The following is a 72,089-nucleotide window of genomic DNA, read 5'->3' on the forward strand; positions in this document are numbered from 1 at the left end:
GCGGAAAAGACATTCCTATATAGTGCATTTTTAATGTTTGGCACTGCGCTATCAAAGAACTGCGGCACAGAGATATTATGAAGCTATTACACAATCGGCTATATTTATGCAGCCTTCGCTCCGACCAAGAACATAACCAGAAAGTAGTTCCTGCCTTTTTCACATATAACCGAAGCCACATTCAAAATGCATGTTTATCGCGCATTTTGAACACAGTAAAGCCAATTTGCAGACAACAATTATGCATTACAGCAAATAGTTGGGCTTATTAGTCGGTTTTATTGTTGTCTGCGAGTGGGTGTGTAAAAAAGGCCTGGGTGTGTAATGAGGGCGTGAACAGAGGGGAATCATGAGGGCAAAACAACGTACGGCTTAAAACACCACAACCACGCAAGAAACACCTCTCAATGGATGCCGGTACACTTATTAGATGGCTCAGTGCTCGTACTATGACCGGAGACCACGTTTACGCGCGTTTGTAATGAAGGAACTCTTACTATAGGCCCCGTGACAGTTGAACAGTGCGCCCTTTCAATCTCAGTATGCTTCACTGCACGGCAAATATGCTTCACCGCATAACATGTCTGCATTGCGGGGAAGATAATTAATGAAAATTTGTCGACCATTCTGAAATGCATACAAGACACTTGCCCACGTGTGGATGTATATGAGCTATGACTACGGTGGATTGTCGATGGCTTTGACATATTTCACATTTAGCTCCACTCCCTCTCTCTCGAAAGAGGAAGTTTAATTGCATCTGGAGAAGTCCCAGCCACAGGCTTCGCAAATTTGCTGCTCAATGTGAGATGGCAAGGAAGTGGGAAAAAAAGAAACAGAATACCAACATACACATACATGCGAGTGAGATGCACTACGACAAAATTTATTTTGTCATTCCTTTGTGGCAGGCATATGGTCAGAGAACATGTCTTTTTTAATTGCAACACTAGTCATGTGTTGTGTGGCTACTGAATTTCCAAGTACAGGCCTCCCTATTACAAAGCATCTGCAAATACAAATAAATGGTCTTTGTTCTGGTCAATACAACAGGGGGATATATATATGGCATGCTGAACCAATAATTCTAAATAAAACCCTCTTGAGCGCATGACCATTAACGGGACATTTAGCATTTTGAAAAGTGTGTTTTACTGCAATATCAATGTGGTTTTGCTTTCAGTGAAATCACAAGAATTGAAACACCACTGATTTAACAGTCACAGTCAATGTTGTGGCCCAATCAAAGCTAAATTCCAAATGTTGCATATGAGCACATCTACAAGGTCAGAACTTGCCGCCCCTCATGACACTATTGAATATATTCAACGGAAACCCCCCATGCAAATGGACAGAGTTCAGCCATTCCAAAACAGCTGTTGAAAGCCTGCAAGGTGACACTGTACCATGGGAATTATTAACAGTTTATTTCAACCATACCAGAAATCTAGGATCACAATTATTGGAAAAGGATGTGATGTTATTATCCAGTGGATGCCTGGTCATTGCAGCATTTTTGGCAAGCATCTTACTGATGAAGCTGCCATATCATCCCACACGATCCCGCTATATAGAATGGACACAGTCAGAGAACTTCAATGAATTGCTAATGACATCAGCTGGCTTTTTGGAAGACTCCAGAGTATTTAACCATGATTTGTGCAGGCTTGATCTATCACTGCAGCTGCAATTACGATGTCAAACCTCTCTTGGTGTGACAATACATTGCTGTGCCGCCTACGACACGGTGTAGCCTTCACAAATTCACAGTCCTTTATTAAATGTGACCACTGTAACTATGAAAAGACCATCCAGCAGCTCTTCTGGTAGTGCACCCGGCCCACTCTGACATCCAGTGTCAGCCCTTCTGGAGTGTACCCAGCCAACTGTACAGTTGACCTTTTACAGAGGCTAAGATCCTCGGTGCTTGGCCATATCAACCAAGAAAGTTATACATGCTCTAATGACTCTAAAATAAACAAATTTGAAAAGACACTTATAGGCACCCTCTGTCTTCTATCCGAGTGAACTCTCGTCTGCCTCCTTTTTTTCTTTGAACCCCTAATACTCTCTCCCCCGTGCAATGCAGCCAACTGGAGGTCTGCCTGGTTAACCTCTCTAGCATTTCTTGTTTCTTTCTCTCTCTCTCAAACATAAACCCCCATGCAGGAAAACTATATACCACACAAAATATAGTCGGCCATACCTAACTAAGATGTGACATGCTTAAACCATTCCAGGCATGTAAATGCGCCTAAGATACAAGGACGAAAGAAAGGACAAGACACACATAGTGCACGCGCTATGTGTGTCTTGTCCTTTCTTTTGTCCTTGTATCTTAGGCGCATTTACATGCCTGCAAATGAACCAAGTCGCCCAAGTAGCTACATTGCTTACTTAAACCCATTCAATTAATCTTTTGGTTAATGTATACTCAGGAGTTCGTGCGATGATTAGGCAGATTATTCTCTTGCAGAACGTCATCCGCCCAAACGCCAGAGAAAGGAGTGATGCTGATTTGGACACACAACTTTTGTTGGCACTGGAATATGTTATCTAGGCAAACTGCTGCAAGCGTTGTAAAATGGCATGCATTGAAGCTGGTGAGCAAGTGGAAGTGCATGAGCTGCAAATTCTCTGCCAATTATTTGCTTTGTCAAACATCTGTAACGAAGATGAAGAAAGGACTGCAGGCATCTGGACCATGTTCTTGCTAAGTTCGTAGCACCCGCAACTGCTGTTACTTTGGAGAACAAAATAAAGCAACCATTCTGCCACCTGAAGCAGTATTCTCACTTGTTGCCTAATCAAGGAAGGACAGAAAAAGAGGGCAGAATGCTGCCTTCCAAGCTTATTCCCAAGCAATGTAAAAACAACCTTGGAAATCAAATCAACTGCATCATTCTGGGCAGAAATAGGAGAACTAAAAGCATAAATGACGTGCAAGAGTTCAGAAATGTCTACGCCTTGGCCCTGAACATATTAACATCATATTATTGCTACAACTGAAGGAAGCTATGCCAAAAAAAGAGCAGCAAAGGAGCTGAAAAACTGCATGCCATAATTAATCGGAACAAATAGTTGCCCTTACTGATATATCGTCCTTTAAGACAGAATTGCTGATGTATCTTGATCGAATTGACACGCAGCAACCCTAACCTCGTCAATGTGCACGAAGTCGATATTTTATATTGTCTACCCCTTGATTGTAAGATTACATCTCTTGTACTTTCCTGTTTTTATTTGTAAACGCTTCATTAATATAGTTTTTTTTCTGTATTTTGTTGTTTTCATTTGTATTTGCTACTTCGTTGTACATTATGATTGTATAAAAATCCCCCCTATGTAATGACCTCTGGGCCTTTAGGGTATTGAAAAAATAAATAAATAAATAAATAAATAAATAAATAATGACATCAGCTTTTGCCGTGACTGGCAGGAATTATGTCAATATATGTACAAGCGTCAATGACCAGCAAATTAAACTCCACCAAGAAGGAAATGGACTAAACGAGACATCTGCTTCAGCTTTAACAAAGTGTTATCAGGCATTTCTGCTTTCATGGCTTCCAATATAAAATATGATCGCATAAGTAATACAATTTTGCTTATGCTGCGATGTGCTTTTTATTGTGTATATTTGCATGCTTATGTTAGTATGTGATTTTTATGTAGTTTTATAGGTGCAACAAAGCACTAAATTTTTTGTTATAGTTAGTATTGAAAGATTTAAACAATGCAGGTCGTTACTCTTATAATGTTTTATGCCAAACCAGTGGCCCAAGTTGTATATTACCTAGCTAATGCCACTAGACATGTGGTTGTGATGCCATCGTGGTCATTGCATTGTCATCCAAATCTCACACTATCTGCGCTCAAACCAGGTGGTTCACATGAAAAGATCTGGGTGTCCCAGCAGCAGCACACCCACCGGTTGTTGGTTGTCTCTGTATGACCAGCGATTCAAAAGCAAGTTTCACACGAGTGTTAATTTCAAAACACCCAACAGCAATGTTCCACCTTTGCATAGCCTGCAAAGTACCTTGCATAACATCAATTTCCATGCTGCATAGGATTTACACACTTTTATCTCATAGTTTTCATGTAGAGCCTTTTGAACCTTTATGTGGGAAATAACGAAATGGCTTTTTATGTCCAGCTCCTCTGAAATACATGTTATTTGACAGCTTGCATGCTGAGATGTAACTTCTTAAGTCTCAAACTAGCGTCAAGAAAGCCATACACGCTATCACGATGCTCAATTTTTTTTTGCCTGGCCGGCATTCCTGCGACCCGGTCGCAGCAAACAAAAGGTGCCCAAAACGTTTGGTGCGACCCATGACGTCACGTCCGCTATAACCCATGATGTCACGTCCGTTTATTTTCATGGCGGCTGTTTTTCGGGGCCGGTCGCGTTGTGAAGCGGTCCGTATTCCGTGCCTTCTTACAGAGTAAGTAATCCATTTTTCCACTCTATATGCATATAATAAAAGGTTGGGGCTGTCAGCTGCTTGATGTGTTGCCGTTAGTTATCTTGCGCGCATATTTTGCTTCGTGACCGCGTCAAATTGCAGCCGGCCCGTGGAATAGGTCGTGGCATCCCATACAAAGCTGATCCTGTGAGTATACACCTCTGTCAGGATCGTTAGTACGTGTACAGAACTATCCCGTATTCTGCTGCAGTGAATGATGCGTGAAAAAACGAGGACGCAAGAAAATCCTGGCATGGTGAGCTGTTCCGCCAGATCGTGTTGAATCGCGTTTTTGCGCGAGATGGTCGAACAGCTTTGCTACTGCTTTTCTACAGCTTTGCTGCATTTCATTTAATCATCACCTGCATTCTTTTTAATAAGACAAATGACATTACTGCGCGAAAGAGCGTCTCGGAAGTTTCCCAACAACAGCCAATGCCGCCGTGCCTGTTGCATGCACGCTTACCAGCTACACGCTGTCCTGATGCAGTTGGAACGATTATGACGCAGTATCAGCCTGCTACTGCGGGCTGCAGGATCACGATGACAATACAATTAAAATAACTAAAGAAATTGATGCAGTAAGTGTGGTGTTCAAACGTTGCCAAGCGAGATAAGCGGACCTGCCTCGTAAGATGCGTTGAATGAATCGGCTTTCTAAAGTCAGCTTCGCCGCAGTAGACGTGTTAGGCGGTGAAGCTTACCCAAAAATTATTGCAGTGAAGCATACCAAAAGTGAAAAGGGGCCGCTATCACGGGACATGTTTATGTTCCTTAACTATGTACGCGCGCACTCGCCTTCGCCCATCACATTACGCGCGCCCAGGAGCGTAATAAGTGTATTGGCAGGTGTACTCACATATATGAAAACTGCCAAGAAAAGCTGGTTAAGGCAAGCTCTCTTGTCGAAACGTTTGCACCAGCCTGTTCGACCACTGTTATCACCGCAGTTTGTGTGTTGCGGTGAAGCATACCGATAGTGGGTAGGGGTCACGCGAATCGGGAGTGTAGGGTTTCAGCCAGCGACGAACCCTACCAGTCTCAACGTTCTAGTCTCAACAAAGCACATTTTTGCGCCAGGATGACGTTTCGACAACTTTTGTTGGCTGTTGGTGATGACACAACTCTTTTACAGATAACATTCGCTAAGCCTTTTGAAATGACAGGGAGCACTGACACCGGCCGATAATTTGACATGTCATTTCTGTCCTCTGATTTAAACAGTGCAGTCAGCTTCGCCGGTTGCATTTTTGTAGGGTAAACGCCAGTAGACAAGCAAACATTGAATACGTGGGTGAAAACAGGCACTTTGCTTTGTTGTGTACCTGTCATACTATTAAATTTTCCTTTTAAAGTGCTTACGTACATCACATCGCAAGGAGTCACTGTGTAATTAGTGGCCTTGTCATGTTAAAAAACCAGGATCTACTCAAGAGAGGTTGGGGTTAAGTACCTGTGAAATTTTTTTAGAGGGGTAGTTTTCTGAGAAGAAATCAGATGCCAGAAACAGACCTGTGGTATCCTGGGTTTGAGTATTTAACAGTGGAAAGGATACAAAATACATTATATTTCTTGTCTGAAACCAACAAGTAAGTGAAATATGTAAATTTATTAAATAGCATCCATGGAGCAACTGCAAGCTGTGCACACCTAGACCCAAAACGCGCTTCTCTTGCTCCAGTCCATGCAGGCTGTCAGCTGCTTTGTTGAAGCCTCTAGTACATTCTCAGTGGTGCAGTAATTTTTGTCTGCATTTTGCTCAAGTGTGCCCTAGACATAATTGAGTGATTCGCAGTTGCAACTGGACTGCAGCCTCAGCTTGGGAGACCAGTGGTAGGGCACATTTTGTAAAACTAAGCTACACATAGCATTACCAGTTTGAGCAGAGACCTGTTTATATATGTGTCGTCTTTAGCATCTAGATTTTTTACCATGAATTCAGAAAAATCTCCAGCACATCGTGTCCCTAGATTTGAAATGCTGTATAAGTTGTCTTCTTGTTCATTGCGGTTGCGCTTAACTTCTGTCCAAATAGGAGAGCACTTCTGCATAGCACATCAAGGACCATTCTTATTAACATGCCTTCCTTTTATTTATCTTACCTACAATCAAGAGCACACGTATATAGCACATGAATGTGCTGTGCTTGAACTTGACTTACATTGCCATGTTTAGTAGCACAGTGCTCATAGTTGGTGTTGGTTCACTCAAGCTAAGCATTACTACAACCTTTAACTGTAGGTATTATGGTGTGAGAGCAGAGAAATGGATATGCAAAGACAGTTGGGCACGTTAATACATCTTTTTGTGTGTGAAAAGGTGAAAGATACACAAAATGGGATAGAACACGTGCACTTTCATCTTTTCTCACAACAACAACAAAAAAATGTCGGAGGAATAAGGTTCCTTCACTGTGCCATAGAAACTATATGTTTGCTCTCAAATGTAATTCTGATTCGTTGGATTTGTTCTTGTGCTGTTTTTCTTGAGTGTGCTTTACTTTTTACACGTCAACGTTTCAAACTCGTTTTTATTTTTTACAGACTGAACATCCCACGTCTTGGTTTGACTACCTGGTACAGGATACTTGCAGTTGGCATGGAGTGGTGAAGCAGCATGGTGTACTTTTATTAAAAGCACAGATTTCACCAGTATAGAAGCAGTTCATCAAAAAAAAAACATGTGTGCTGAAAATAAAGTGTTCCTACCCACATTCCTCAGTGTCTAATTATGCTTGTGTCCCTGTGTTCTCTTCAGCAAAACCACTTATATGGGGAATTGATTGTGATAAGTGCTTGTGAGAGTTTTCAGGAAGAGCTTTGGACCCTTTTTACTGGTGCACAGGTAAAATGTGCACATCCTGTAAAATTGAAACACCAGGTGGAGTAGCAAACACCAATGCTTGATGTGGCATTTGTCGGGCTTGTGTGTCGGCACATTTTCCATACAACAATATACTCTAGGACAGCATGCTAGCACTACAAAGCACCCATCTTTTATGTTAGGTATAAATTACTGCAAGCTCTTTAAAGATGGTCACAAGAGAAATGCTGGCTTTAATTCAAAACTAAAGGTGAAGGAAGCTGTGCAAATGTATTGAGAAATTATGCAATCTGTGCCGTTTACTCAGTTCAGGTAACGTCCAAACGTGCCATAAGGCCTTGATAGCTGAAACCTGAGTAACAACTGGTAATGCAATTAAAGAATCTTGCTACACCTCTAAAAATGAGGCAGTGAAATGAAATTAGTGTCACAGTTCCTTTTTGTTAGGACTTCGTTTGGGTTGAATATACTGATTGTAACAACACAAAGTGGAGGGGGTGATGCACATTAGAGAAATGCTAGTCTATTTTTATATTCCGCCTTCTCTACATTCAAAGTGCAGTAAAGTTACCATGGAAAGCTACAGTGAAGCCATTGGTTGAGTCTGTATGGTGGCAATCACCAACCTAACTGCTTGGGTTTATAGTGCCTTACTTGTACATACCTGTTTAAGCGTTGAGCTATTTGAACATTGATTAAGGTAACCAACATATGAACAAGTAGTTTACTGAGTAAATTACATGGGGAAGGGCAGAAAGATAGGACAGAGCACAGGGGGTGTATTCTGCAAGTGTCAACCAAATGGACATAACCATTTCAACTGCTGCTTAAGTTCTGATTGGCTGGGCTGGGGCACACGTGAGAGGGAGACAGGTGCCCCAGTCAATCAACGTTTCAGCAACAGATGAAATGGATGTGTCCACTAGATGAATACTTTCAGAACCCCCCCCCCCCTGCAGTTCTGTCTGTGACCAACATGCCTGGTATGGCACCCTTGCTTTCAATATTCATCTTTATCAGCAAAAGTGGGAAAGAGCCACGTTTGTGCATGAAACGTTTTCCTGAGGTTGTCTGCCTTGAAGCCCGTGGTGGTAATCACAGGAAACAGGGCGGATCAAGAGTAGCACCAAAGGAGAAGCCTTTATCAAGACAAATATGGAGGGGGGTTAGTGCATGCTCAAATTTGTGAGCTCGCAAGTTTGCCAAGGCCGCGTTGTGTCGGTAGTTGATGAAGACTACATGAGAGAGAGAGAGATAAATGAGATGCGAAAGGCAGGGAGGTTAACCGGAAGGTAACTATCCATTAACATGGTCAATGAATAACCACATAGGCTAAAATTATTCAGGTACTGTTTATGAGGACTACATATTTGCTGGAAATCTCCGAAAATAATTGTGCAAGCGCAGAATAACACCCTCCACTAGTGGTGACGTCCTTGAAGGAATGAATATGTATCAGTTGTACCTGTGTGGTGAATAAAGTTACATAAAAAAACACTTGGCAATAGAAACTAATTTCAGAGTAGTACTCCAAATACATTGCCTCTTCTTTAGGACTAGATGAATGCAATTAATTATAATAATCAATTGAAAATCGAATGCCGACCACAAAAAAAAATGTTATAAATGTTTTAGCTCCTACCTGAGAGCCATGATTGTGAACAAAGCTCCAGTTGAACCATCTCTAATTTTTCATTTTCATGATTTGTGTTTAAACTACTTACCATGCCTCTTTCGACCAGACCAGACGAGCTTTCGTCAAACTCTTCACTACTTCAATGCAAATAATTAGAGGTTGGAAAATGTAAATTTTTTCTAATGGGAATAGTAAGTGTCGAATAGTCGAATACAGATGAATACATTTACAGCAGGCTTATTTATCTTGATATAATTAAGCACCGTGCTTGTACTGACTACAAAAAAAGAAAAATACTGCTAACTATCAGGGAAGATTAGGATTACTTTTAAACACAAGTTCACTAATTGTGATTTAAAAAACTGCACAAACACCTCTCAAAATCTTTAGAGCCTGGTGGCAAACAAGAGTTCTAAGAATAAATAGCTGCTGTATGACTAGCTGTAAAAAAGTACTAAATAAATGGTTGTGGCAGAAAAAAAAAACGGAAGACAAAAGCTGCAGAAGGACTATTTTGCTGTAAAGACATGTAAAAGGACAGGTTGCAAGAAAAAAATCACTGGTTATAAAAAATTTACATGCTCAGACTGTCAATAAAAATAAATGATAGACTATAATCAAAAATCAGGAGTTGTGATGTAGCCTTCAATCATGAAACCAAAAACACAGTTTGCATTACCAATTTTGTTTCTGCATTGCTTCGAAAACTTTTGTTGTTTCACTTGTGATAATTTGGGATACTTTGTTAGCAGATGGTGAACAGTAACAACTTTAACAGTCGGTTACTGCGAAGTATTTGGCTAGTTTTATTTAATAAAAAATGCTGAATAGTTGATTATTTTAGAATACGAATAGTTAGCATGTAACGTTCAATTCATATCCAAAACTTCAAATATTCTTCCACCCCTACAAATAATACTTCCTTTACCAGTGTTCATGCCAAAACCCCCCCCCCTCCCCCCTCCTTAATATGTATTCGGCATCCACCTCTACAATCCTGAGGCATACTGACAGTGGCGTAGCCAAGGGGGGGGGGGGTTTGGGGGGGTTCAAACCCCCCCCCGAAATTTTTTCCTCACCCCCCCCCCTACTTACCCGCCCTTTGTTTTCGTCGCTTCGCGCTGACATAATTCATAAAACCGGTGCTACTATCACAATTTCATTCCTGGGCGCTTCCGTTTGGTTGGTAATTTATAGCGAATCATGTCTGCATATGGAAAAAACTGTCACGCTGTTTGTCAAGGCTTTGACACTCTGTGAAGTTTTGGGCGAGAATGTTGCGGCCGCATTCTGAAGCAACAAATGTGCAACAAATGAAGCAACAAATGCGGCAGCCGCATTTTAGATGATGGCGAAAACGCTCGAGGCCCGTTTACTTAGATTTAGGTGCACGTTAAAGACCCCAGATGGTCGAAATCTCCGGTATACATTTCCGCCGCTTCCCTTCAGGTGCTGGTTAGGCCGCGCTCGCGCAGGGTCTGCGCGAGAAACGTCTCTTGTTTGCGATTGCGCCCCTACGGAAGGCTGGTAATTACTGTTGTGTTGTTGAATCACAAACCAGCAATTACGGAAGGCTGGCAGTTGCGGTTTCAGTTGTGGAATCCCAAACCAGCAATGTACACACGTAGGGGTTGATGACAGCAGTGAAATTCCACCGACTCGCAATAGAATGCACGAAACAGACAGCCGACAAGCATGAATTACTGCTGTGCGCAGTACAGCGTAAGTAAACTCTTGTTGCAGGCGCTGACAGTTCTCGTCGGAGTTCACGCGTCCTGAGAAATTGATTATGTGCACTATGTACTGAACAATACCGGAGTTCATTCCTGCATCACTAGTGCACCAATCAGTCGAGATTCTGTGAGGTACAAAGCCGCTTCCTGTTTGCACCGGCGTAAGTGAAGCAGAAATGAGTTGCACGCACTACTTAAAATGCGTACACATGCCATATCTATGCTGTGCGGTGAAATATTCTGCACAATTCTGAATCTGCCCAGGTGAAAATTTCCAACTGGGATCCAACTGGGATCAGCTGGGATGAACTGGTTCCAGCTGGAAACCAACTGGTCCCAGTTACACACCAACTGGTCCCAGTTGGAAAGCAACTGGGTAGCAACTGGTTCCAGTTGGGATCCAACTGGAACAATTTCCAGTTATACTGGGAGTGACTGGACCCAGTTGGGATCCAACTGGAACTTTGACCAGTTGTACTGGAATCAACTGGTTCCAGTAGAGAGGCAACTGGAACTTTCACCATTTGTACTGGAATCAACTGGTTCCAGTTGGATTCCAACTGGAACTTTGACCAGTTGTATCAGTAGCAACTGGAACCAACTTAAACATTGGCCAGTTGTTCTGGTAGCAACTGGTTCCAGTTTGAATCCAAATGAAACGGTGACCAGAAGTTTAAATGAAAGCAAGTAACATCCAGTAACATGCAGCAGCTAGTCCTACTTATACTGAGCAATTAAGTTTGGCAGTTTTAGCAATCCTAGCCAACATTCTAATAGAAGTCTGTAATAATTAGTCTAATACGTCAGTTTTGTATTAGTTGTATAAGTTTTGTATTAGACCAATAGAAATTTCTATTAGTCGTACTGATTTACCTATAAGACCAAGAGGCCGTGTGTATTAGACTTATTAGTCTTTTACAAGCAGTGTAGTAGACACGCGCGTGTCTACTAGTTTCTCTATTAGACTAACAGGTCCTATTGGCCTTATGCAGATTGTTGCTGGTCTGATACAACATGTACTGCTAGATTCCACAGCTCTTGTTTGCTGGTGAAAGTTAATTGACAAAAAATTAGAATAGCGGACCGTTTGCTTGCATGGAGGGGTGTTTCTAATTAATCACTGGATAATTAAAAATTCTCCTGTACAATTGTGCAGCAGATTGCGTTCGCACGTTTGCATTAGTTTCAGCACACCACCTCTCAGCGACGTACGCCTACATGGTCTAGCCAATTTTGCTTCACTGAGCCTCGTCGCGATGAGTCGAGGAAACAGCTAGTGTTTACAGCACAGCGAATACTCCCCCGCGAAAAAAAAGAAAAACGCGAACAACCAGCCGTCAGATCGCGGTGCCCGGTCAGCTTACGAACAACCATATTTGTTTGGCACTGAAGTTTCGTCAGTGTCGTATTTTCTGTTGAAGTGCGCATAAAGTAAATGTTAAACTTTTAATCTAAATTGCTAACTCGATATCGCATATAAAAGGCCGTAATATTTATTGACATCAAAGAGCAGTATCGCAGAGAAGGGAACGCGGCGGGTGGGAAGGATATAAAACTGCGACCATAGTCAGCGGTAGTTGCGCACAGCACGTGTGCAATGGCGGCCGCCATATCAAGGCGAGGCGTCACGCGAGGCGTGCGTGCGTGTTAGTGAATTAACGATGTGTTTTTAAGGAACCCGTGGTGTTAGCGCCTGCGCAATCTCATTCGTGGAGTAGTATATTTGGATAGTTTTATCTATGGCTGCTGTTGTGACTTCAAAACAACCCAAGGCAACTGTTTTACCCCTGTCCTTCGCGGCTTTGTGGATCTATCAGCGTGCATCGATGTGCAGTGTTCTCCCCGGCGCCGATTTACCATTTCGAGGTAATTATACTTCTTGTTTATGCTTCTATAGTACAGAATGAGGTGTTTTCTTCTTTTTTTATCCTGACGGTGGACGTAAGTACTTCTGAACAGTGCCGTCGGGCCGATTGCTGTGTGCGTTGCAGCAATGATCGACATGCCTGTTTCCGACAACGCTGTGCAAGATTTGTGTCTAGAGTTCTTTATATCTGCCTACTGTTTCGATGGAACACACATCTTATGTTGATTTTGTGTTCTTTATAATGGTCCTATCGTGTCACGTGGCGTCATTTTTTATTATGATAAACATTTTGAGCTAGCATATGTCACACTGTCCTAAAATTAGTTTGGTAATTGCGGAGCCACATTACTCTAATGTGGAAGCAAATATTGCCAGCTTAAACGTTTAGTGGTAGAACTAGCACCCCTTTTTCTAACTGCTTCTATATGTGTGTATTTTTGTGCCCAGGTTTTTTTAACCACTTCCTCAAAAGGACGCCCTTTGGTCGAAGTCAACGAAAAGCTCTCAATCAAGATTGCTGACCTGACGAATATCTCGAAGGAGGAATCTGTAAAAATACATGCTGTGCTAATAAATGCTTTTAGCAATTTTACCTGTTTTTCGTTATGTATCTGGAACATTACAACATTTTCTTTCACTCCAATAGACCTATTACACTAATACACTAAGAGACCTACTAGACTGTATTAGTGTCGATAACCGAATAGGCTATTAGGGTTTGTATTAGAAATTTTGCTAGGGACTTAAGCAATAATAGCTGAACTGCCTTAGTTGTATGAAATCCATCAGCAGAATACACTTTTGATAGGCTTCTGCACGGGCCAGTTGCAATTGGGACCAACTGGGATCAGTTGTAATGGGCTCCAACTGGGACCAATTACAATGGGGACCAACTGGGACCAATTGCAATGGGGACCAACTGGGACCAGTTGCAATGGGGACCAACTGGGACCAGTTGCAACAGGGACCAACTGGGAATTGTTCCATAAACCAGTTTAACTGGAACCAGTTGCATTCCCAGTTGGAAATTTTCACCTGGGTGTTGACGTAAAGGCAAATGACGGCTGCACGCTCGCACACAGCGGAAGACACAGCGGCCCATGCACTTGCCGCAGGAAATGCAACCCTCTCGTATGAGGGAGCAGGGCGACGAAAGCTTCGAAAAAAAAAAGCCTTACGCGTTTTTGCGCGTATTTAAGTTTTCTAGCGCAAAGACGCAGCGAACAAGCTATTGCTATGAGAGTAGGTATAGCCTGGTCACACGTGCATTTTCACGCGTATAGCCGTCCTTGACTTGTGAAACGCACTTCGCCCCGACGAGGACGACGCCATCTACGCTTAACGGAAATTAACAATTAATGATGTCTTCTCCGATCGCACGGGTCGTCTCAATGATGCGTTTTCGAAGACTGGTCCATTCAGTGGCGCGATGAGAGACCGTTGCTCCAAACGCCCACTGTACCTGTCGTACTTACTGTATTTACTGAGCTTACTTTACTTTTTACTTAATTTCTTCACAAGCACACGCGAGGAGGGGGGGGGGGTCCCATGTCTTTGATATACATGTAGAGTGTGTGCTTAAACTACCGACATTTATCACGTGACCTAGAGGAAAGCAGAAGCTTGCCCCCCCCCCCCCCCGGTCGGGCCGGTGCACCCCCCCGAAAAAAATTTCTGGCTACGCCCCTGCATACTGACATTATGCCGTGTGGCAACCCAAGCAAATAAAAAAAAAATCCTGAGGCATGATTAGATTTGCATTGTGTGGTAAGTACCAGTCTGCAATAGTTTGGATCTGTCGGCTGTGCTGAGTAATTGTACATCACATACTTGTAACAGTCAAGTAGTACTTCTCAAGAATCGTGTTCGAACTGCACACACTAAAACATAAGCTGGGATATTCAAAAGACAAGTACGTGTTTTGCTTGCCAATCAACGTTTAGTGTGCTCATTTATGTTAGGTGTGCTGTTAAACGAATATTGTAATTTGCTAATGCAAAGAAAAAACAAGCCAGTATCTCTTGCTTTATAAATATATGCACTGAACCAAGAAAGTAATTAACGAAGAAGAACATCAAAAATAAACACAAACATGTGTGCACTTACCGGCATAAAATAATTCTCAATGCAATATTTCATTGAGGCATGCAACTTGAATTAAAGCCAGGTCACAGGCTTTCCAAAGCATTCCCTAACTTGTATGTGTTGCTCAGCAACATTCAAGAAGCTTTCACCAGGTTGATTTTTCTTTTGAATAACTTAATAGTAAATGAAAGGGAAGCCATGAGGGTAAGTCATAGAGAAGACGGATACCTAGGTTCAATGATAAACTAAAACGCCAAAATGGAACTATTAGGCAGTCCAGAGGATCAGCAAAACTGACATAGATTGGAAAAACTGGAAAGATGCATCATGGTGTATATTTATGTTATACAGGTCCCAGTCAAGTTGAAAGATTTTTACTTTCTAATAAACTTATAAGACAATACATGACCAGCAATACTGTATAGGGAACTGAAACAATTTTAATAAAGTCATCTAGAAGTCAGGACAGAGAAGGGACTGAAGTGAGGATGCTAAAGTGGATGAAGTGGAAGCAGAATGTGAAGATACGTCTTAAAGAATGACATCCAACACGCGCATAAAGGTGGCAAAGATTGGACTCAATGTTCAAGAAGAAGTTGAAATATGACAATTTATTAGAATACATACATGAGAGGGCAGCAGCAATACAGCCGAGATAACTGTCATGCAAGAGGAAAGGATGCTAGTCTAAACATTAACAGTTGATCACAAAATGATTAAGCATGGGTGCAGGCTTATGTAGAATTCCGTATGGTATGCACGATGTGAGAGTTGAATCTCATAAAGAACCGTGGCCTTACACGCCTCAAATATAAAATGATGTGGGCTAAGATGAGTGTATAATCAAGGATAGCATCAAGAGGGGGCCTCCTCCAAAAAAGAGAACAAGAGGGAGAGAGATTTTCGACGTAACACATACAAGTCATACATATCACAATTAACTCCAACATGTCTCGGGGAAGACACAAACTGAATCTGCCAATGGTGTAGGCAAAACGGTGTGTGTGTATATATGTATATATATATATATATATATATATATATATATATACACACATATATATACACACACGTACGTACATACATACATATATTCCGGTGTGATAGGCGTAAAGTACTATATTTTTTTCATACTGTGTTACCCTTTGAACTTGGGCCATTGCTGTTTTAATATAGCAGTTGCCAACTGGCAGATAAAACGTAAATCTGCGCAACTAAGTCTACGACTGGAATATAATAATATAGCCATTTGCTGCTTGTAATTAATAACCACCTCTTTCTTTTTGCACGCAAATAGTACGCTGATATTCCCGAAAGAGCATCATACAGTAGCTTATTTGTGTTTGTTAAATAGGGCACAAAAATGCTTTACTCAAATCTGCACACTATATTTGTTTGTATGATTGATTAGTTGGTGAACTTGTCGATGAGGACTTTATATTTACTGTTGCAGCAAGATACTGGCAATGTTACATGACTGAAATGTTGCGATCTCACTCAGTATGTACATGGCCCCTTCATACATGACTGACGGCGCACTGTCAATAAATGTGTCGAAGTCAGATAATTTTATTCCATGGAGCTGGATAATCTCTTTAAAGGATGCAGAGAAGACAGGAATACCCTTTGTTGCATTGTTTAGGGAGTCCTTGTTTAATACGGAGTGATAAAATTTTGGCCTGATGTACAGTCAGTATAATGCCACATTTTTTCATAAAAGATTTAAATTACTGGCCCAAACCACATGAACAAGTTAATTACTAGCTGCAGGCATAACAAGAATTAAGGAAAAACTGCTACTTAACCATAGCTGACACAACACAGCATTGAACATGTGCGAAAAGTGCCTTTGTGCGGTCCCTTTAGTAAAGCTATGATGCGTAGCAGTACAGTACTATTATATGTATCATGTGTAGCAGTAGTGGGAGGTCTTAAATAATGAAAATGAAGCACCTAAACACTCAGCCTAATGGCATGCCAGAAGTTACAAAAGACAGATTTGTGAATTGGAGTTGTAAACATATACAAATTGTACTTGGTCACGAAGTAAGCATTCAGTGCATTTTAGTAATTGCAATCAATCAATATTAATTTCACTTAACTTCAGGAGAAGGAGTCAGTGGCACAATGTATCAGACGTTCGAAAGCGAAAAGGATACATTCAACGCAAGAACCAAGTTCAAGAGTGGAGATCAAGTTAGTGAACATGACAATAGTTGTGTCTTGCATGAGAGAGAAGGTCCTTATGGCAATTATGTTGGCATTTGCTGCAGAAACCATTATGTTACTCCATTAAGGATTACTGTGGAGCTTGAAATAAGTGATGTAGTGGTGGGTCGTAGCAGCAGGGAGGCTTGGCCTGGTGATCAAGGCCAGCAATTGCTCTGCCCGAGTGTCTCCTACGATACTATTGCGGTACGCCACCACATGCATTCTGGTCTAGAACCTTAGAGGCAATGCTGATCAGGGTGATTGACCTGTCGAATGCCGACTACAGTATGATTATGCCAGTGTGACAACGATCGTATGATTGACGATGGGATCACAATTCTTGAGTCACGACGACTGAGGCATAATGACCATGGGATGACGGCTGCATGCGTGACGACGACTGCGTGATCTACGACACAGCGTGAAGGCCGTGTCAAAGGGGTGATATTACGATGAATTCGAAATGACAACACAATGCCAACCACAGTGTGAAGACAGTAATCGGTGACGGTGAACGATGACGCGTCCGAGGACATGTCCAATTGAATGTCGGTGAGCAGTCCTTCGAATTTTGCACTGTGAGTAATGTACCATAGTGGTATGTGCTGCCCGAGCCAGCAAGCAGCAGCAAGAGCTTGCGATGCCAACGCCATATGCCACCAACGTCCTGCATGTCGACAGACCGAGGAAGTAGCAGCGGTCACCAAGGCCGGCAGGCGCGCGCAGCAGCTAAGCCAAGTGGGCTTGAGAAAGAGAGAGATACGGACCGCGCGCTGACTTGTGAGAGGGAGGATGACGTGGCGTTGAGGCGATGCCCTCTCTTCTCCCGCAATACCTGAGGCCCTAGCGAGCAGCAGGTGTTCCCTTTCGTTGGGCCCGCTCTACCCCGTCGAGGCGCGTTTGTGACGTGGCATCCCCAGCCAATGACAATTTAGATGCCGTTTCGCCGAGACGACAGATGCCGGCTTTTTCGCTCAATGGGCTATTTGATGCTTTCGCATCAATCATCGCAACAGAATAACGATGATGGCGTGTTTATGTAGAGCTCACGTACGTTCGCGCTTCGTCTGCGTGCGCTGTTTAATGCAAATTGCTTATAAGCAATGTTTGTAAGCAATTGCTTATAAGCAATTGCTTATTGCAACCGCGGCGGCTGTAGCTGCTTTGATTGGATACTTTGGTTATAAAGTACAGTAAGTCTAGTTAATGAATTTTATTGGTATATATCTGAGGTTTTATAATTTTGTTAAATCAAGAACTTCGTTAAATCGAAACAACTTGATTAGATCATGCAACATACTATAAAATGTATGCCAGAGCCAAAAGTATGTCTTTTTTGCCTACATTCGCACTAATTGTAGCAGTTGAGCATGCACTCTGCCTTCATGGGAGAAATAATTAAACATTCTTAAAAGCTATATACGTCAATGATGCTAAAATCACCAGAATTCAATTAGACCTACTATACACATATTTTGCTTTTTAATTATCGTAAATCAGGCAAGACGTTAGTTGATACTAGGTTTCCAGTGCTCATGAATGTGACAGCTAGAGTATCGAGTGGCATGTAGTGCAGCGCAGTGAAAACAAGGATACGAGAAGAAACGGAACGCAGACATAATTAGGTGCTTATGTCTGTGTTTCGTCCTTGCTTCTGCTTTCGTCCTTGTCCTTGCTTTTGCTGCAGTACACTACATGCCATTCCATGATGATCAACCAACAAGCCTACATTGCCACCCTTGTAGAGAACAGAAAATTTAATTTAATCAATATTTGAATGTGTATATATACCTTGTTGTACAGCTCCTTGAGTCATGGTGCCCACATCATTTGTGGGTGCAAATTCTTTTTGTCAATTCTGTCCAATATAGCGGCAAGAAAAAAACAAATACAGAAACTGAGCTCGGGTCAATTGATGCTGTTTACCCAGTGTTACTCCAGTTCATTCAATCAGGCTGCAGAGTACTGCTATACACATGACAGCTTTACTAAAGGGACCACACAAAGACACTTTTCCGCACATGTTCAATGCTGTGTTGTGTCAGCTATGGTGAAGTAGCAGTTTTTCCTTAATTATTGTTATGTCTGCAGCTAGTAATTAACTTGTTCATGTAGTTTGGGCAAGTAATGTAAATCTTTTATGAAAAAATGTGGCATTATACTGACTGTAGATCAGGCCAAAATTTTATCACTCCGTATTAAACAAGGACTCCCTAAACAATGCAACAAAGGGTATTCCTGTCTTCTCTGCATCCTTTAAAGAGATTATCCAGCTCCATGGAATAAAATTATCTGACTTCGACACATTTATTGACAGTGCGCCGTCAGTCATGTATGAAGGGGCCATGTACATACTGAGTGAGATCGCAACATTTCAGTCATGTAACATTGCCAGTATCTTGCTGCAACAGTAAATATAAAGTCCTCATCGACAAGTTCACCAACTAATCAATCATACAAACAAATATAGTGTGCAGATTTGAGTAAAGCATTTTTGTGCCCTATTTAACAAACACAAATAAGCTACTGTATGATGTTCTTTCGGGAATATCAGCGTACTATTTGCGTGCAAAAAGAAAGAGGTGGTTATTAATTACAAGCAGCAAATGGCTATAATATTATATTCCAGTCGTAGACTTAGTTGCGCAGATTTACGTTTTATCTGCCAGTTGGCAACTGCTATATTAAAACAGCAATGGCCCAAGTTCAAAGGGTAACACAATATGAAAAAATATAGTACTTTACGCCTATCACACCGGAATATATGTATGTATGTATGTATGTATGTATGTACGTATGTGTGTGTATATATATGTGTGTATATATATATACACACACACACACCATTTTGCCTACACCATTGGCAGATTCAGTTTGTGTCTTCCCCGAGACATGTTGGAGTTAATTGTGATACGTATGACTTGTATCTGTTACGCCGAAAATCTCTCTCCCTCTTGTTCTCTTTTTTGGAGGAGGCCCCCTCTTGATACCATCCTTGATTATACACTCATCTTAGCCCACATCATTTTATATTTGAGGCGTGTAAGGCCACGGTTCTTTACGAGATTCAACTCTCACATCGTGCATACCATACGGAATTCTACATAAGCCTGCACCCATGCTTAATCATTTTGTGATCAACTGTTAATGTTTAGACTAGCATCCTTTCCTCTTGCATGACAGTTATCTCGGCTGTATTGCTGCTGCCCTCTCATGTATGTATTCTAATAAATTGTCATATTCAACTTCTTCTTGAACATTGAGTCCAATCTTTGCCACCTTTATGCGTGTGTTGGATGTCATTCTTTAAGACGTATCTTCACATTCTGCTTCCACTTCATCCACTTTAGCATCCTCATTCAGTCCCTTCTCTGTCCTGACTTCTAGATGACTTTATTAAAATTGTTTCAGTTCCATATACAGTATTGCTGGTCATGTATTGTCTTATAAGTTTATTAGAAAGTAAAAATCTTTCAACTTGACTGGGACCTGTATAACATAAATATACACCATGATGCATCTTTCCAGTTTTTCCAATCTATGTCAGTTTTGCTGATCCTCTGGACTGCCTAATAGTTCCATTTTGGCGTTTTAGTTTATCATTGAACCTAGGTATCCGTCTTCTCTATGACTTACCCTCATGGCTTCCCTTTCATTTACTATGATAAACTGACATGTGGCTACCAGACGTGGACAGCTTGCCTCACAACACAAGCTGCTTTTGCCCTAACCTTTGTGCAAGGTGCCAGTCAGCATGGGCAAAGCAGCGAGAGCAGGGAATTATAGAAGTAAGGCAGAGGTGTGAGCAATTAAGGGAAGCCACCTCTATGAGTGTAGTGTGAGGAAAAGTATTTAGAAATGTTGGGAATTTGCAGTTTCTGTTTATTGGTCTATTAAATCTAGCTATTTCAGTTATTTCAGCGCATGCTTTGCAACTTTCAGTTGCAATGTGTTTTTCGTAAATGTTGCCACACTCAATACTAGAAGTTTGAGAACCTTTATTTCTGACTCATTTGGTTCATTCATACCTACAAGCAGTAATTTTCGCATTTTACATCAGCTATTGAATGCAATGCCCACAGTGGCGCACCGACGGGGGGGTGTCCGGTAGTTGTAACGCCCCCCTGTGGCCAAGTTACCCCCCCCCCCCCCCGACGTGTCCAGCCCCACCAGTCCAACGTGTACCTTTAGTGCTCTGTTCACATTGTCATTACAATTCAGACGGTGGCTTGTCGTCGAATTTTCCTGATTAACAAAAACACTATCATTGTCTTGTCTTTCTTCACACTTAATTACATTCACACTTAATTTACATTGAGTAAAATGCTGATGGAATACAGATCGTCATCATCCTTGGTGTAATTATAATTATAATTATTAGGCATTTTATTGGCTGTTGGATTCCTTTAGCTAAAGCAAGGCAAGTGTTTGCTCTCCCCCCCCCCCTAAAAATTCAACACCCCCCCCCCCTGGCAGAGATTCTGGGTGCGCCTCTGAGCCCAGATGTGTTCTCAGTCTGCTTCGGTAGGAGTATAGTTACTAACACAGTGAATGATCATGAATCGGTGTGTTTTTAGAAAGTGCCTTAAATATGCAGCTGTGCATAATGCTATACTCTCTTCTAGCACTGGTTTCTTGACATGTGACTTCAAAAAATGAAGTCATCTACATGACCTATTATGAGACAGAATTGTCTAAGTTATTCAAAGGAAAAATCAACCTGGTGAAAGCTTCTTGAATGTTGCTGAGCAACACATACAAGTTAGGGAATGCTTTGGAAAGCCTGTGACCTGGCTTTAATTCAAGTTGCATGCCTCAATGAAATATTGCATTGAGAATTATTTCATGCCGGTAAGTGCACACATATCTGTGTTTATTTCTGATGTTCTTCTTCGTTAATTACTTTCTTGGTTCAGTGCATATATTTATAAAGCAAGAGATACTGGCTTGTTTTTTCTTTGCATTAGCAAATTACAATATTCGTTTAACAGCGCACCTAACATAAATGAGCACACTAAACGTTGATTGGCAAGCAAAACACGTACTTGTCTTTTGAATATCCCAGCTTATGTTTTAGTGTGTGCAGTTCGAACACGATTCTTGAGAAGCACTACTTGACTGTTACAAGTATGTGATGTACAATTACTCAGCACAGCCGACAGATCCAAACTATTGCAGACTGGTACTTACCACACAATGCAAATCTAATCATGCCGCAGGATTTTTTTTTATTTGCTTGGGTTGCCACACGGCATAATGTCAGTATGCCTCAGGATTGTAGAGGTGGATGCCGAATACATATTAAGGAGGGGGAAGGGGTGGGGGGGGGGCTTTTATTATTTGTAGGGGTGGAAGAATATTTGAAGTTTTGGATATGAATCGAACGTTACATGCTAACTATTCGTATTCTAAAATAATCAACTATTCAGCATTTTTGATTAAATAAACCTAGCCAAATACTTCGCAGTAACCGACTGTTAAAGTTGTTACTGTTCACCATCTGCTAACAAAGTATCCCAAATTATCACAAGTGAAACAACAAAAGTTTTCGAAGCAATGCAGAAACAAAATTGGTAATGCAAACTGTGTTTTTGGTTTCATGATTGAAGGCTACATCACAACTCCTGATTTTTGATTATAGTCTATCATTTATTTTTATTGACAGTCTGAGCATGTAAATTTTTTATAACCAGTGATTTTTTTTCTTGCAACCTGTCCTTTTACATGTCTTTACAGCAAAATAGTCCTTCTGCAGCTTTTGTCTTCTGTTTTTTTTTTTCTGCCACAACCATTTATTTAGTACTTTTTTACAGCTAGTCATACAGCAGCTATTTATTCTTAGAACTCTTGTTTGCCACCAGGCTCGAAAGATTTTGAGAGGTGTTTGTGCAGTTTTTTAAGTCACAATTAGTGAACTTGTGTTTAAAAGTAATCCTAATCTTCCCTGATAGTTAGCAGTATTTTTCTTTTTTTTTGTAGTCAGTACAAGCACGGTGCTTAATTATATCAAGATAAATAAGCCTGCTGTAAATGTATTCATCTGTATTCGACTATTCGACACTTACTATTCCCATTAGAAAAAATTTACATTTGCCAACCTCTAATTATTTGCATTGAAGTAGTGAAGAGTTTGACGAAAGCTCGTCTGGTCTGGTCGAAAGAGGCATGTAAGTAGTTTAAACACAAATCATGAAAATGAAAAATTAGAGATGGTTCAACTGGAGCTTTGTTCACAATCATGGCTCTCAGGTAGGAGCTAAAACATTTATACCATTTTTTTGTGGTCGGCATTCGATTTTCAATTGATTATTATAATTAATTGCATTCATCTAGTCCTAAAGAAGAGGCAATGTATTTGGAGTACTACTCTGAATTTAGTTTCTATTGCCAAGTTTTTTTTTATGTAACTTTATTCACCACACAGGTACAACTGATACATATTCATTCCTTCAAGGACGTCACCACTAGTGGAGGGTGTTATTCTGCGCTTGCACAATTATTTTCAGAGATTTCCAGCAAATATGTAGTCCTCATAAACAGTACCTAAATAATTTTAGCCTATGTGGTTATTCATTGACCATGTTAATGGATAGTTACCTTCCGGTTAACCTCCCTGCCTTTCGCATCTCATTTATCTCTCTCTCTCTCTCATGTAGTCTTCATCAACTACCGACACGACGCGGCCTTGGCAAACTTGCGAGCTCACAAATTTGAGCATGCAGTAACCCCCCTCCATATTTGTCTTGATAAAGGCTTCTCCTTTGGTGCTACTCTCGATCCGCCCTGTTTCCTGTGATTACCACCATGGGCTTCAAGGCAGACAACCTCAGGAAAACGTTTCATGCACAAACGTGGCTCTTTCCCACTTTTGCTGATAAAGACGAATATTGAAAGCAAGGGTGCCATACCAGGCATGTTGGTCACAGACAGAACTGCAGGGGGGGGGGGGGGGGGTTCTGAAAGTATTCATCTAGTGGACACATCCATTTCATCTGTTGCTGAAACGTTGATTGACTGGGGCACCTGTCTCCCTCTCACGTGTGCCCCAGCCCAGCCAATCAGAACTTAAGCAGCAGTTGAAATGGTTATGTCCATTTCGTTGACACTTGCAGAATACACCCCCTGTGCTCTGTCCTATCTTTCTGCCCGTCCCCATGTAATTTACTCAGTAAACTACTTGTTCATATGTTGGTTACCTTAATCAATGTTCAAATAGCTCAACGCTTAAATAGGTATGTACAAGTAAGGCACTATAAACCCAAGCAGTTAGGTTGGTGATTGCCACCATACAGACTCAACCAATGGCTTCACTGTAGCTTTCCATGGTAACTTTACTGCACTTTGAATGTAGAGAAGGCGGAATATAAAAATAGACTAGCATTTCTCTAATGTGCATCACCCCCTCCACTTTGTGTTGTTACAATCAGTATATTCAACCCAAACGAAGTCCTAACAAAAAGGAACTGTGACACTAATTTCATTTCACTGCCTCATTTTTAGAGGTGTAGCAAGATTCTTTAATTGCATTACCAGTTGTTACTCAGGTTTCAGCTATCAACTCCTTATGGCACGTTTGAACGTTACCTGAACTGAGTAAACGGCACAGATTGCATAATTTCTCAATACATTTGCACAGCTTCCTTCACCTTTAGTTTTGAATTAAAGCCAGCATTTCTCTTGTGACCATCTTTAAAGAGCTTGCAGTAATTTATACCTAACATAAAAGATGGGTGCTTTGTAGTGCTAGCATGCTGTCCTAGAGTATATTGTTGTATGGAAAATGTGCCGACACACAAGCCCGACAAATGCCACATCAAGCATTGGTGTTTGCTACTCCACCTGGTGTTTCAATTTTACAGCATGTGCACATTTTACCTGTGCACCAGTAAAAAGGGTCCAAAGCTCTTCCTGAAAACTCTCACAAGCACTTATCACAATCAATTCCCCATATAAGTGGTTTTGCTGAAGAGAACACAGGGATACAAGCATAATTAGACACTGAGGAATGTGGGTAGGAACACTTTATTTTCAGCACACATGTTTTTTTTTGATGAACTGCTTCTATACTGGTGAAATCTGTGCTTTTAATAAAAGTACACCATGCTGCTTCACCACTCCATGCCAACTGCAAGTATCCTGTACCAGGAAGTCAAACCAAGACGTGGGATGTTCAGTCTGTAAAAAATAAAAACGAGTTTGAAACGTTGACGTGTAAAAAGTAAAGCACACTCAAGAAAAACAGCACAAGAACAAATCCAACGAATCAGAATTACATTTGAGAGCAAACATATAGTTTCTATGGCACAGTGAAGGAACCTTATTCCTCCGACATTTTTTTTTTTTTGTGAGGAAAGATGAAAGTGCACGTGTTCTATCTCATTTTGTGTATCTTTCATCTTTTCACACACAAAAAGATGTATTAACGTGCCCAACTGTCTTTGCATATCCATTTCTCTGCTCTCACACCATAATACCTACAGTTAAAGGTTGTAGTAATGCTTAGCTTGAATGAACCAACACCAACTATGAGCACTGTGCTACTAAACATGGCAATGTAAGTCAAGTTCAAGCACAGCACATTCATGTGCTATATACGTGTGCTCTTGATTGTAGGTAAGATAAATAAAAGGAAGGCATGTTAATAAGAATGGTCCTTGATGTGCTATGCAGAAGTGCTCTCCTATTTGGACAGAAGTTAAGCGCAACCGCAATGAACAAGACAACTTATACAGCATTTCAAATCTAGGGACTCGATGTGCTGGAAATTTTTCTGAATTCACGGTAAAAAATCTAGATGCTAAAGACGACACATATATAAACAGGTCTCTGCTCAAACTGGTAATGCTATGTGTAGCTTAGTTTTACAAAATGTGCCCTACCACTGGTCTCCCAAGCTGAGGCTGCAGTCCAGTTGCAACTGCAAATCACTCAATTATGTCTACGGCACACTTGAGCAAAATGCAGACAAAAATTACTGCACCACTGAGAATGTACTAGAGGCTTCAACAAAGCAGCTGACAGCCTGCATGGACTGGAGCAAAAGAAGCGCGTTTTGGGTCTAGGTGTGCACAGCTTGCAGTTGCTCCATGGATGCTATTTAATATATTTACATATTTCACTTACTTGTTGGTTTCAGACAAGAAATATAATGTATTTTGTATCCTTTCCACTGTTAAATACTCAAACCCAGGATACCACAGGTCTGTTTCTGGCATCTGATTTCTTCTCAGAAAACTACCCCTCTAAAAAAATTTCACAGGTACTTAACCCCAACCTCTCTTGAGTAGAGCCTGGTTTTTTAACATGACAAGGCCACTAATTACACAGTGACTCTTTGCGATGAGATGTACGTAAGCACTTTAAAAGGAAAGGAAAATTTAATAGCAGTATGACAGGTACACAACAAAGCAAAGTGCCAGTTTTCACCCACGTATTCAATGTTTGCTTGTCTACTGGCGTTTACCCTACAAAAATGCAACAGGCGAAGCTGACTGCACTGTTTAAATCAGAGGACAGAAATGACATGTCAAATTATCGGCCGGTGTCAGTGCTCCCTGTCATTTCAAAAGGCTTAGCGAATGTTATCTGTAAAAGAGTTGTCTCATCACCAACAGCCAACAAAAGTTGTCGAAACGTCATCCTGGCGCAAAAATGTGCTTTGTTGAGACTAGAACGTTGAGACTGGTAGGGTTCGTCGCTGGCTGAAACCCTACACTCCCGATTCGCGTGACCCCTACCCACTATCGGTATGCTTCACCGCAATACACAAACTGCGGTGATATAACAGTGGTCGAACAGGCTGGTGCAAACGTTTCGACAAGAGAGCTTGCCTTAACCAGCTAGTTTTCATATATGTGAGTACACCTGCCAATACACTTATTACGCTCCTGGGCGCGCGTAATGTGATGGGCGAAGGCGAGTGCGCGCGTACATAGTTAAGGAACATATACATGTCCCGTGATAGCGGCCCCTTTTCACTTTTGGTATGCTTCACTGCAATAATTTTTGGGTAAGCTTCACCGCCTAACACGTCTACTGCGGCGAAGCTGACTTTAGAAAGCCGATTCATTCAACGCATCTTACGAGGCAGGTCCGCTTATCACGCTTGGCAACGTTTGAACACCACACTTACTGCATCAATTTCTTTAGTTATTTTAATTGTATTGTCATCGTCATCCTGCAGCCCGCAGTAGCAGGCTGATACTGCGTCATAATCGTTCCAACTGCATCAGGACAGCGTGTAGCTGGTAAGCGTGCATGCAACAGGCACGGCGGCATTGGCTGTTGTTGGGAAACTTCCGAGACGCTCTTTCGCGCAGTAATGCCATTTGTCTTATTAAAAAGAATGCAGGTGATGATTAAATGAAATGCAGCAAAGCTGTAGAAAAGCAGTAGCAAAGCTGTTCGACCATCTCGCGCAAAAACGCGATTCAACACGATCTGGCGGAACAGCTCACCATGCCAGGATTTTCTTGCATCCTCGTTTTTTCACGCATCATTCACCGCAGCAGAATACGGGATAGTTCTGTACACGTACTAACGATCCTGACAGAGGTGTATACTCACAGGATCAGCTTTGTATGGGATGCCACGACCTATTCCACGGGCCGGCTGCAATTTGACGCGGTCACGAAGCAAAATATGCGCGCAAGATAACTAACGGCAACACATCAAGCAGCTGACAGCCCCAACCTTTTATTGCATGCATATAGAGTGGGAAAATGGATTACTTACTCTGTAAGAAGGCACGGAATACGGACTGCTTCACAACGCGACCGGCCCCGAAAAACAGCCGCCATGAAAATAAACGGACGTGACATCATGGGTTATAGCGGACGTGACGTCATGGGTTGCACCAAACGTTTTGGGCACCTTTTGTTTGCTGCGACCCGGTCGCAGCAGTCACGGCCTTTTTGCCTACATATGTGCAAAAAGGGTGCACAAATGTGTCCGAGATAGCGTCCGTTTCAAGTGAAAAGCTAAATATATACGGGTAATGAATATTCGTTTTACGTTACCTAAAGGACCGCAAATTTCGGTTTCGGCTTTGAAAGCGAAACCTGATCTGCGGTGCAAGTAGCCAATCGGCGTCGTCGCTTAGCCACAGCGTGCACGTGCTTCATTGGCAGCCTGAGTCGACGCGTCTCATGCTATAATCGCCGTAGCTTTGGAACGCCGTCATTTGAGAGCTGTGCGAACACCCGAGAAAAGCAGTCCTCCCCATTGGTAAGCTGCTCATTTATTTCACGCGACTCGCGTACTTACAGTGGTGCAGCTGTCAGCGTAGTGCGTTTTTTTTTACCCCTCCATCAACTTCATCGACCAGGAAGTTCTGCTATTCGCGAAAAACTGATTTTATGGAAGCAGTTAGTAATCGAGTGCCGACGCCATACTGAAGTATGGTCCAAGTGTCCGCCTTTGCCTTAAATTTATATATCTAGATGGTGAAATAAAGGATAAGTGTAATTGCGATCGCATATAAATATAGTCTACTAGCGAATATGTGCGACTTCATGGCGTCTCGGACACTGAGGTAGCGTGCGTTCGCTGTTCATTGTTAATGTGCGCGCAATTTGTTAAGGCGCAAAATGTCCGCGAACTTTATAGTCGTTTTTGGACGTTGCATCAATGCTCGGAAAGGTTTTGGAAGGCAGTCCAAGACATCTGGCGCTAATTAGTCACCGCTTGGGGAAAGAAATATCTGTAATACGTGGCCAGCATCACACTGGAACGCCCAACGTTACTCGTTGGGAACGCCTTCATATTAAAGATGGCGTACGCGCTTTTGAACACTTTCTCGTACTTGCCGGACCGTTGCGCAAATGCGAGAAATATCTGGAGACCCAAATAGTTTATTTTCTTTCTTGTTTTATCAAGCGCGATAGGTATTCAATATATCGGTCTCGATTGGGGCTTTAGCGGAACTCGAGCCATTATTTGCTATCGAGAAATATTCGATCGTGCTTTGCACAGACGCAAAACAGTTATCACATATATAGGCATCTATAATTACCATTTAGATGCACATTTTCCCTGGGAAAATAAACGCGTAGACGCGCGTGCATTACTCAGTAGGGCAACTGTAAATAATACATTATGGGATATTTACGTGCAAAAACCACGATGTGATTGAGGCACGCCGTCGTGGAATAATGGGGCCACCTGGTGTTGATCTTAAACGTGCACCTGAACCTAAGTACGCGGTTGTTTTCGCATTTAGTGCCCATAGAAGTGCGGCCGCCGTGGCCGGGATTTGATACCGCGATCAAAGTAGGGAAACTGTAATTGACATTTGAATTGGTTCTCGCAAATAACCTTACCTTATCCCCATGAGATTCGTTTAGGATCATATCAACTGCCTGCTTCGGAAGTATTTGTTCGTGAAGTTATGGATTCCAATTGCTTCCTCATCTAATTTGCTATGAGGTCCTACACAATCATTTCGTATTTATCCACCCAGGGGCTCCCATATGTGTGTAATATGGCTGTGTGTTAAACGGATGTATTTGTTGTGTTGCATTAAGCACACGTCTTTTGTTTGCCACGTGTAGAGTTGATAGCGAAATTACCATATTTACTCGATTGTAACGAGCCTTTGATTATAATATGCGCCTTAGTTTTCAGACTGGAAATGAAGATTTAGTGTGCTCTTAGCAAATTGTAACGTGCTCACTTTCATGTACTAAAAAAGCACGAAATGTAATATCCTTACAGTGTTCCCGCACAATAGAATTTTATGGTAACAGAAAAGTAGCGATTTGTTTGCACTCAAAAAAAATTTTTATTCATGTTCGCTCCAGACACATTTCGTGAGACACCCCCACACAAGTCCTGCAGAGTTTGGCCTGCTGCTGAAGGCCAGGGCAACGCAAAAACACGTCCCTGCAGCAGCTAGCAAGCCTAGCGCACTGTGGTAAGTTGTGAAAAGGTATACCACTTTGTTCAAACTGCGTTTCTGCGGTGGCCTAAATTGTGCAAAGTTAATCTAGTCTACTTTCATGAACCATGACTAAGCTAAGCTGACTGTTAAGCATAAAACAAACAAACTTTTTTAAAATGCGAGAAAAGCTTTTGCAGGGCCGGTATTTTGTAGCGATGCCTTTAATGTCATAATGCCTTTTCGCGCTTAGCGCGCTTTGTCAGTGACAATTATCAATGCTCGGAAAGGTTTTGGAAGGCAGTCCAAGACATCTGGCGCTAATTAGTCACCGCTTGGGGAAAGAAATATCTGTAATACGTGGCCAGCATCACACTGGAACGCTTTCCTATTAAAGATGGCGTACGCGCTTTTGAACACTTTCTCGTACCTTGCCGGACCCTTGCGCAAATGCGAGAAAAATCTGGAGACCCAAATAGTTTATTTTCTTTCTTGTTTTATCAAGCGCGATAGGTATTCAATATATCGGTCTCGATTGGGGCTTTAGCGGAACTCGAGCCATTATTTGCTATCGAGAAATATTCGATCGTGCTTTGCACAGACGCAAAACAGTTATCACATATATAGGCATCTATAATTACCATTTAGATGCACATTTTCCCTGGGAAAATAAACGCGTAGACGCGCGTGCATTATTCAGTAGGGCAACTGTAAATAATACATTATGGGATATTTACGTGCAAAAACCACGATGTGATTGAGGCACGCCGTCGTGGAATAATGGGGCCACCTGGTGTTGATCTTAAACGTGCACCTGAACCTAAGTACGCGGTTGTTTTCGCATTTAGTGCCCATAGAAGTGCGGCCGCCGTGGCCGGGATTTGATACCGCGATCAAAGTAGGGCAACTGTAATTGAAATTTGAATTGGTTCTCGCAAATAACCTTACCTTATCCCCATGAGATTCGTTTAGGATCATATCAACTGCCTGCTTCGGAAGTATTTGTTTGTGAAGTTATGGACCCCAATTGCTTCCTCATCTAATTTGCTATGAGGTCCTACACAATCATTTCGTATTTATCCACCCAGGGGCTCCCATATGTGTGTAATATGGCTGTGTGTTAAACGGATGTATTTGTTGTGTTGCATTAAGCACACGTCTTTTGTTTGCCACGTGTAGAGTTGATAGCGAAATTACCATATTTACTCGATTGTAACGAGCCTTTGATTATAATATGCGCCTTAGTTTTCAGACTGGAAATGAAGATTTAGTGTGCTCTTAGCAAATTGTAACGTGCTCACTTTCATGTACTAAAAAAGCACGAAATGTAATATCCTTACAGTGTTCCCGCACAATAGAATTTTATGGTAACAGAAAAGTAGCGATTTGTTTGCACTCAAAAAAAAATTTATTCATGTTCGCTCCAGACACATTTCGTGAGACACCCCCACACAAGTCCTGCAGAGTTTGGCCTGCTGCTGAAGGCCAGGGCAACGCAAAAACACGTCCCTGCAGCAGCTAGCAAGCCTAGCGCACTGTGGTAAGTTGTGAAAAGGTATACCACTTTGTTCAAACTGCGTTTCTGCGGTGGCCTAAATTGTGCAAAGTTAATCTAGTCTACTTTCATGAACCATGACTAAGCTAAGCTGACTGTTAAGCATAAAACAAACAAACTTTTTTAAAATGCGAGAAAAGCTTTTGCAGGGCCGGTATTTTGTAGCGATGCCTTTAATGTCATAATGCCTTTTCGCGCTTAGCGCGCTTTGTCAGTGACAATTATCAATGCTCGGAAAGGTTTTGGAAGGCAGTCCAAGACATCTGGCGCTAATTAGTCACCGCTTGGGGAAAGAAATATCTGTAATACGTGGCCAGCATCACACTGGAACGCTTTCCTATTAAAGATGGCGTACGCGCTTTTGAACACTTTCTCGTACCTTGCCGGACCCTTGCGCAAATGCGAGAAAAATCTGGAGACCCAAATAGTTTATTTTCTTTCTTGTTTTATCAAGCGCGATAGGTATTCAATATATCGGTCTCGATTGGGGCTTTAGCGGAACTCGAGCCATTATTTGCTATCGAGAAATATTCGATCGTGCTTTGCACAGACGCAAAACAGTTATCACATATATAGGCATCTATAATTACCATTTAGATGCACATTTTCCCTGGGAAAATAAACGCGTAGACGCGCGTGCATTACTCAGTAGGGCAACTGTAAATAATACATTATGGGATATTTACGTGCAAAAACCACGATGTGATTGAGGCACGCCGTCGTGGAATAATGGGGCCACCTGGTGTTGATCTTAAACGTGCACCTGAACCTAAGTACGCGGTTGTTTTCGCATTTAGTGCCCATAGAAGTGCGGCCGCCGTGGCCGGGATTTGATACCGCGATCAAAGTAGGGAAACTGTAATTGACATTTGAATTGGTTCTCGCAAATAACCTTACCTTATCCCCATGAGATTCGTTTAGGATCATATCAACTGCCTGCTTCGGAAGTATTTGTTTGTGAAGTTATGGACCCCAATTGCTTCCTCATCTAATTTGCTATGAGGTCCTACACAATCATTTCGTATTTATCCACCCAGGGGCTCCCATATGTGTGTAATATGGCTGTGTGTTAAACGGATGTATTTGTTGTGTTGCATTAAGCACACGTCTTTTGTTTGCCACGTGTAGAGTTGATAGCGAAATTACCATATTTACTCGATTGTAACGAGCCTTTGATTATAATATGCGCCTTAGTTTTCAGACTGGAAATGAAGATTTAGTGTGCTCTTAGCAAATTGTAACGTGCTCACTTTCATGTACTAAAAAAGCACGAAATGTAATATCCTTACAGTGTTCCCGCACAATAGAATTTTATGGTAACAGAAAAGTAGCGATTTGTTTGCACTCAAAAAAAATTTTTATTCATGTTCGCTCCAGACACATTTCGTGAGACACCCCCACACAAGTCCTGCAGAGTTTGGCCTGCTGCTGAAGGCCAGGGCAACGCAAAAACACGTCCCTGCAGCAGCTAGCAAGCCTAGCGCACTGTGGTAAGTTGTGAAAAGGTATACCACTTTGTTCAAACTGCGTTTCTGCGGTGGCCTAAATTGTGCAAAGTTAATCTAGTCTACTTTCATGAACCATGACTAAGCTAAGCTGACTGTTAAGCATAAAACAAACAAACTTTTTTAAAATGCGAGAAAAGCTTTTGCAGGGCCGGTATTTTGTAGCGATGCCTTTAATGTCATAATGCCTTTTCGTGCTTAGCGCGCTTTGTCAGTGACAATTATCAATGCTCGGAAAGGTTTTGGAAGGCAGTCCAAGACATCTGGCGCTAATTAGTCACCGCTTGGGAAAGAAATATCTGTAATACGTGGCCAGCATCACACTGGAACGCTTTCCTATTAAAGATGGCGTACGCGCTTTTGAACACTTTCTCGTACTTGCCGGACCCTTGCGCAAATGCGAGAAAAATCTGGAGACCCAAATAGTTTATTTTCTTTCTTGTTTTATCAAGCGCGATAGGTATTCAATATATCGGTCTCGATTGGGGCTTTAGCGGAACTCGAGCCATTATTTGCTATCGAGAAATATTCGATCGTGCTTTGCACAGACGCAAAACAGTTATCACATATATAGGCATCTATAATTACCATTTAGATGCACATTTTCCCTGGGAAAATAAACGCGTAGACGCGCGTGCATTACTCAGTAGGGCAACTGTAAATAATACATTATGGGATATTTACGTGCAAAAACCACGATGTGATTGAGGCACGCCGTCGTGGAATAATGGGGCCACCTGGTGTTGATCTTAAACGTGCACATGAACCTAAGTACGCGGTTGTTTTCGCATTTAGTGCCCATAGAAGTGCGGCCGCCGTGGCCGGGATTTGATACCGCGATCAAAGTAGGGAAACTGTAATTGACATTTGAATTGGTTCTCGCAAATAACCTTACCTTATCCCTATGAGATTCGTTTAGGATCATATCAACTGCCTGCTTCGGAAGTATTTGTTTGTGAAGTTATGGACCCCAATTGCTTCCTCATCTAATTTGCTATGAGGTCCTACACAATCATTTCGTATTTATCCACCCAGGGGCTCCCATATGTGTGTAATATGGCTGTGTGTTAAACGGATGTATTTGTTGTGTTGCATTAAGCACACGTCTTTTGTTTGCCACGTGTAGAGTTGATAGCGAAATTACCATATTTACTCGATTGTAACGAGCCTTTGATTATAATATGCGCCTTAGTTTTCAGACTGGAAATGAAGATTTAGTGTGCTCTTAGCAAATTGTAACGTGCTCACTTTCATGTACTAAAAAAGCACGAAATGTAATATCCTTACAGTGTTCCCGCACAATAGAATTTTATGGTAACAGAAAAGTAGCGATTTGTTTGCACTCAAAAAAAATTTTTATTCATGTTCGCTCCAGACACATTTCGTGAGACACCCCCACACAAGTCCTGCAGAGTTTGGCCTGCTGCTGAAGGCCAGGGCAACGCAAAAACACGTCCCTGCAGCAGCTAGCAAGCCTAGCGCACTGTGGTAAGTTGTGAAAAGGTATACCACTTTGTTCAAACTGCGTTTCTGCGGTGGCCTAAATTGTGCAAAGTTAATCTAGTCTACTTTCATGAACCATGACTAAGCTAAGCTGACTGTTAAGCATAAAACAAACAAACTTTTTTAAAATGCGAGAAAAGCTTTTGCAGGGCCGGTATTTTGTAGCGATGCCTTTAATGTCATAATGCCTTTTCGTGCTTAGCGCGCTTTGTCAGTGACAATTATCAATGCTCGGAAAGGTTTTGGAAGGCAGTCCAAGACATCTGGCGCTAATTAGTCACCGCTTGGGAAAGAAATATCTGTAATACGTGGCCAGCATCACACTGGAACGCTTTCCTATTAAAGATGGCGTACGCGCTTTTGAACACTTTCTCGTACTTGCCGGACCCTTGCGCAAATGCGAGAAAAATCTGGAGACCCAAATAGTTTATTTTCTTTCTTGTTTTATCAAGCGCGATAGGTATTCAATATATCGGTCTCGATTGGGGCTTTAGCGGAACTCGAGCCATTATTTGCTATCGAGAAATATTCGATCGTGCTTTGCACAGACGCAAAACAGTTATCACATATATAGGCATCTATAATTACCATTTAGATGCACATTTTCCCTGGGAAAATAAACGCGTAGACGCGCGTGCATTACTCAGTAGGGCAACTGTAAATAATACATTATGGGATATTTACGTGCAAAAACCACGATGTGATTGAGGCACGCCGTCGTGGAATAATGGGGCCACCTGGTGTTGATCTTAAACGTGCACCTGAACCTAAGTACGCGGTTGTTTTCGCATTTAGTGCCCATAGAAGTGCGGCCGCCGTGGCCGGGATTTGATACCGCGATCAAAGTAGGGAAACTGTAATTGACATTTGAATTGGTTCTCGCAAATAACCTTACCTTATCCCCATGAGATTCGTTTAGGATCATATCAACTGCCTGCTTCGGAAGTATTTGTTTGTGAAGTTATGGACCCCAATTGCTTCCTCATCTAATTTGCTATGAGGTCCTACACAATCATTTCGTATTTATCCACCCAGGGGCTCCCATATGTGTGTAATATGGCTGTGTGTTAAACGGATGTATTTGTTGTGTTGCATTAAGCACACGTCTTTTGTTTGCCACGTGTAGAGTTGATAGCGAAATTACCATATTTACTCGATTGTAACGAGCCTTTGATTATAATATGCGCCTTAGTTTTCAGACTGGAAATGAAGATTTAGTGTGCTCTTAGCAAATTGTAACGTGCTCACTTTCATGTACTAAAAAAGCACGAAATGTAATATCCTTACAGTGTTCCCGCACAATAGAATTTTATGGTAACAGAAAAGTAGCGATTTGTTTGCACTCAAAAAAAATTTTTATTCATGTTCGCTCCAGACACATTTCGTGAGACACCCCCACACAAGTCCTGCAGAGTTTGGCCTGCTGCTGAAGGCCAGGGCAACGCAAAAACACGTCCCTGCAGCAGCTAGCAAGCCTAGCGCACTGTGGTAAGTTGTGAAAAGGTATACCACTTTGTTCAAACTGCGTTTCTGCGGTGGCCTAAATTGTGCAAAGTTAATCTAGTCTACTTTCATGAACCATGACTAAGCTAAGCTGACTGTTAAGCATAGAACAAACAAACTTTTTTAAAATGCGAGAAAAGCTTTTGCAGGGCCGGTATTTTGTAGCGATGCCTTTAATGTCATAATGCCTTTTCGTGCTTAGCGCGCTTTGTCAGTGACAATTATCAATGCTCGGAAAGGTTTTGGAAGGCAGTCCAAGACATCTGGCGCTAATTAGTCACCGCTTGGGAAAGAAATATCTGTAATACGTGGCCAGCATCACACTGCATGGAACGCTTTCCTATTAAAGATGGCGTACGCGCTTTTGAACACTTTCTCGTACTTGCCGGACCCTTGCGCAAATGCGAGAAAAATCTGGAGACCCAAATAGTTTATTTTCTTTCTTGTTTTATCAAGCGCGATAGGTATTCAATATATCGGTCTCGATTGGGGCTTTAGCGGAACTCGAGCCATTATTTGCTATCGAGAAATATTCGATCGTGCTTTGCACAGACGCAAAACAGTTATCACATATATAGGCATCTATAATTACCATTTAGATGCACATTTTCCCTGGGAAAATAAACGCGTAGACGCGCGTGCATTACTCAGTAGGGCAACTGTAAATAATACATTATGGGATATTTACGTGCAAAAACCACGATGTGATTGAGGCACGCCGTCGTGGAATAATGGGGCCACCTGGTGTTGATCTTAAACGTGCACCTGAACCTAAGTACGCGGTTGTTTTCGCATTTAGTGCCCATAGAAGTGCGGCCGCCGTGGCCGGGATTTGATACCGCGATCAAAGTAGGGAAACTGTAATTGACATTTGAATTGGTTCTCGCAAATAACCTTACCTTATCCCCATGAGATTCGTTTAGGATCATATCAACTGCCTGCTTCGGAAGTATTTGTTTGTGAAGTTATGGACCCCAATTGCTTCCTCATCTAATTTGCTATGAGGTCCTACACAATCATTTCGTATTTATCCACCCAGGGGCTCCCATATGTGTGTAATATGGCTGTGTGTTAAACGGATGTATTTGTTGTGTTGCATTAAGCACACGTCTTTTGTTTGCCACGTGTAGAGTTGATAGCGAAATTACCATATTTACTCGATTGTAACGAGCCTTTGATTATAATATGCGCCTTAGTTTTCAGACTGGAAATGAAGATTTAGTGTGCTCTTAGCAAATTGTAACGTGCTCACTTTCATGTACTAAAAAAGCACGAAATGTAATATCCTTACAGTGTTCCCGCACAATAGAATTTTATGGTAACAGAAAAGTAGCGATTTGTTTGCACTCAAAAAAAATTTTTATTCATGTTCGCTCCAGACACATTTCGTGAGACACCCCCACACAAGTCCTGCAGAGTTTGGCCTGCTGCTGAAGGCCAGGGCAACGCAAAAACACGTCCCTGCAGCAGCTAGCAAGCCTAGCGCACTGTGGTAAGTTGTGAAAAGGTATACCACTTTGTTCAAACTGCGTTTCTGCGGTGGCCTAAATTGTGCAAAGTTAATCTAGTCTACTTTCATGAACCATGACTAAGCTAAGCTGACTGTTAAGCATAAAACAAACAAACTTTTTTAAAATGCGAGAAAAGCTTTTGCAGGGCCGGTATTTTGTAGCGATGCCTTTAATGTCATAATGCCTTTTCGTGCTTAGCGCGCTTTGTCAGTGACAATTATCAATGCTCGGAAAGGTTTTGGAAGGCAGTCCAAGACATCTGGCGCTAATTAGTCACCGCTTGGGAAAGAAATATCTGTAATACGTGGCCAGCATCACACTGGAACGCTTTCCTATTAAAGATGGCGTACGCGCTTTTGAACACTTTCTCGTACTTGCCGGACCCTTGCGCAAATGCGAGAAAAATCTGGAGACCCAAATAGTTTATTTTCTTTCTTGTTTTATCAAGCGCGATAGGTATTCAATATATCGGTCTCGATTGGGGCTTTAGCGGAACTCGAGCCATTATTTGCTATCGAGAAATATTCGATCGTGCTTTGCACAGACGCAAAACAGTTATCACATATATAGGCATCTATAATTACCATTTAGATGCACATTTTCCCTGGGAAAATAAACGCGTAGACGCGCGTGCATTACTCAGTAGGGCAACTGTAAATAATACATTATGGGATATTTACGTGCAAAAACCACGATGTGATTGAGGCACGCCGTCGTGGAATAATGGGGCCACCTGGTGTTGATCTTAAACGTGCACCTGAACCTAAGTACGCGGTTGTTTTCGCATTTAGTGCCCATAGAAGTGCGGCCGCCGTGGCCGGGATTTGATACCGCGATCAAAGTAGGGAAACTGTAATTGACATTTGAATTGGTTCTCGCAAATAACCTTACCTTATCCCCATGAGATTCGTTTAGGATCATATCAACTGCCTGCTTCGGAAGTATTTGTTTGTGAAGTTATGGACCCCAATTGCTTCCTCATCTAATTTGCTATGAGGTCCTACACAATCATTTCGTATTTATCCACCCAGGGGCTCCCATATGTGTGTAATATGGCTGTGTGTTAAACGGATGTATTTGTTGTGTTGCATTAAGCACACGTCTTTTGTTTGCCACGTGTAGAGTTGATAGCGAAATTACCATATTTACTCGATTGTAACGAGCCTTTGATTATAATATGCGCCTTAGTTTTCAGACTGGAAATGAAGATTTAGTGTGCTCTTAGCAAATTGTAACGTGCTCACTTTCATGTACTAAAAAAGCACGAAATGTAATATCCTTACAGTGTTCCCGCACAATAGAATTTTATGGTAACAGAAAAGTAGCGATTTGTTTGCACTCAAAAAAAATTTTTATTCATGTTCGCTCCAGACACATTTCGTGAGACACCCCCACACAAGTCCTGCAGAGTTTGGCCTGCTGCTGAAGGCCAGGGCAACGCAAAAACACGTCCCTGCAGCAGCTAGCAAGCCTAGCGCACTGTGGTAAGTTGTGAAAAGGTATACCACTTTGTTCAAACTGCGTTTCTGCGGTGGCCTAAATTGTGCAAAGTTAATCTAGTCTACTTTCATGAACCATGACTAAGCTAAGCTGACTGTTAAGCATAAAACAAACAAACTTTTTTAAAATGCGAGAAAAGCTTTTGCAGGGCCGGTATTTTGTAGCGATGCCTTTAATGTCATAATGCCTTTTCGTGCTTAGCGCGCTTTGTCAGTGACAATTATCAATGCTCGGAAAGGTTTTGGAAGGCAGTCCAAGACATCTGGCGCTAATTAGTCACCGCTTGGGAAAGAAATATCTGTAATACGTGGCCAGCATCACACTGGAACGCTTTCCTATTAAAGATGGCGTACGCGCTTTTGAACACTTTCTCGTACTTGCCGGACCCTTGCGCAAATGCGAGAAAAATCTGGAGACCCAAATAGTTTATTTTCTTTCTTGTTTTATCAAGCGCGATAGGTATTCAATATATCGGTCTCGATTGGGGCTTTAGCGGAACTCGAGCCATTATTTGCTATCGAGAAATATTCGATCGTGCTTTGCACAGACGCAAAACAGTTATCACATATATAGGCATCTATAATTACCATTTAGATGCACATTTTCCCTGGGAAAATAAACGCGTAGACGCGCGTGCATTACTCAGTAGGGCAACTGTAAATAATACATTATGGGATATTTACGTGCAAAAACCACGATGTGATTGAGGCACGCCGTCGTGGAATAATGGGGCCACCTGGTGTTGATCTTAAACGTGCACCTGAACCTAAGTACGCGGTTGTTTTCGCATTTAGTGCCCATAGAAGTGCGGCCGCCGTGGCCGGGATTTGATACCGCGATCAAAGTAGGGAAACTGTAATTGACATTTGAATTGGTTCTCGCAAATAACCTTACCTTATCCCCATGAGATTCGTTTAGGATCATATCAACTGCCTGCTTCGGAAGTATTTGTTTGTGAAGTTATGGACCCCAATTGCTTCCTCATCTAATTTGCTATGAGGTCCTACACAATCATTTCGTATTTATCCACCCAGGGGCTCCCATATGTGTGTAATATGGCTGTGTGTTAAACGGATGTATTTGTTGTGTTGCATTAAGCACACGTCTTTTGTTTGCCACGTGTAGAGTTGATAGCGAAATTACCATATTTACTCGATTGTAACGAGCCTTTGATTATAATATGCGCCTTAGTTTTCAGACTGGAAATGAAGATTTAGTGTGCTCTTAGCAAATTGTAACGTGCTCACTTTCATGTACTAAAAAAGCACGAAATGTAATATCCTTACAGTGTTCCCGCACAATAGAATTTTATGGTAACAGAAAAGTAGCGATTTGTTTGCACTCAAAAAAAATTTTTATTCATGTTCGCTCCAGACACATTTCGTGAGACACCCCCACACAAGTCCTGCAGAGTTTGGCCTGCTGCTGAAGGCCAGGGCAACGCAAAAACACGTCCCTGCAGCAGCTAGCAAGCCTAGCGCACTGTGGTAAGTTGTGAAAAGGTATACCACTTTGTTCAAACTGCGTTTCTGCGGTGGCCTAAATTGTGCAAAGTTAATCTAGTCTACTTTCATGAACCATGACTAAGCTAAGCTGACTGTTAAGCATAAAACAAACAAACTTTTTTAAAATGCGAGAAAAGCTTTTGCAGGGCCGGTATTTTGTAGCGATGCCTTTAATGTCATAATGCCTTTTCGTGCTTAGCGCGCTTTGTCAGTGACAATTATCAATGCTCGGAAAGGTTTTGGAAGGCAGTCCAAGACATCTGGCGCTAATTAGTCACCGCTTGGGAAAGAAATATCTGTAATACGTGGCCAGCATCACACTGGAACGCTTTCCTATTAAAGATGGCGTACGCGCTTTTGAACACTTTCTCGTACTTGCCGGACCCTTGCGCAAATGCGAGAAAAATCTGGAGACCCAAATAGTTTATTTTCTTTCTTGTTTTATCAAGCGCGATAGGTATTCAATATATCGGTCTCGATTGGGGCTTTAGCGGAACTCGAGCCATTATTTGCTATCGAGAAATATTCGATCGTGCTTTGCACAGACGCAAAACAGTTATCACATATATAGGCATCTATAATTACCATTTAGATGCACATTTTCCCTGGGAAAATAAACGCGTAGACGCGCGTGCATTACTCAGTAGGGCAACTGTAAATAATACATTATGGGATATTTACGTGCAAAAACCACGATGTGATTGAGGCACGCCGTCGTGGAATAATGGGGCCACCTGGTGTTGATCTTAAACGTGCACCTGAACCTAAGTACGCGGTTGTTTTCGCATTTAGTGCCCATAGAAGTGCGGCCGCCGTGGCCGGGATTTGATACCGCGATCAAAGTAGGGAAACTGTAATTGACATTTGAATTGGTTCTCGCAAATAACCTTACCTTATCCCCATGAGATTCGTTTAGGATCATATCAACTGCCTGCTTCGGAAGTATTTGTTTGTGAAGTTATGGACCCCAATTGCTTCCTCATCTAATTTGCTATGAGGTCCTACACAATCATTTCGTATTTATCCACCCAGGGGCTCCCATATGTGTGTAATATGGCTGTGTGTTAAACGGATGTATTTGTTGTGTTGCATTAAGCACACGTCTTTTGTTTGCCACGTGTAGAGTTGATAGCGAAATTACCATATTTACTCGATTGTAACGAGCCTTTGATTATAATATGCGCCTTAGTTTTCAGACTGGAAATGAAGATTTAGTGTGCTCTTAGCAAATTGTAACGTGCTCACTTTCATGTACTAAAAAAGCACGAAATGTAATATCCTTACAGTGTTCCCGCACAATAGAATTTTATGGTAACAGAAAAGTAGCGATTTGTTTGCACTCAAAAAAAATTTTTATTCATGTTCGCTCCAGACACATTTCGTGAGACACCCCCACACAAGTCCTGCAGAGTTTGGCCTGCTGCTGAAGGCCAGGGCAACGCAAAAACACGTCCCTGCAGCAGCTAGCAAGCCTAGCGCACTGTGGTAAGTTGTGAAAAGGTATACCACTTTGTTCAAACTGCGTTTCTGCGGTGGCCTAAATTGTGCAAAGTTAATCTAGTCTACTTTCATGAACCATGACTAAGCTAAGCTGACTGTTAAGCATAAAACAAACAAACTTTTTTAAAATGCGAGAAAAGCTTTTGCAGGGCCGGTATTTTGTAGCGATGCCTTTAATGTCATAATGCCTTTTCGTGCTTAGCGCGCTTTGTCAGTGACAATTATCAATGCTCGGAAAGGTTTTGGAAGGCAGTCCAAGACATCTGGCGCTAATTAGTCACCGCTTGGGAAAGAAATATCTGTAATACGTGGCCAGCATCACACTGCTGGAACGCTTTCCTATTAAAGATGGCGTACGCGCTTTTGAACACTTTCTCGTACTTGCCGGACCCTTGCGCAAATGCGAGAAAAATCTGGAGACCCAAATAGTTTATTTTCTTTCTTGTTTTATCAAGCGCGATAGGTATTCAATATATCGGTCTCGATTGGGGCTTTAGCGGAACTCGAGCCATTATTTGCTATCGAGAAATATTCGATCGTGCTTTGCACAGACGCAAAACAGTTATCACATATATAGGCATCTATAATTACCATTTAGATGCACATTTTCCCTGGGAAAATAAACGCGTAGACGCGCGTGCATTACTCAGTAGGGCAACTGTAAATAATACATTATGGGATATTTACGTGCAAAAACCACGATGTGATTGAGGCACGCCGTCGTGGAATAATGGGGCCACCTGGTGTTGATCTTAAACGTGCACCTGAACCTAAGTACGCGGTTGTTTTCGCATTTAGTGCCCATAGAAGTGCGGCCGCCGTGGCCGGGATTTGATACCGCGATCAAAGTAGGGAAACTGTAATTGACATTTGAATTGGTTCTCGCAAATAACCTTACCTTATCCCCATGAGATTCGTTTAGGATCATATCAACTGCCTGCTTCGGAAGTATTTGTTTGTGAAGTTATGGACCCCAATTGCTTCCTCATCTAATTTGCTATGAGGTCCTACACAATCATTTCGTATTTATCCACCCAGGGGCTCCCATATGTGTGTAATATGGCTGTGTGTTAAACGGATGTATTTGTTGTGTTGCATTAAGCACACGTCTTTTGTTTGCCACGTGTAGAGTTGATAGCGAAATTACCATATTTACTCGATTGTAACGAGCCTTTGATTATAATATGCGCCTTAGTTTTCAGACTGGAAATGAAGATTTAGTGTGCTCTTAGCAAATTGTAACGTGCTCACTTTCATGTACTAAAAAAGCACGAAATGTAATATCCTTACAGTGTTCCCGCACAATAGAATTTTATGGTAACAGAAAAGTAGCGATTTGTTTGCACTCAAAAAAAATTTTTATTCATGTTCGCTCCAGACACATTTCGTGAGACACCCCCACACAAGTCCTGCAGAGTTTGGCCTGCTGCTGAAGGCCAGGGCAACGCAAAAACACGTCCCTGCAGCAGCTAGCAAGCCTAGCGCACTGTGGTAAGTTGTGAAAAGGTATACCACTTTGTTCAAACTGCGTTTCTGCGGTGGCCTAAATTGTGCAAAGTTAATCTAGTCTACTTTCATGAACCATGACTAAGCTAAGCTGACTGTTAAGCATAAAACAAACAAACTTTTTTAAAATGCGAGAAAAGCTTTTGCAGGGCCGGTATTTTGTAGCGATGCCTTTAATGTCATAATGCCTTTTCGTGCTTAGCGCGCTTTGTCAGTGACAATTATCAATGCTCGGAAAGGTTTTGGAAGGCAGTCCAAGACATCTGGCGCTAATTAGTCACCGCTTGGGAAAGAAATATCTGTAATACGTGGCCAGCATCACACTGGAACGCTTTCCTATTAAAGATGGCGTACGCGCTTTTGAACACTTTCTCGTACTTGCCGGACCCTTGCGCAAATGCGAGAAAAATCTGGAGACCCAAATAGTTTATTTTCTTTCTTGTTTTATCAAGCGCGATAGGTATTCAATATATCGGTCTCGATTGGGGCTTTAGCGGAACTCGAGCCATTATTTGCTATCGAGAAATATTCGATCGTGCTTTGCACAGACGCAAAACAGTTATCACATATATAGGCATCTATAATTACCATTTAGATGCACATTTTCCCTGGGAAAATAAACGCGTAGACGCGCGTGCATTACTCAGTAGGGCAACTGTAAATAATACATTATGGGATATTTACGTGCAAAAACCACGATGTGATTGAGGCACGCCGTCGTGGAATAATGGGGCCACCTGGTGTTGATCTTAAACGTGCACCTGAACCTAAGTACGCGGTTGTTTTCGCATTTAGTGCCCATAGAAGTGCGGCCGCCGTGGCCGGGATTTGATACCGCGATCAAAGTAGGGAAACTGTAATTGACATTTGAATTGGTTCTCGCAAATAACCTTACCTTATCCCCATGAGATTCGTTTAGGATCATATCAACTGCCTGCTTCGGAAGTATTTGTTTGTGAAGTTATGGACCCCAATTGCTTCCTCATCTAATTTGCTATGAGGTCCTACACAATCATTTCGTATTTATCCACCCAGGGGCTCCCATATGTGTGTAATATGGCTGTGTGTTAAACGGATGTATTTGTTGTGTTGCATTAAGCACACGTCTTTTGTTTGCCACGTGTAGAGTTGATAGCGAAATTACCATATTTACTCGATTGTAACGAGCCTTTGATTATAATATGCGCCTTAGTTTTCAGACTGGAAATGAAGATTTAGTGTGCTCTTAGCAAATTGTAACGTGCTCACTTTCATGTACTAAAAAAGCACGAAATGTAATATCCTTACAGTGTTCCCGCACAATAGAATTTTATGGTAACAGAAAAGTAGCGATTTGTTTGCACTCAAAAAAAATTTTTATTCATGTTCGCTCCAGACACATTTCGTGAGACACCCCCACACAAGTCCTGCAGAGTTTGGCCTGCTGCTGAAGGCCAGGGCAACGCAAAAACACGTCCCTGCAGCAGCTAGCAAGCCTAGCGCACTGTGGTAAGTTGTGAAAAGGTATACCACTTTGTTCAAACTGCGTTTCTGCGGTGGCCTAAATTGTGCAAAGTTAATCTAGTCTACTTTCATGAACCATGACTAAGCTAAGCTGACTGTTAAGCATAAAACAAACAAACTTTTTAAAATGCGAGAAAAGCTTTTGCAGGGCCGGTATTTTGTAGCGATGCCTTTAATGTCATAATGCCTTTTCGCGCTTTGTCAGTGGTCAGAGCGACGGTCCGCTCGCGTTATCAACATTGATATCATGAGCGGACCGTCGCTCTGACCAATGACAAAGCGCGATAAGCGCGCAAAGGCATTATTAATTTAAAGGTATCGCTACAAAATACTGGCCCAGTACTCGTTTAAGTTTCATCAACCACTCGATCAATTCTTTTTGAGTGTGATAATAAGAGCTCAAGCAAATGAATCCTTTAGATAATATACTACCAAGTGGACCATTTGTATGCATGTCCTTTATTGTTGGCATAGGTTGCAAGATTGTAAAAAATTCTTCCTGCTGCAGTGTGCACCTGCCAGCTGCAATGTCCATGCAAGATGACACCGCGCTGGGCTATATATTGGCACACCTCAAGAACGCCGTGAGTGCTGACGAAGGCGTGCCTCTCTCCAGGCTGCAAGGCATCCTTTCACAACTCCCACCATCAATCCGCGGCCGGTTCTGTGCAACAACTCAAACCATACGGTTGGTCGCAAGACGGTTTCCCGGCACAATTGTTGTAGGTTCGGACAACAGAGTTTACACGTCCGCACAAGCTCGCACATCTACCAAAAACAGTGAAGTAAAGAGCCCCAACACGACTGAGGCACCCGTTGAGCTCAGTAATGTCACTGGCACAGTCGCGAAAGTGTTAACATTTTATGGCTTTGTAGATGTGGCACACCCGCTCCGAGCTTGCATTTTTTTTCACAAGCGGTTTTTCGAGGAAAACAGACACCATGACCTGACAAAGTCGGGGATCAAGCTAGGCGACGTCGTCATATTAGACGCAGTAAGAAGCCCACCAGGACACAGAGCCAAGTATCAGGCCACTCGTATAAAACTGGTAAGAAAAGTGGCCCACACCAACACTCCCGCACGAAAGCCGGCAGCGTGCCAACCAGGAAGTGACTGCGTGACCAGTGGATATTGTGGCACAATCCAAGCCGTGAATCCAGGCCATGCATTCATATTATTTGGCCAGGACAATAAAGATTGTGCCTACTTTTCTATTGACAACGTTGACAAATCCCTGCTTCAGCCGCAGGAGAGCCTACACGACCTCTTTAGCGTCGGGGACAAGGTCCACTTCGATGCCCAGTCAAATGCAAAGTCGACCAACTGCGCCAAAAAGTGGCTGGCCACCAACGTCAAAAAAGTGCAGTGTGCTGAACTTGCGTAGTCGAGTGACAGTGGAGATGAGGATTTTCTATCCGACAACAATATGGCCGAGATCATGCTTGACCCAAAGGAGGCGCATTCTTCCCAAACTCTAAGAATACGAGTCTCATATCCAGCTTTGAGCGGAACGTCATGGTCCGAGTTGTACTGCAATGGAAAGAAGGTCCAGTCGTTCAGCGAGCTGTTTAAGGACTGCGCTCTGCAAGGCACAGTGGACGTCTTTGTAGACGCGGTCGCAGTGGAACGCGACGTGTGTAGCGACGCTCATGTACACTGGAGAACGGTCTGAGCACCCCCTCGTCGAGCAGAGCGAAAGCGTGTTTCAACACGTCCTCGCTCTTGCCATATTTGTGTAATTGTGATGTGTCAGAATTGTGATATGAAGTAGGTAATTTCATTCATAGGCATCAGAAATAAAAAATAACTTGCAAAACACTCTGAGTGAGATTCCTATGACTGCACTACGTGCATGGCATCCACAGCATTACCTGCCAAGTATTAACGCAGCATAGCGAACGTTAACATTTCATTTCTGCCCTTAGCTTCTGGCATAAATATGCCTAGAGTTGTCTCCACAGGTTGTACCTGTCTCCTTCAGACCATGTATACACAGGTCACATGGCTGGATGAACTGCAGTGATGAGGGAGCTTTATATAGCTGTGTTATATTGTGGCCTGTGTAGCAGCTCCTCTGGTGCCGGTGTTGTAATACAAGCCTAACATTTTGGTGTCTTTTCTCTTGTACGAAAACATCTTTGACAGAAATCTCTCTGTGAAATCCTAATGTGAACTGTGAATCAGAGAGGCAGAATCTGTTTGAGTGCGACATTTAAGAAGAGAGAAATGTCTCCATCCAAGTTTGAACATGAGCGAGTCTTGATGCTGGGACGACTCTTCGGCCTCTTTCTCGGAAGCCAAATCAGCCTCGAGTTATCGTAATTCTAATTTTTGAAACGTGCATTGCTTTTCTGTGTTTTCATGCTTTTTAGCTTCCGAAAGTAATTTTTGCAGGCGAATACAGCACAGTGATAGGCGGTTGGACCTCGATTCATGTGATGTTGCGTCTTGACACTTCTGGCATTGGACAGGTTTTGAACACTTTGTTCCCTTCAACTATTAAGTGGCTCGAAAAGCTTGCATCGAGATCCCTAGCATCATCCATGGACGCAACTGCTCTTGGCTTATACCAAACCCAACTAGATTCCCGAGTTAGTCTGAAAGTTCATTAGCAATGCATTATGAATACTATAATTTATATCGCATTTCAATTACCACATTTGATTTTTTCCTTGAAAATGGTTCCAAGAGGTCGCTCTTAGGCCCAACACCATGCCTTAAAGGGGGAAAATTTTGCCATTGCACAGAGAAATAAACCTGCATCCAAAGCCAAACATTGAAAATCTCATGATGCTGCTCTCATTTATTTAGTTGTTTATGTGTGAGAGCTGCTTATAATGCACAGGTAAAAGGCGCCAAGTGGAAACGACCAAGGTCAAATGGGTGCCTACTAGGACCGAGTCAGCAAGACTATCTTCTCATATCCTTAGACCCAGTTGTCGGATAACACCTCTTATTTCTTTGGTTCTTGCAGGCTGTGGGCTGTCTTCGCATACCCTTGCACCCAGTTTTTTTTATAATAGTGCTTGCTTTTTCTTTGGTTTTTACACGCTGTGACACAATTGATACCCAGAAGTGATAGGAGGGAAATATGTGAAAGCGCAGGCTTTTCATTTATTTGTCTTGAGCAAGGAGCTTTTTTGCATTGTTTAATTTTTTGTTGTGACGTGGTATAAACATGTCCCCCCTTCCCTCCTTTCCGGCAGATGTCTTTTTGTATGTTTGTATGCATGCTTCTTTGCAAATGTTTGTATCGAGAGAGGATTGATGGGAATTGTTCGAATAAACCTTTTTGGAGTTTCCTGCTTATTGCACCTTACATTATCACTATGCACTGCAAGATAAGAAATGCAGTGAATAATGAGGTTGGCCCCTGGCTTGCAATCCTACATTGGGGTAGGGGAGAGAAAGAGAAAACTAATCGACGGGCAATACATGCATGTGCGACCAAATTGGGAAGGCCCACTAAGCTTCAACAAAGTCACACCCTCACCAGAACAAGACTTGACCTCCCTGGTGCAGTATGAGGTGACTCCTACAATTCACCCATGGCCCTCAGTCCACAGTGGCTGCGGACACCTGACGAAAGCAGTGGTAAGACCTGTGACGTGGCAGAGGGTGCTAAATATCTCTGGGCCCGGACAGAAATATCTCTGGGCCCGGACAGGCCGCCACTGGAAACTGAACCTGGCAATGTTCAACACGCGCACCCTCTTGAGTGAGGCTAGTTTAGCAGGGCTATTTGAGGAATTGTCAGGCATTGCCTGGGATATTATTGGCCTTAGTGAGGTTGGAACAACTAGTGAGGCCTATACAGTGCTGATAACGGCCACATCCTCTATTACAGAGGCCTTCCAGATAAGAGAGAATTCGGGGTGGGATTTCTAGGCCATAAGGACATCGCGGGCAACATTGATGTATTCTACAGCATTAATGAGAGGGTAGCAGTCGTAAATAAACTGAATAGGAGGTGTAGAATGAAGGCAGTACAAGCCCCAACCTCCAGTCACAGTGATGAAGAAATAGAACAGTTTTATGAAGATGTTGAATTAGCAATGAGAAACGTGCAAACTCAGTATACTGTAGTCGTGGGCGACTGCAGTGCAAAATGGGAAAAAGCAGGCTGGTGAGCAAGCATTTCGCAACTACGGCATCAATTCTAGGAACGCTAGAGGAGAGATGTTGGTAGAATTTGTGGAAATGAATAGGCTCCGGATAATGAATACCTTCTTCAGGAAGCACAGCAACAGCAAGTGGACCTGGAAAAGCACTAATGGAGAAACAAGGAATGAAATAGATTTCATACTCCTTGCCGATCCCAGCATAGTGCAGGACGTAGAAGTGTTGGGTAGGGCAAAGTGCAGCGACCATAGGTTAGTGAGGTCCAGGATATCTCTCAATTTCAAGAGACAAAGAATAAAATTAGTCATGAGGAGACGGGCCAACCTCGACGCAGTAAGGGTACACGCAGAACAATTCAGGCTGGTGCTCGCAAACAAATATGCAGCTTTAGAACAGGAAGATGAAGGCAACAAAGAGTTAATGAATGAAACCGTAACTAGGCTGATCTCGGAAGCAGCAGTTCAAGTGGGAGGTAAGACACAAAGCGGGGGCAACCAGTAGGTAAGTTTTCCCAAGTAGCGAAAGACCTAATAAAGAAGCGACAAAACAAGAAAGTGTCAAACTAGAGAGACCAGATAGAATTTGCTGAACTGCCAAAACTGTTCAACGAGAAGAAACTAAAGGATATTTGAAATTATAACGTGGAAAAGATTCAGGAAGCAGGAAATCGGAAGAAAACTAGGACAAGGAAAGTGTAGGAGAAGGCAAGATAAGATGTATTCACTGAAAGATAAGCAGGGCGATATCATGAGAAAATTCGATGACATAGTAAAAGCAGCATAATAATTCTATACTGACCTGTACAGTACCCAGAGCAGCCAAGTTACTTTCATTCGAAGTAGCGATGAACAGGATACAGAGGCTCATATAACTAGCAATGAAGAAGGAAGGGCCTTGCAAGACATGACCAGGAAAAAACCTGCTGGAGAAGGTGGAATAACAGTTGATTTAAGCAAAGATGGAGGAGATATCATGCTTGAAAAGCTCGGGGCCCTTTAACTGCAATGCCTCACGACTAAAGTGTACCAGAGAGCTGGAATTACGCCAACATTATATCTAATCCATAAAAAGAGAGACGTTAAAGAATTGAGGAATTATAGACCCATTACTTTCCTTTCAGTATTATATGAAATATTCACCAAGATAATTTCCAATATAGAATCAGGGCAACACTTCAGTCAACAAAGAGAATAGGCTGGCTTCAGGAAGGGATATTCTACGATGGATCATATATCCATGTCGTCAATCAGGTAATTGAGAAATCTGCAGAGTACAATCAACCTCTCTATATGGCTTTCATTTATTTATTTATTTATTGCAATACCCTCAGGGCCTAGGTGGCATTACAGAGGGGGTGGGTACATTCTTATTAGACAAGCGCAATAATGAGAACAACAACAAAGCTGAGTATGAAAAAACCAAAACAAAACAAGAAAAAGAACAATGATTAAAAGAGCAGTTTAACAGGTCAATACCAAAGGCCTTGAACGGCAATTGCGTTAGCAACGTTATTATATATGTAAAATACAAAACTTATTGAAAGAACAAGTAGCTGCGCAGGTTATTCTGTGAAGTGGTCAACAACTGCGGCCTTGAATGACTGTACATCTTCAATGCTGGCGATGGCACTGGGAAGGTGGTTCCAGTCAGAGCTAGTCTTTGGTATAAATGAATCATGAAACAGGTTAGTATGGCAAAAAGGAATGGCGACTTTATGCTGGTGATCAATACGTGCCGACAAATACGATGGCTTTGATAAAAGTTCACGTTTCAGGGACTGGTTCAAGAAAACAATTTTATGAAAGAGACAAAGACGTGAAATTTTTCTCCTTAAGAGCAGGTTCGGAAGGCCAAGATTAGATTTCATCAGCGAAACACTGGAAGTACGGGAGTAGTTTGATACGATAAAGCGAGCTGCGCGATTCTGAACAGACTCTATTGCATCTACAAGGTTACGTAAGCCTGGATCCCAGATAGCAGACGCATACTCGAGTTTAGGTCTTATTAGCGTTTGATATAGTAATAATTTTAAATGGCGTGGTGCTTCAGCAAAATTGTGGCGTAGGTATCCTAGTGCACGGTTAGCATTGTTAATGATGTAATTAACGTGAGTATGCCATGAGAGGTCATCCGTTATGTGCACACCAAGATACTTATAGGTGGTTACGTGCTCTAATAATGTGCCTTCGATTTCATAAGCTATGAATTCAGATGGGTTAGAACGGTGGGAGAATGTCATGCTCTTGCATTTATTAGTGTTGAGAGTCACAAACCATTGGTTACACCAGTTAGAAATATTATCTAGGTCAGACTGGAGGGCAGAGTGGTCAGATTCATTAGTTATTTCACGGTAAACAACACAGTCGTCAGCAAGTAACCTTATATAATAGTAACTGTGCCAGGAAGGTCGTTTATATATATTAGGAAAAGCAGCGGGCCCAAAACGGACCCTTGTGGAACGCCAGATGTTACTTCGCAAGAATTTGAGTCACAGTCGTTAGTGGTTACGTACTGTAAGCGATTAGTCAAAAAGCACTCAATCCATTTTAAGATGTCGGGGTCAATATTTAGAATGCTCATTTTGTAAAGAAGTAATTGGTGGTTTACCTTGTCAAACGCTTTGGCAAAGTCAAGAAAAACGCAGTCAATAACTGACCCTTTGTCTAAAACGGATGCTATGTAATTGGTAAACGATAAAAGCTGAGTGTCACAGGAATAGTACTTACGAAAGCCGTGCTGAGATTCGCTGAAAAAAGAGTTATATTCCAAAAATGACACAAGATGAGAATAGATGACATGTTCCAGAAGCTTACAGGGAATGCTCGTTTAAGAAATAGGTCTGTAATTGTGAGGTGACTGAGGGTTACCGGATTTAAAAAAAGGAACCACCTTTCCCACTTTCCAATCGTCTGGAATTTCGCAGCACTGTAGAGATTGTGTGAAAAGGTGCGACAGAAAGATAGCGGAATACACTTCAGTATTTTTGAGAATCTTTGAGTTAATGTTATCAATACCACAACTAGATGACAATTTCAATCCGCGAATTAACTTGGCAACGCCTGAAAAATCAATTATAACATAATCCATGGGGAAAAAATCGCAAGCGTGAAGGGGTGGTGGTACAACAGTAGAACACTCTGAAAATGATTTAGCAAACACTTCATTTAATACATTGCAACAGTCTTCTCTGCGTATAGCTTCATCATCGAAATTTGTAAGAGATATCGCGTTCTCTTTTCTGGGCTTAACGCTATTCCAAAATCTTGATGGGTTGGTGGTCAAGAGGGACGGGAGTGTATCATTAAAGAAAACGTGTCTGGCCTCTCTGATGGCGGCCCGATAAGTTTTAAGGCTATCACTATAGATGCGCCAACGTGCGGGGTTGTTGGCACGTTTTGCTAGGCGAAATTGTCTTTTTTTCTTGTTTAGCAGCCTTTTTAATGTTGTGTTAAACCAAGGCGAGCGCTTCCTTTCAGAAATTATACGTGTTGGCACATATTTATTAATCAGTGATACCAATTTGTTTTTGAAAAGCTTCCAGTTATGTTCAACAGTACGATCGAAGAAACCAGGCATACAATCCTCTAAAAATAATTCAAGTTCTCTATTAATTGAAGTATAATCTGCTTTCGTGTAATCGCGTATTGTTTTAGGGGCACTTATTCTGTGTGTGACAGGGGCTCTTATCAAAAAATGAATGAAAGAGTGGTCGCTCAAACCGGGGAACAGACTGAGTGACTCTATAATATCTGGGACAGTCGTAAGCACTAGATCCAGTGTGTTAGCTGATGTGGGACCAATTCTAGTTGGTTGGGAAACGAGTTGCTTGAGGTTAAAATCTAGGCATAGAGTTATGAAGGCTGCGCTTTCGGGTGACGATTCTGTAACAACGGGACGAGAGATGGACCAATTAATTTTAGGGAAATTGAAATCACCTAAGAGTAATAAGGAAGCGCGGGGAAAACGTAGTGCTAGGTTGTTTAGTACGTCGTGCAATTGTTCACAAAAGCCTGAACTTGCACTTGGGGGGCGGTAACATGCACAGAGTAGCATATTTTGATGATTCACTCGGATACTAACACAAACGAGCTCCAATGGGGTATTGAGTACAACCAAGGTGGAAACAAGATTGTCTGCGACAGCGATGAGTGCCCCGCCACCAGATCTGGCATTTCGATTATAACGATAAATGGCGTATCTTTTGTCACAGTTAAACAATTCGTCATCCCCGATTTCGGCGGAGAGCCAGGTTTCCGTAAGTACAACGACATCCGCCAAGCATGTGTCAACAACAGAAGATAAAGCGTCACGTTTGCTTAGCATACTCCTAATGTTAGTAAGTAAAAAAGACAAGCCAGCGTTAGGTGTATCTTGCTGCGCATTGTTAGTTAGGATACCAACGTGTCACTATTGGCAAACGAGGAGCTTGACGCGCCCTTGTCTGTACTAGGGTCACGGCTCTGATGAAGTTCACAGACGCAGTCAGTAGATGGGGAGTAAACATAGCACTTCTTATTTATGTACAGTTTGTTATATCGCACGGAGAACTGCTGACCACTGGCTTTACCGTAATCGAAAAGCTTTTTGCGCATGTTTCTGGTTGTCCGGCAAAAGTCTTCATTGATGAATATTCTAGAAGATTTTAGCTTGCTGCGCGATGAAAATATGCCATCTCTGAATTTGAAAGATTCAAACTTAACAATAACTGGCCGACATTTTCCAGGAACAAACTTTCCCAATCGATGCGCGCGAGATATGCGGTCGTCGCTACTGCTCAAATTTAGGTCTAGTGCGATGTTAAGGGCTGCGCATATTTTCTGCTCAGATTGCGCCCATGTTTCTGAAGGACTGTCAGGGATACCGTGAAAGATTAAGTTTTCTCTGCGCGATCGGTCTTCGATGTCGTCGAGACGGTGGTTCAGATTAGTAACTTGAGGGACGAGGCTTTCGTGTATTTTGCCTTCAGACGGCTGGATAGTGCTTTCAACTATGGATAGCCTATTGTCAATTTCAGCAATCCGTTGCTCGAGCGCAGTTTGGGCATCCTTGACCTCGTTAAGAGAAGTCATGATTTCCTCATGCTTTGTATCAACCTTGGTATGTAGTCCCTTTAGAAGTGATAACAGATTTGTTATCACTTTAGATTTGATACACAAATTGTGTATGAAAAGGCATTTGATTCAGTAGAGATACCAGCAGCCATATAGGCACTGCGTAATCAGGGAGTACAGAAGGCATACGTGAATATCTGGGGAAAGGATTCCACGGCTATCCGTTGGTTCTCCACAAGAAACCTAGAAAGATACTTATCAAGAAAGGGTTCAGGCAAGGAGACACAATCTCTCCCATGCTATTCACTGCATGTTTAGAAGAAGTATTCAAGCTCTTAGACTGGGAAGGCTTATGAGTGAGGATCAACGGCCAATATCTCGGCAACCTTTGGTTTGTAGATGACATTGTTCTATTCAGCAACAATGGGGACGAAATACAACAAATGATTTAGGACCTTAATCGAGAAAGTGTAAGAGTGGGGTTGATGATAAATATGCAGAAGAAAAAGATAATGTTCAGTAGCCTGGCAAGGGAGCAAGAATTCAGGATCGCGGTCAGTCTCTAGAGTCTGTAAAGGAATACATTTCTCTAGGTCAGTTACTCACAGGGGACGCTGATCATGAGAAAGATATTGTGACACTTTTACGTGCTTTCGAGGTTTACGCCTTAACAGAATGTGGGGCATCCAAGACGGGTGAAGAAAAAGACGACGTGCGGCTGGCTAGCTGAATCTCGACAGGCGCTCAGCTGATCAAGGCCGTCGCGACTAACTCTGCCTGGTTGGCTGTTCAATAAACGCCTTTCGCGGGCGTAACAAAGTGGTGGAGCGTGCTGGGTACGACACATCGTACCACGGAGTCGCAACACCTAGAACTTCGCCGGAGCCGCCGTCTTGCCGGTCTCTTGCCTGCGACTGTCCCCATGGCTCAGGACGGAAGTGGACAAACGCCAGCTCTAGTTGTCCCTGCTCCAAGGTCGACGCCGGTTGGACCTTTGCAGCACTACATGGAACCACGCTCGTTCGCGGGAAAAGCGGGCGAAGATGTCGACGAGTGGCTGACGCACTACGCAAGGGTGAGCCGATACAACCGTTGGGACTCTGTCACTCAGCTTGAATACGTCGTACTGTTTCTGAGTGAGACAGCGCTGATGTGGTACGAAAACCACGAAGACTCGCTAACAACGTGGGAGCGCTTCGTTGAAGAAATTAAGAAGTGTTTCGGCGACTCCTACGCCAAACAGAAGCGCGCGGAGCGAACACTAGCTCAAAGAGCTCAAGCTCCCGGAGAAACTTGCACGACATACATAGAAGAGATCCTCAAGCTGTGCAAAATAGTGAACTCCCAGATGTCTGAAGAAGACCGAGTTGGACATCTCCTCAAAGGAATTGCAGAAGATGTCTATAATTTCCTGATAGGCAGGGAACACGTTGATTCCGTCTCGGATGTCGTACGTCACTGTCGTACATTTGAGACGTTGAAGACACGTCGCATTGCGCCAAAATTTGGACGACTGGCAAATGTGACAACCGTTGCCAGCGTCGATGAGAGCCCGTCCGCCGATCTTTCATCCACTATACGGCAGATCGTGCGTGAAGAACTGCTGCGACACGAGGTGCTTGCGTGCAACGTCATGCAACCACCCTGTTGCCTACTCCCCGCAACCCATGTCGCCTGCAGCACCGTGCACTTCGTGGCAGCCGTCGGTCTGTGTCACGGACATCCACCCCAGAGGAGCTCCAGGGCCACGTCAGGGCGCATTTACCCCCGATCAACGACATGAAGAACACCCTCGCCCCAGCAGGTTTGCACACTGGCCGACCGTCCCTCCTGTGCAGCAGGCACAGCCACTTCACTCTGCTACACGACCCCCCACGGCTGAGCGCGTCGAGGCGCAGTTCATCGATCGTCGTTTACCTGTGTGCTATAGCTGCGGCGACTTAGGTCACATTGCCAGGTACTGCAATCGCCGCCAACCACCGAGGTTCGAGCGATCGACGATGTCTAGGCGGTACCGCACTCCACATGAAACGTACTCACCCTCGCACGCATATCCAGGACGCATCCCTCACCAGCGCCCGGAGGTGCTGCGGAACCGTTCTCCAGCATCTGACCGCAGCTTGACACCACCACCCGCTCCTCGCGTAAGCCGGTCGCCGTCTCCGCGGCGTCGCTACCCGTCGCCACCTCCGGAAAACTAGTCAGCGCGGCCGTTGGAGGTGAGGTCGCTGGACAATCTTCGATGTCGCCTGAGATACCTCCACCCATTTCTATGTTTAAAAATAAGGTGTCTGTACTGATTGACGGAGTTTCGACAATGGCCTTAGTGGACACGGGAGCAACCGTTTCAGTGATGAGTCTTGCGTTTAAAAGCCTCCTAGGACGAAAGTGATGTTTCGCTGGGACCGTGCCGATACGTTTCGCGGAGTGAGTGGGGACTTATTGCATCCCGTCGGGGTGTGCAATGTGGACGTTATTTTGGGTGGTCAGATATTTAACGCAGAGTTCGCTGTTCTACCTCATTCTACGCATGACGTAATCCTGGGCCTTGATTTTTTGAAACTGTGTGGCGCCACTGTCGACTGTGGGACGGGAGAAATTAGTGTAGGTACGAGCTTTTCAGCTGCGTTTATGGAGAGCCCGCCGTATCACGAAAGTGTGCTTTGTGTATCCAGGGATACAGTTGTGCCTCCGTTATCTGCAAGCTGTGTTTCAGTCTCCTGTTTCCCTACCACCGACAGAACGTTTGACGCTTTCGTCGAACCCGTTCGGCTGAGCTGCATCAAGCGGAATGTGCTGATACCGCATTGCACGCTGTCAGTTGTTCACGGATGCACTAGCTTATGGACTATAAACTGTTCCAGTGAACCTGCAATACTACCACAGGGCCTGAAACTTGCTGCCTATCATGAAGATCAAGTGCTGTCACTCGCCATTCTTACAGAGGCCCCTGATTCTGCGGATGAACGCCATTTCGTTAATGCATGCCCTGCTGTGGACTCCTCCATTCTAGCTATGGTGAACAAGTCGCTGAGCACTAAACAGCGTCATGAAGTGGCGAATATTCTGCTAAAACATGCCGCACTGTTTGACTTTTCGCAGCAAGCGGGGCCACCATCGTTTCCTCCTTCTCGTATACACCATCGCATAGATACGGGATCTGCCCAGCCTTTGCGACAGAAGCCGTATAGAGTTTCACCATCGGAACGCAAGGTGATCAACGACCAAGTCCGCGACATGCTAAGCAAGAATGTAATCCAAGAATCATGCAGTCCGTGGGCAGCGCCAGTGATTCTGGTTAAAAAGAAAGATGGGACATGGCGATTTTGTGTAGACTACCGGCGTCTCAACACCATCACTAAAAAGGACGTGTATCCTCTTCCACGTATCGATGATGCTATCGACTGCCTTTCATCAGCATCTTACTTTTCCTCTGTCGACTTGAGGTCGGGGTACTGGCAGATTCCAATGCACAAGACAGACAAGGAGAAAACGGCATTTGTAACACCAGATGGACTTTTTGAATTTAATGTGATGCCGTTCGGGCTGTGTAATGCACCTGCAACTTTCGAGCGCTTCATGGACAACATCCTGCGTGGTTTGAAGTGGGAAGTGTGCATGTGCTACCTAGACGATGTAGTGATTTTCGGGCGCACGTTCAGTGAGCACAACGCACGCCTCGATCTTGTGCTAGAGTGCTTGGGAAAAGCAGGTTTGGTGCTCAACTCGAAGAAATGCCATTTTGGAGAGCGCCAAACACTGGTTTTGGGCCATCTAGTGGACAAGGACGGCATACGACCCGATCCAGCGAAGACTGCTGCTGTCGAAGCCTTCAAACAACCTGGCTCAGTAAAAGAGCTACGCAGTTTCCTGGGCCTTTGCTCGTATTTCCGCCGGTTTATCCGTGGATTTGCCAACATCGCGTATCCGCTGACATGCCTCCTTCAGAAGGGCGTTCCTTTTGAATGGTCCCCTGAATGCGAGGCCAGTTTTCGGGAGCTGAAGTTGCTTCTGACGTCCCATCCCATTCTCCGACACTTCGACCCGGCTGTTCCCACAGAAGTTCATACGGACGCTAGCGGTATTGGAGTCGGCGCAGTCCTTATTCAACGCGTCGACGCCAAAGAACACGTCGTTGCCTATGCGAGTCGCTCCTTAAGCAAGTCCGAGCGCAACTACACAGTCACAGAGCAAGAATGTCTCGCAGTGATTTTCGCAGTACAGCGCTTCCGGTCATACCTGTACGGACGCCCCTTCACTGTGGTGACAGACCATCATTCTCTTTGCTGGCTGGTTAATCTCCGTGATCCGTCAGGTCGGCTTGCACGTTGGACACTTCGTTTACAAGAGTATGATTTTACCGTTTCTTATAAAAGCGGCCGACGGCACGCCGACGCTGACTGCCTCTCGCGCCTTCCGCTTCCGACGACGGACTGCGACGCTGACAACTTCGATCGCTATATCGCATCATTGGAGCCCGGATTTCCTGATATTAATACCTTCAAGATCGAGCAGCAAAAGGACAGAACTTTAGAGCCACTGCTCACTACTGCCAGGAAATCAGCACCATCCACTCGTTTCTGCGTTCGTGACGGAGTAGTGTACAAAAAGAACTATTCTTCTACAGGCCCACGATATCTCCTGGTGGTCCCGGAGAGTCTCCGTGTTTCCATCTTGCGCGCTATGCATGACGACCCAACTTCTGGTCATTTGGGATCGGCGCGAACGCTCTACCGCACGCAAGAAAGGTTCTACTGGCCTAAAATGCGTCAGACGATCGACCAGTACGTGTCCAGCTGCAACGAGTGCCAACGTCACAAGCGTCCGACGAGCGCTCCGCCTGGTCGACTACATCCAGTGTCACCCCCAAGCACTCCTTTCGAGCAAGTCGGCATCGACCTTCTCGGTCCATTCCCGCGGTCATCTGATGGGAATCGCTGGATTGTCGTGTGTGCCGATCACTTGACACGCTACTGTGAGACAGCTGCTATACCATCGGCTACTGCCACCGAAGTGTGTACTTTTCTGCTGCGTTTCGTCATTCTGCGACATGGACCTCCCAGAGTCATCATCAGCGATCGTGGGCGCCAGTTCACTGCAGACGTGGTCGAAGAGATGCTCCGTCTATGTGCTTCAAGTTTTCGACATTCTACCCCGTATCATCCACAAACAAACGGCCTTACGGAGCGCACCAACAGAACCCTCACTAACATGCTGTCCATGTATGTCGCGTCCGATCATAAGAACTGGGACAGCGTGCTACCTTTCATTACGTACGCATTCAATACCTCACAGCACGAAACTACGGGCTACAGCCCCTTCTTTCTTCTTTATGCTCGTCCGCCGCGTTATACATTGGACACTATCTTCCCGTTTTCAAGCCACGATAATCTTTGTCTATCCGAGACCGTCTCTCTTGCTGAAGAGGCCCGACGACTTGCTTCTTTGCGCACGCTAGTTTCACAAGACCGCTCGAAGGCACGCTACGACCGCCGACGCCGACACGTGATATATGACCCTGGTGACTTCGTGTGGCTGTGGAAACCAGCAAGAAAACGTGGGTTATGTGAAAAGCTACTGGCCCACTATGTGGGGCCATATGTTATCACGGATCGTATAAGCGAATTGACTTACCGTATAGCACGCCTCACATCAAATGGCCGACGGTCAGCAAAGACTGAAATTACGCATGTCGCCCGTTTAAAGCCTTTCGTCTCTCGACAGCCTGTTTGACTTACCCGGTGGGCTTCGTCTGCGTGGAGGGAAATGTGACACTTTTACGTGCTTTCGAGGTTTACGCCTTAACAGAATGTGGGGCATCCAAGACGGGTGAAGAAAAAGACGACGTGCGGCTGGCTAGCTGAATCTCGACAGGCGCTCAGCTGATCAAGGCCGTCGCGACTAACTCTGCCTGGTTGGCTGTTCAATAAACGCCTTTCGCGGGCGTAACAATATTTACAGAAGAATAAAATTGGGTTAGAGGAGCACATGGCAGGCATTACCAAATCCTTACTGGGAGATTACCACCGTTGTTGAAAAGAAAAGCGTACAATTTTGCATGCTACCCTTGCTAACATATGGGGCAGGAACATATGGAGCAAAGAAGCTCGAGAACAAATTAGGAACCGCACAAAGATTGATGGAACGAAAAATGATTAGCCTAACTTTAAGAGCCAGGAAGAGAGTGGTGTGGATCAGAGCATGGCAAACGGGGATAGCCGATATTCTAGTTGACATTAAGAGAAAAAAATGAAGCTGGGCAGGCCATGTAATGCGTATGAAGGATAACCGGTGGAACATTAGAATTACAGAATGGATACCAAGAGAAAGGAAGCGCAGTCGAGGACAGCAGAAAGCTAGGTGGGGTTGTGGAGTTGGGAAATTTGCAGGCGCAAGTTGGAATCGGTTAGCGCAAGACAGGGGTAATTCGACATCACAGGGAGAGGCCTTCGCCCTGCATTAGACATATATATATATATATATATATATATATATAGGCTGATGAAAAAAATACATGGATGCAAGAGCTTTCAAAGATGGTCATGCACACAAGCACAGCTAAGCTCCAGTGGCTTTCCTCGAGGATGGTTCTTGAGCAGTGCACAGACCAGCGTTATCTGAGTACATGTTGTCCACTGTGTTTAGTGTCGCGCACAGGAAACAGGCTTTGTTGTCAAAATAAAGGGCAATGGCCGAGGGTTTGCAGTTGCAATGAGACTCAAACACACTCTGCAGCGAGGTTGCCACGTGAAATATTCCTTCGGGTGAGAGACATTCAAGAAGTGAATCCCATGATCATATTGGAAGAGTCTGGGGTGCCTTCTAAGTGGGATGTTTCGAAATGGGAATAGTCCTATTTTAGGATGGAGTACTTTACGTGTTGAGGAGGTGGAAGTGTGGCCTGAATGAAAGTTCAGGGTGAAAAGAGACTGAAAAGGATAAAGTAGTGCACGTTGTACAGCCATGCCTTCATGAACAAACTAAGATGGCATGAAGATTGTGTAAATAATTTTAACAGCTGATATGGGTGTGTGTGCCCCCTGAGGAAAGTAGTTTGATTTTTGTTGTTGCTTGAGGGCATAATTGACCTTAGGCATAATGTAGTGATTGCCCTTCTATATGCAAAATATAGCTACATTGTCTGATGCCATTCCTCCAAGAAATTCTGCTCTTTTTCAGTTGTCTTGTAGATCAATTTGAGATCAATTGCTGTAAAAGTAATTTGAGATGTTGTCAATTGAGGCACTTTCAGTAAAGTATTTTGTGGCTCAGTTTTTCTCTATCTAGAGCTAAACAACAAGAATATGAAATGGTTAAAAAAAAGGTAATGTGTGTGTGTGTAAGGTCGATGTGGGCGCTTTTGCCAAGATTGAAGTAATGTGGCACACCGATATATCTGCCAGCGAGCTGTTTCAGAGTGAATGGGCCCAAAGTCAGGCGAGCAAATGAGCGTTTAATTACGCTATCACGATGCTCATTTTTTTTTTTGCCTACATATGTGCAAAAAGGGTGCAGCATAAATGTGTCTGACATGGCGCTCGTTTCAAGTGAAAAGCTAAACTTGTACTGGTAATGAATATTCGTGTTACTTTACTTATAAAATGACCGCAAATTTCGGTTTCGGTTTTGAAAGCGAAACCTGATCTGCGGCGCAAGTAGCCAATCGGCGTCGTCGCTTAGCCACAGCGTGCACGTGCTTCATTGGCAGCCTGAGTCGACGCGTCTCATGCTATAATCGCCGTAGCTTTGGAACGCCGTCATTTGAGAGCTGTGCGAACACCCGAGAAAAGCAGTCCTCCCCATTGGTAAGCTGCTCATTTATTTCACGCGACTCGCGTGCTTACAGTGGTGCAGCTGTCAGCGTAGTGCGTTTTTTTTTTACCCCTCCATCAACTTCATCGACCAGGAAGTTCTGCTATTCGCGCTAAAACTGATTTTATGGAAGCAGTTAGTAATCGAGCGCCGACGCCATACTGAAGTATGATCCAGGTGTCCACCTTTGCCTTAAATTTATATATCTAGATGGTGAAATAAAAGATAAGTGTAATTGCGATCGCATATAAATATAGTCTACTAGCGAATATGTGCGACTTCACGCTGAGGTAGCGTGCGTTCGCTGTTCATTGTTAATGTGCGCGCAATTTGTTAAGGCGCAAAATGTCCGCGAACTTTATAGTCGTGTTTGGACGTGGCATCAATGCTCGGAAAGGTTTTGGAAGGCAGTCCAAGACATCTGGCGCTAATTAGTCACCGCTTGGGGAAAGAAATATCTGTAATACGTGGCCAGCATCACACTGGAACGCCCAACGTTACTCGTTGGGAACGCCTTCATATTAAAGATGGCGTACGCGCTTTTGAACACTTTCTCGTACTTGCCGGACCCTTGCGCAAATGTGAGAAAAATCTGGAGACCCAAATAGTTTATTTTCTTTCTTGTTTTATCGAGCGCGATAGGTATTCAATATATCGGTCTCGATTGGGGCCTTAGCGGAACTCGAGCCATTATTTGCTATCGAGAAATATTCGATCGCGATTTGCACAGACGCAAAACAGTTATCACATATGTATACATATCTATAGGCATCTATAATTACCATTTAGATGCACATTTTCCCTGGGAAAATAACCGCGTAGACGCGCGCGCATTATTCAGTAGGGCAACTGTAAATAATACATTATGGGATATTTACGTGCAAAAACCACGATGTGATTGAGGCACGCCGTCGTGGAATAATGGGCCACCTGGTCAACTGACCTGGTGTTGATCTTAAACGTGCAGAAACAAACGCGCAGAAACAACCTAAGTACACGGTTGTTTTCGCATTTAGCGCCCATAGAAGTGCGGCCGCCGTGGCCGGGATTTGATACCTGCGATTGAAGTAGGGCAACTGTAATTGAAATTTGAATTGGTTTCGCAAATAACCTTACCTTATCCCCATGATATTCGTTTAGGATCATATCAACTGCCTGCTTCGGAAGTATTTGTTTGTGAAGGTATGGACCCCAATTGCTTCCTCATCTAATTTGCCATGAGATCCTACACGATCATTTCGTATTTATCCACCCAGGGGCTCCCATATGTCTGTAATATGGCTGTGTGTTAAACGGATGTATTTGTTGTGTTGCATTAAGCACACGTCTTTTGTTTGCCACGCGTAGAGTTGATAGCAAAATTACCATATTTACTCGATTGTAACGAGCCTTTGATTATAATATGCACCTTAGTTTTCAGACTGGAAATGAAGATTTAGTGTGCTCTTAGCAAATTGTAACGTGCTCACTTTCATATACTAAAAAAGCACGAAATGTAATATCCTTACAGTGTTCCCGCACAATAGAATTTTATGGTAACAGAAAAGTAGCGATTTGTTTGCACTCAAAAAAAAATTTATTTATGTTCGCTCCAGACACATTTCGTGAGACACCCCCACACAAGTCCTGCAGAGTTTGGCCTGCTGCTGAAGGCCAGGGCAATGCAAAAACACGTCCCTGCAGCAGCTAGCAAGCCTAGCGCACTGTGGTAAGTTGTGAAAAGGTATGCCACTTTGTTCAAACTGCGTTTCTGCGGTGGCCTAAATTGTGCAAAGTTAATCTAGTCTACTTTCATGAACCATGACTAAGCTAAGCTGACTGTTAAGCATAAAACAAACAAACTTTTTTTAAATGCGAGAAAAGCTTTTGCAGGGCCGGTATTTGTAGCGATGCCTTTAATGTCATAATGCCTTTTCGGCTTAGCGCGCTTTGTCAGTGACAATTATCAATGCTCGGAAAGGTTTTGGAAGGCAGTCCAAGACATCTGGCGCTAATTAGTCACCGCTTGGGAAAGAAATATCTGTAATACGTGGCCAGCATCACACTGGAACGCTTTCCTATTAAAGATGGCGTACGCGCTTTGAACACTTTCTCGTACTTGCCGGACCCTTGCGCAAATGCGAGAAAAATCTGGAGACCCAAATAGTTTATTTTCTTTCTTGTTTTATCAAGCGCGATAGGTATTCAATATATCGGTCTCGATTGGGGCTTTAGCGGAACTCGAGCCATTATTTGCTATCGAGAAATATTCGATCGTGCTTTGCACAGACGCAAAACAGTTATCACATATATAGGCATCTATAATTACCATTTAGATGCACATTTTCCCTGGGAAAATAAACGCGTAGACGCGCGTGCATTATTCAGTAGGGCAACTGTAAATAATACATTATGGGATATTTACGTGCAAAAACCACGATGTGATTGAGGCACGCCGTCGTGGAATAATGGGGCCACCTGGTGTTGATCTTAAACGTGCACCTGAACCTAAGTACGCGGTTGTTTTCGCATTTAGTGCCCATAGAAGTGCGGCCGCCGTGGCCGGGATTTGATACCGCGATCAAAGTAGGGAAACTGTAATTGAAATTTGAATTGGTTCTCGCAAATAACCTTACCTTATCCCCATGAGATTCGTTTAGGATCATATCAACTGCCTGCTTCGGAAGTATTTGTTGAAGTTATGGGACCCCAATTGCTTCCTCATCTAATTTGCCTATGAGATCCTACACAATCATTTCGTATTTATCCACCCAGGGGCTCCCATATGTGTGTAATATGGCTGTGTGTTAAACGGATGTATTTGTTGTGTTGCATTAAGCACACGTCGTTTGTTTGCCAGCTGTAGAGTTGATAGCGAAATTACCATATTTACTCGATTGTAACGAGCCTTTGATTATAATATGCGCCTTAGTTTTCAGACTGGAAATGAAGATTTAGTGTGCTCTTAGCAAATTGTAACGTGCTCACTTTCATGTACTAAAAAAGCACGAAATGTAATATCCTTACAGTGTTCCCGCACAATAGAATTTTATGGTAACAGAAAAGTAGCGATTTGTTTGCACTCAAAAAAAAATTTATTCATGTTCGCTCCAGACACATTTCGTGAGACACCCCCACACAAGTCCTGCAGAGTTTGGCCTGCTGCTGAAGGCCAGGGCAACGCAAAAACACGTCCCTGCAGCAGCTAGCAAGCCTAGCGCACTGTGGTAAGTTGTGAAAAGGTATACCACTTTGTTCAAACTGCGTTTCTGCGGTGGCCTAAATTGTGCAAAGTTAATCTAGTCTACTTTCATGAACCATGACTAAGCTAAGCTGACTGTTAAGCATAAAACAAACAAACTTTTTTAAAATGCGAGAAAAGCTTTTGCAGGGCCGGTATTTTGTAGCGATGCCTTTAATGTCATAATGCCTTTTCGCGCTTAGCGCGCTTTGTCAGTGACAATTATCAATGCTCGGAAAGGTTTTGGAAGGCAGTCCAAGACATCTGGCGCTAATTGGTCACCGCTTGGGGAAAGAAATATCTGTAATACGTGGCCAGCATCACACTGGAACGCTTTCCCATTAAAGATGGCGTACGCGCTTTTGAACACTTTCTCGTACTTGCCGGACCCTTGCGCAAATGCGAGAAAAATCTGGAGACCCAAATAGTTTATTTTCTTTCTTGTTTTATCAAGCGCGATAGGTATTCAATATATCGGTCTCGATTGGGCTTTAGCGGAACTCGAGCCATTATTTGCTATCGAGAAATATTCGATCGTGCTTTGCACAGACGCAAAACAGTTATCACATATATAGGCATCTATAATTACCATTTAGATGCACATTTTCCCTGGGAAAATAAACGCGTAGACGCGCGTGCATTACTCAGTAGGGCAACTGTAAATAATACATTATGGGATATTTACATGCAAAAACCACGATGTGATTGAGGCACGCCGTCGTGGAATAATGGGGCCACCTGGTGTTGACCTTAAACGTGCACCTGAACCTAAGTACGCGGTTGTTTTCGCATTTAGTGCCCATAGAAGTGCGGCCGCCGTGGCCGGGATTTGATACCGCGATCAAAGTAGGGAAACTGTAATTGACATTTGAATTGGTTCTCGCAAATAACCTTACCTTATCCCCATGAGATTCGTTTAGGATCATATCAACTGCCTGCTTCGGAAGTATTGTTTGTGAAGTTATGGACCCCAATTGCTTCCTCATCTAATTTGCTATGAGGTCCTACACAATCATTTCGTATTTATCCACCCAGGGGCTCCCATATGTGTGTAATATGGCTGTGTGTTAAACGGATGTATTTGTTGTGTTGCATTAAGCACACGTCTTTTGTTTGCCACGTGTAGAGTTGATAGCGAAATTACCATATTTACTCGATTGTAACGAGCCTTTGATTATAATATGCGCCTTAGTTTTCAGACTGGAAATGAAGATTTAGTGTGCTCTTAGCAAATTGTAACGTGCTCACTTTCATGTACTAAAAAAGCACGAAATGTAATATCCTTACAGTGTTCCCGCACAATAGAATTTTATGGTAACAGAAAAGTAGCGATTTGTTTGCACTCAAAAAAATTTTTATTCATGTTCGCTCCAGACACATTTCGTGAGACACCCCCACACAAGTCCTGCAGAGTTTGGCCTGCTGCTGAAGGCCAGGGCAACGCAAAACACGTCCCTGCAGCAGCTAGCAAGCCTAGCGCACTGTGGTAAGTTGTGAAAAGGTATACCACTTTGTTCAAACTGCGTTTCTGCGGTGGCCTAAATTGTGCAAAGTTAATCTAGTCTACTTTCATGAACCATGACTAAGCTAAGCTGACTGTTAAGCATAAAACAAACAAACTTTTTTAAAATGCGAGAAAAGCTTTTGCAGGGCCGGTATTTTGTAGCGATGCCTTTAATGTCATAATGCCTTTTCGCGCTTAGCGCGCTTTGTCAGTGACAATTATCAATGCTCGGAAAGGTTTTGGAAGGCAGTCCAAGACATCTGGCGCTAATTAGTCACCGCTTGGGGAAAGAAATATCTGTAATACGTGGCCAGCATCACACTGGAACGCTTTCCTATTAAAGATGGCGTACGCGCTTTTGAACACTTTCTCGTACTTGCCGGACCCTTGCGCAAATGCGAGAAAAATCTGGAGACCCAAATAGTTTATTTTCTTTCTTGTTTTATCAAGCGCGATAGGTATTCAATATATCGGTCTCGATTGGGGCTTTAGCGGAACTCGAGCCATTATTTGCTATCGAGAAATATTCGATCGTGCTTTGCACAGACGCAAAACAGTTATCACATATATAGGCATCTATAATTACCATTTAGATGCACATTTTCCCTGGGAAAATAAACGCGTAGACGCGCGTGCATTATTCAGTAGGGCAACTGTAAATAATACATTATGGGATATTTACGTGCAAAAACCACGATGTGATTGAGGCACGCCGTCGTGGAATAATGGGGCCACCTGGTGTTGATCTTAAACGTGCACCTGAACCTAAGTACGCGGTTGTTTTCGCATTTAGTGCCCATAGAAGTGCGGCCGCCGTGGCCGGGATTTGATACCGCGATCAAAGTAGGGAAACTGTAATTGACATTTGAATTGGTTCTCGCAAATAACCTTACCTTATCCCCATGAGATTCGTTTAGGATCATATCAACTGCCTGCTTCGGAAGTATTTGTTTGTGAAGTTATGGACCCCAATTGCTTCCTCATCTAATTTGCTATGAGGTCCTACACAATCATTTCGTATTTATCCACCCAGGGGCTCCCATATGTGTGTAATATGGCTGTGTGTTAAACGGATGTATTTGTTGTGTTGCATTAAGCACACGTCTTTTGTTTGCCACGTGTAGAGTTGATAGCGAAATTACCATATTTACTCGATTGTAACGAGCCTTTGATTATAATATGCGCCTTAGTTTTCAGACTGGAAATGAAGATTTAGTGTGCTCTTAGCAAATTGTAACGTGCTCACTTTCATGTACTAAAAAAGCACGAAATGTAATATCCTTACAGTGTTCCCGCACAATAGAATTTTATGGTAACAGAAAAGTAGCGATTTGTTTGCACTCAAAAAAAATTTTTATTCATGTTCGCTCCAGACACATTTCGTGAGACACCCCCACACAAGTCCTGCAGAGTTTGGCCTGCTGCTGAAGGCCAGGGCAACGCAAAAACACGTCCCTGCAGCAGCTAGCAAGCCTAGCGCACTGTGGTAAGTTGTGAAAAGGTATACCACTTTGTTCAAACTGCGTTTCTGCGGTGGCCTAAATTGTGCAAAGTTAATCTAGTCTACTTTCATGAACCATGACTAAGCTAAGCTGACTGTTAAGCATAAAACAAACAAACTTTTTTAAAATGCGAGAAAAGCTTTTGCAGGGCCGGTATTTTGTAGCGATGCCTTTAATGTCATAATGCCTTTTCGCGCTTAGCGCGCTTTGTCAGTGACAATTATCAATGCTCGGAAAGGTTTTGGAAGGCAGTCCAAGACATCTGGCGCTAATTAGTCACCGCTTGGGGAAAGAAATATCTGTAATACGTGGCCAGCATCACACTGGAACGCTTTCCTATTAAAGATGGCGTACGCGCTTTTGAACACTTTCTCGTACTTGCCGGACCCTTGCGCAAATGCGAGAAAAATCTGGAGACCCAAATAGTTTATTTTCTTTCTTGTTTTATCAAGCGCGATAGGTATTCAATATATCGGTCTCGATTGGGGCTTTAGCGGAACTCGAGCCATTATTTGCTATCGAGAAATATTCGATCGTGCTTTGCACAGACGCAAAACAGTTATCACATATATAGGCATCTATAATTACCATTTAGATGCACATTTTCCCTGGGAAAATAAACGCGTAGACGCGCGTGCATTATTCAGTAGGGCAACTGTAAATAATACATTATGGGATATTTACGTGCAAAAACCACGATGTGATTGAGGCACGCCGTCGTGGAATAATGGGGCCACCTGGTGTTGATCTTAAACGTGCACCTGAACCTAAGTACGCGGTTGTTTTCGCATTTAGTGCCCATAGAAGTGCGGCCGCCGTGGCCGGGATTTGATACCGCGAATCAAAGTAGGGAAACTGTAATTGACATTTGAATTGGTTCTCGCAAATAACCTTACCTTATCCCCATGAGATTCGTTTAGGATCATATCAACTGCCTGCTTCGGAAGTATTTGTTTGTGAAGTTATGGACCCCAATTGCTTCCTCATCTAATTTGCTATGAGGTCCTACACAATCATTTCGTATTTATCCACCCAGGGGCTCCCATATGTGTGTAATATGGCTGTGTGTTAAACGGATGTATTTGTTGTGTTGCATTAAGCACACGTCTTTTGTTTGCCACGTGTAGAGTTGATAGCGAAATTACCATATTTACTCGATTGTAACGAGCCTTTGATTATAATATGCGCCTTAGTTTTCAGACTGGAAATGAAGATTTAGTGTGCTCTTAGCAAATTGTAACGTGCTCACTTTCATGTACTAAAAAAGCACGAAATGTAATATCCTTACAGTGTTCCCGCACAATAGAATTTTATGGTAACAGAAAAGTAGCGATTTGTTTGCACTCAAAAAAAATTTTTATTCATGTTCGCTCCAGACACATTTCGTGAGACACCCCCACACAAGTCCTGCAGAGTTTGGCCTGCTGCTGAAGGCCAGGGCAACGCAAAAACACGTCCCTGCAGCAGCTAGCAAGCCTAGCGCACTGTGGTAAGTTGTGAAAAGGTATACCACTTTGTTCAAACTGCGTTTCTGCGGTGGCCTAAATTGTGCAAAGTTAATCTAGTCTACTTTCATGAACCATGACTAAGCTAAGCTGACTGTTAAGCATAAAACAAACAAACTTTTTTAAAATGCGAGAAAAGCTTTTGCAGGGCCGGTATTTTGTAGCGATGCCTTTAATGTCATAATGCCTTTTCGTGCTTAGCGCGCTTTGTCAGTGACAATTATCAATGCTCGGAAAGGTTTTGGAAGGCAGTCCAAGACATCTGGCGCTAATTAGTCACCGCTTGGGGAAAGAAATATCTGTAATACGTGGCCAGCATCACACTGGAACGCTTTCCTATTAAAGATGGCGTACGCGCTTTTGAACACTTTCTCGTACTTGCTGGACCCTTGCGCAAATGCGAGAAAAATCTGGAGACCCAAATAGTTTATTTTCTTTCTTGTTTTATCAAGCACGATAGGTATTCAATATATCGGTCTCGATTGGGGCTTTACCGGAACTCGAGCCATTATTTGCTATCGAGAAATATTCGATCGTGCTTTGCACAGACGCAAAACAGTTATCACATATATAGGCATCTATAATTACCATTTAGATGCACATTTTCCCTGGGAAAATAAACGCGTAGACGCGCGTGCATTACTCAGTAGGGCAACTGTAAATAATACATTATGGGATATTTACGTGCAAAAACCACGATGTGATTGAGGCACGCCGTCGTGGAATAATGGGGCCACCTGGTGTTGATCTTAAACGTGCACCTGAACCTAAGTACGCGGTTGTTTTCGCATTTAGTGCCCATAGAAGTGCGGCCGCCGTGGCCGGGATTTGATACCGCGATCAAAGTAGGGAAACTGTAATTGACATTTCAATTGGTTCTCGCAAATAACCTTACCTTATCCCCATGAGATTCGTTTAGGATCATATCAACTGCCTGCTTCGGAAGTATTTGTTTGTGAAGTTATGGACCCCAATTGCTTCCTCATCTAATTTGCTATGAGGTCCTACACAATCATTTCGTATTTATCCACCCAGGGGCTCCCATATGTGTGTAATATGGCTGTGTGTTAAACGGATGTATTTGTTGTGTTGCATTAAGCACACGTCTTTTGTTTGCCACGTGTAGAGTTGATAGCGAAATTACCATATTTACTCGATTGTAACGAGCCTTTGATTATAATATGCGCCTTAGTTTTCAGACTGGAAATGAAGATTTAGTGTGCTCTTAGCAAATTGTAACGTGCTCACTTTCATGTACTAAAAAAGCACGAAATGTAATATCCTTACAGTGTTCCCGCACAATAGAATTTTATGGTAACAGAAAAGTAGCGATTTGTTTGCACTCAAAAAAAATTTTTATTCATGTTCGCTCCAGACACATTTCGTGAGACACCCCCACACAAGTCCTGCAGAGTTTGGCCTGCTGCTGAAGGCCAGGGCAACGCAAAAACACGTCCCTGCAGCAGCTAGCAAGCCTAGCGCACTGTGGTAAGTTGTGAAAAGGTATACCACTTTGTTCAAACTGCGTTTCTGCGGTGGCCTAAATTGTGCAAAGTTAATCTAGTCTACTTTCATGAACCATGACTAAGCTAAGCTGACTGTTAAGCATAAAACAAACAAACTTTTTTAAAATGCGAGAAAAGCTTTTGCAGGGCCGGTATTTTGTAGCGATGCCTTTAATGTCATAATGCCTTGTCGCGCTTAGCGCGCTTTGTCAGTGACAATTATCAATGCTCGGAAAGGTTTTGGAAGGCAGTCCAAGACATCTGGCGCTAATTAGTCACCGCTTGGGGAAAGAAATATCTGTAATACGTGGCCAGCATCACACTGGAACGCTTTCCTATTAAAGATGGCGTACGCGCTTTTGAACACTTTCTCGTACTTGTCGGACCCTTGCGCAAATGCGAGAAAAATCTGGAGACCCAAATAGTTTATTTTCTTTCTTGTTTTATCAAGCGCGATAGGTATTCAATATATCGGTCTCGATTGGGGCTTTAGCGGAACTCGAGCCATTATTTGCTATCGAGAAATATTCGATCGTGCTTTGCACAGACGCAAAACAGTTATCACATATATAGGCATCTATAATTACCATTTAGATGCACATTTTCCCTGGGAAAATAAACGCGTAGACGCGCGTGCATTATTCAGTAGGGCAACTATAAATAATACATTATGGGATATTTACGTGCAAAAACCACGATGTGATTGAGGCACGCCGTCGTGGAATAATGGGGCCACCTGGTGTTGATCTTAAACGTGCACCTGAACCTAAGTACGCGGTTGTTTTCGCATTTAGTGCCCATACAAGTGCGGCCGCCGTGGCCGGGATTTGATACCGCGATCAAAGTAGGGCAACTGTAATTGAAATTTGAATTGGTTCTCGCAAATAACCTTACCTTATCCCCATGAGATTCGTTTAGGATCATATCAACTGCCTGCTTCTGAAGTATTTGTTTGTGAAGTTATGGACCCCAATTGCTTCCTCATCTAATTTGCTATGAGGTCCTACACAATCATTTCGTATTTATCCACCCAGGGGCTCCCATATGTGTGTAATATGGCTGTGTGTTAAAC

The 72,089-nt window shown here is 43.0% G+C and overlaps 2 long non-coding RNA genes across 2 annotated transcripts; one reads left to right on the top strand and one right to left on the bottom strand.

Moving 5' to 3' along the window:
* The first annotated feature begins 4,281 nt into the window (after nucleotides 1-4,281).
* LOC125942757 (uncharacterized) lies at nucleotides 4,282-7,183 on the top strand. The gene is made up of 2 exons (XR_007465337.1): nucleotides 4,282-4,451; nucleotides 7,016-7,183. It is a non-coding gene; the product is annotated as an uncharacterized LOC125942757 (long non-coding RNA).
* Nucleotides 7,184-24,833: 17,650 nt separating this feature from the next.
* Nucleotides 24,834-27,669, bottom strand: LOC125942758 (uncharacterized). The gene is made up of 2 exons (XR_007465338.1): nucleotides 27,562-27,669; nucleotides 24,834-25,002 (listed from the first exon to the last, which is right to left on the bottom strand). It is a non-coding gene; the product is annotated as an uncharacterized LOC125942758 (long non-coding RNA).
* Between the last annotated feature and the right edge of the window lie 44,420 nt (nucleotides 27,670-72,089).

The sequence above is a fragment of the Dermacentor silvarum genome, chromosome 1 (assembly GCF_013339745.2).
Source record: "Dermacentor silvarum isolate Dsil-2018 chromosome 1, BIME_Dsil_1.4, whole genome shotgun sequence".
Taxonomy (NCBI): domain Eukaryota; kingdom Metazoa; phylum Arthropoda; class Arachnida; order Ixodida; family Ixodidae; genus Dermacentor; species Dermacentor silvarum.